Source organism: Eucyclogobius newberryi, unplaced genomic scaffold, assembly GCF_026437365.1.
Source record: "Eucyclogobius newberryi isolate DKJ021-1_F unplaced genomic scaffold, fEucNew1.0.hap1 SCAF_14, whole genome shotgun sequence".
In the NCBI taxonomy this organism is placed as follows: domain Eukaryota; kingdom Metazoa; phylum Chordata; class Actinopteri; order Gobiiformes; family Gobiidae; genus Eucyclogobius; species Eucyclogobius newberryi.
Window position 1 is genome coordinate 20,196,880 of NW_027315768.1, and position 64,294 is coordinate 20,261,173.

At 42.7% G+C, this 64,294-nt stretch overlaps 3 protein-coding genes across 8 annotated transcripts in view; 1 reads left to right on the forward strand and 2 right to left on the reverse strand.

Moving 5' to 3' along the window:
* dachd (dachshund d) overlaps positions 1-12,218 on the forward strand; it is a 99,034-nt gene extending 86,816 nt beyond the window's left edge. For all 6 annotated transcript variants that reach the window (XM_072444854.1, XM_072444855.1, XM_072444857.1 and 3 more), the window contains 4 exons: positions 1,777-1,924; positions 2,715-2,858; positions 4,397-4,465; positions 10,763-12,218. In XM_072444854.1, the coding sequence (XP_072300955.1) occupies positions 1,777-1,924; positions 2,715-2,858; positions 4,397-4,465; positions 10,763-10,800 (399 nt within the window). In that variant the 3' untranslated portion in view covers positions 10,801-12,218. The remainder of the gene's footprint in view (positions 1-1,776; positions 1,925-2,714; positions 2,859-4,396; positions 4,466-10,762) is intronic.
* An 18,470-nt stretch (positions 12,219-30,688) lies between these two features.
* Positions 30,689-32,145, reverse strand: gpr18 (G protein-coupled receptor 18). Its single transcript, XM_072444861.1, has one exon. The coding sequence runs from the start codon at positions 32,143-32,145 to the stop codon at positions 31,129-31,131; it is 1,017 nt and encodes a 338-aa protein (XP_072300962.1). The 3' UTR covers positions 30,689-31,128.
* A 5,848-nt stretch (positions 32,146-37,993) lies between these two features.
* On the reverse strand, positions 37,994-39,252 carry gpr183a (G protein-coupled receptor 183a). The gene has a single exon (XM_072444862.1). The coding sequence runs from the start codon at positions 39,250-39,252 to the stop codon at positions 38,125-38,127; it is 1,128 nt and encodes a 375-aa protein (XP_072300963.1). The 3' UTR covers positions 37,994-38,124.
* Positions 39,253-64,294: the final 25,042 nt, after the last annotated feature.

The following is a 64,294-nucleotide window of genomic DNA, read 5'->3' on the forward strand; positions in this document are numbered from 1 at the left end:
TTACGCAGCTTAAAAATGTTAAATGTTAGCAGATAGTATCTCTCTAAACATAGTGCTTGATGTGAAAAGGACAAGAAGTCTTTATTAAATATAACGATGAAAATGAAAGACCAGCAATGGACCAAGGGCAAAATTGGTATTATGGTATTCTAATGGACTGAAAGTCGCTGTTTATGGCTCAGGGCATTTACTCCTGAACTAGACAATCACCAAACCTCTGCTACTGTTGTCGCATTCGGCACATTATCAACTTCATGGTCATGTAAAAGGAATAATAGAAAATCAAATAATGAACCAATGAGCCTGCATTTCTGTACAAATAGAACATTTTCCTCTTATTTTTGATTTAAATTGAACAATTTCAACATGGATTACAGATGAATACACACATTTTCTTCCAATTTTACAATCCATTTTACAACATTTGGCCTTACTGTGTTACTTAACCACATTCAAAAGCTGATCCCAGTGTGGATATCCTAATACCTGCCTCAGTTTTACCACCTCGCGTCACAACCGTAAAATATTTGTCCTCTTGTCTGAGCGTAATGATGCGACTAGACCGCTGCCCTTCTCTTTGCACTCGCACCACTGCCATCACGGTCTTGCGTCTCCTTTTGGTTTCCAGCGGTAATTAGCAAGCCACAAGTACAAACCCATCATCAGCCTCCCAACACTAAGTCATCCCTGACAATGATCGCCGTGTTGAATGTTTATCCGCGAATCAACAGAATCAAACCAAGCGGAAAATTAAGATAAAACTTAGAATAAATTGGGGTCAGAAGACTCGACAATTAGTAAGTTATAGTCCAGTGCATTTGATATGATTGCGCGCGGACGGGGAATTATTGTGAAATAGAAATAGAGCATTGAAAGTAATATTATACAGTACGTCTCAATTCGGAACTATCAGGAGCCCATTTGGTGTAACAGACACATGATGAGAAACTTGTCATTCATATTATTCATTCTTGCTGAGCTGTTCGCCAAGCTTGAAAGAGACTGTCTCAGTGTATTTATCATAATACAGTAGTCAGTCAGGAAGAGGATGAAGGGGAAACTCCAAAGGATGAAAATGTTGAAGCTATCAGAAGGAGCTATTGTGGTGACCTTGCCTGTACGATCCCTGTTAGCCTCTGCTCACTGAACTCGGTGTCATCCGGTTTACTTTGACGGATTTGTACAGTGCCTTTGTGCTTCCAAGTGCTAAAAGGCAAGTCGGAGTTAAGTGCCCCGACAGTACACTGTGGGCCGAAAGCAACCTGCCTGAAAACCTTTGAAAAACGGAAAAAACGTCTTTCTGATGGGCCTTTTAAACGAAATGAAACTTTAACTTTGTAAAAAAAAAACAAGTGTCATAAAGTTAAAAGAGAGAAGAGCAATATCAATCAATCAATACACTTTTTTTTTGTATTCCACCATCTGTGCAATGTGTAACTCAGAGTGCTTTAAAACAATAAAAATAAAATACTTCACAATGAAAAAACAATGTAAATGTTACAACAACTTTTTGCCACTTAATAATGATCAATATCTGATTTTCAATAAGTTATTAAAAAGGATGGGAGAAGATTGCTGTGATAATGGAATAGCCCAAATAGGAAAGTAAGATCAGTTGTAATAAGTAAATAAATATAAATCAGTTAAAAGTATACTACAAACAAATGAAGGAGAACGAATGAACGAGCTCAAGCGCAAAGTGTCTCCCGGCGCGACCAACAAAGCCTGATTTCCCTCTGATTAATGAGTTTATTTCCAACTATTTTGCGTGCGCAGGGCCTGCTGAAAGTGGCCATTGACAACGCGCGGGCCCAGGAGAAGCAGGTGCAGCTGGAGAAGACGGAGCTGAAGATGGAGTTGTTCAGGGAGAGGGAAGTCCGGGAGACTCTGGAGAAGCAGCTGGCCATGGAGCAGAAGAACAGAGGTCGGCCATGACGCGTTTTTTCTTCTTCTTCCTGGCGCCGCTTTGTCTGAATTCTCCTTCCTCTTCGTGTCTGTGTGATCGGCTTTGAGTGCACGTACAAGACGGCCGCATGCATGTTTAATGTGTCTTATTGAAACGGTGACAGAACCCGCTGTGTGTTCCCCTTGTTACACGCTCACTACAGTCATCCAGCTTCAGCGCGCCTCTGCCCTTTTGTAGTCAGTTAACATAATTGAAAATACACATTAACTTAGTTGAATTCACCCGGGCTCATGTTAAATGCATCAACTTTGTAGTCTGAGCGAGTCGTTTATGTTTAATGAGAGGAATTCGTGAAAAAATATCACAATAAATGTTTCAGCCGAGTGTTAATTCCCTCCAGCGGTTACATTGTAGACGTAATTGAATTTCATCTTAACAGTGGTATTATTGTATTCTCATTTGTGTTTCCCCGCTTTTCAGTGATGTTTAAGTCAGACTAATAACAACGCGTGGCCTATTTACACATTTTCTCACTCAATGTTAGCAGTTTAGTGCCACGAACGCTCTATTTATTGAACCCAATAACCTAAATCTCACAAGGGTAAGTAAAGTACATAAAGAATTGTTAGTGAGCAGAGTGAGGATCATGGAGTTCCCAAAATGCAAAATAAAAACAGACGCTTTTTTAATCAATAATACCTACAGCACTCTTAGTTAAAGCCATTAACTAAGAGTTCTTAAGCCGCTAATCTTCTAAAACTTTGACACAATACATACTAAGTGGAGCCTTTTCATCTCTGTGTCGCAGCCATCATCCAGAAGCGTCTGAAGAAAGAGAAGAAGGCCAAGAGGAAACTGCAGGAGGCGCTAGAGTACGAGTCCAAGCGACGAGAGCAGGTGGAGCACACGCTGAAGCAGCCGTCCCCTTCGGACAGCATGCGCTCGCTCAACGGTCAGTGCTGCACCTAAAGCAGGCCACACGCATCATCTGTGGCATTGCTCTGATCATGTGATGTTCCCAAAAAAGTTTGACTCAAGTTTATGTATTGTTTATGAAGCGTGCTTTGAATTCTAATGCATTTCAAACAAGGTTATTTGCAGGATGCCTTATGCGACAGCTGCAGTCAGTTTACAAAGAGAAGGTGTTGAAAAAACAGAAAAGCACACAAATTTGATCAAACAGTCTCTTATCGTTTCAACTATTAAGTAAAGTCTAGACTTACAGATCATTTCCATTACTTTTAACAATATAACAACAACAAAAGAATAGGAATGTAGTAAAAAGGAATGTACAATTACTTTTTGAGTAGATATACTACTAGTACTACGAATACATCTGCAGCTTTGACTACATCTACTTCTACGATCTTCTATTACCAATTACTATATTGAATCATACTCTTTTATAGCAAGAGAGGAAATATATCTTTTTAACTTTTGCAATTGTTTAAAAGAATAAACAATGCACAGAACATAACAGAACAACACCACGTTAAAATAAGAACACAAGTAGACATGAAATAAACATCAATAGAAACAAAATCACACCACCTTTACATTTAAATAAAAATCCTATTTAGTCCAAAGTTTGTCAAATTTGTCCATTTCCAAATTAAATCAGACAGTTTTTTCATTTGTCTGTTATTATGTCAGTCCAGTCCTTGATCATTTATTTGTCTCTGCCTTTTTCTCTTTTTTTTTTACACCCGCTAAATGTACACTCCAAAGGTATCCATTTTGTGTCCATGGCAGGAGTTTTGAGTCCCAAATACATAGTTCTTACATTGAGAGGGATGGCGATGTCAAACACAGCCTGTATCTCCTTGTTCATTTCAGTCCAATATTTTTGAGCAACTGGATAGTGTTTTTCCTTGTGAATAATGAGCACTTTGACACGGTGTTATGAAAAACTGGACCTTTTTTTTCTCAGCAAAATTCTTTCCAGACATGTGATTTTCTGGTCCTCCACCGGGACATACACACATTTTCACAATTCTCTACACCACAATGATTAACAACAGAATGACATTTTCAACACAAAATAAATGAAGTAGTTTATTTAATTATATCATATGATCTTATATATTAGTCAAAACTATCCTATTCTATGCTATTCTGCATTATTTTTGTATTTATTTTTTCTCTACAATACCTTCACATATGAATATCTAGTTTGATAAGTAGTTTTAGTCTTGATCATTATTTGTTTCTAATCTAAAGTTACTATTTACAACAAGTTTCTTATCAACTTAATCCTTATTTCTCACTCACTGAAACATCTTGAACTCTCATATTTATCTTCCCTCGGAGCCACATTTGTACTTTAAATACTTTGATCTTCCGGACCGCAGCTGTGTCTCCGGTCCGCTCCCTCATACGTGGCCTGAGGGCTTGTGGCTCTTGTTGTGTATGAACGATGCAGTCGAGGTGGCACGCTGATAGGTGTGTGTCAGGGATGTTTAACGGCGCCGCTCCTTCTCTCCTCTGCAGACGCTCTGACCCCTGAGATGGAGAGTGACCGCAGCAGTGCAAGAACAGATGCTGAAAGGACAATACAAGGTACAGGCCTCAGATGAGACAATAAATCTCCCTCTCTTTCTCTGGCTCTCATTCTTCCGCACTCGGTCCACCACACACACACACAGACGCACACACACACGCACACACACACACACACACGCACACACACACACACACGCACACACACACGCACGCACACACACACACACACACGCACACACACACACACACACGCACACACACACACACACACGCACACACACACGCACACACACACACACACACGCACACACACACACACACACACACGCACACACACACGCACACACACACACACACACACGCACACACACACACACACACGCACGCACACACACACACACACGCACACACACACACACACACGCACACACACACACACACACACACACGCACACACGCACACACACACACACACACGCACACACACACACACACACACGCACACACACACGCACACACACACACACGCACACACACACGCACACACACACACACACACACACGCACACACACACACACGCACACACACACACACGCACACACACACGCACACACACACACACACACACACACGCACACACACACACACGCACACACACCTACACACTCACACACTTTATGAACATTAGTGCTCCTGAGCCTGCTGTTCTGGCATACAGCTCGCCATCTGGGCCACCACGCTGGGTCAAGATCATTGTTTTTTCATCAACTTAATATTGTTTTAAACTTTCCCAACGAGTGCAGAGTAAAACATACATAGGTCACTGATGTATCCGTAACCAAGGAACACTATGTTAGAGAGAAACAATGGAATGAAGATGTGCTGTGAGAAAAAGGGAAATATTGATTGCTTTGTAACAACTGTACTTTAATTAGCCTGTAATAAATCATGAGCAAATGCTTTTAAAACATGTCATATGAATTACTAAGAATGATTCCAGGGTTAGTAACTACTTAATAAAGGGGTTTGGTATGGTTTGGGATATGAATTCATAGTTACTAATCTTGAATCATTCTTAAAAAAACTAGTTGTTTATTATGAATTAAGCCCTTGTTCATGGTTAATTTAGGCTAATACTTAATATAAAGTGTTAACCAATGTACTTATTAATGAGTCAAGCGTTTTTAAATTGTAGAATCACACAACACTGTTCCTGCAACTGTAACCATGACAAAAATCTAACAAAAATTTGATAGGGTTTTCTCTCAAATTATTGAAGTTATTCTCCCCAAAAAACTAAAACTGTCATTGAATATTTGCGCATGTTGTGTTGCCAGAATTGCACACTAAGTAAAATAGTAAAGCAGCTAATCTAGAAGGCTGCCGATAAAGAGGGAAAGTAGATGTTTTGTTTACCGCTCTGAAAGCATTAATGAGTCATAAAACTACAAAAAGCAGCAGAATCCCCCCTTTGATAGTAATAAACGGGCCAAATCAATCCATTTTATGAATAAGCCTTGTACATTTTTAATGGTTTGTTTGTTTGTTAGCCTTGGGGGTGCAGTATGTGTTTGGGGAGGGGCGTTGCTGGCAGGATAACCTCTGTAGACTGTCTCACTATCTGTGTTTACCCAGATACAAGACACCGTCCCGAGGTTGAATATCCTCATTATTACTCCCAACATCTCTCTATGTTTTTTAATAGGCATTTGCTGGACAACTCAAACCTCAACCTTCTTATCTCGGGGTCTCGCTATATCAGCTCAGAGTAATTTGCTTTGGAAACCGGAATAACTTTTCTTTAACTCTTTAACGGCCAGATAACACGAATGAAAATAAACCACGTAAAATGCTTTAATTAAATCCTCCTCCGTCACATGTTTGATGTCTTAAAAGGCTCCCATATGATTTACATATAAAGATAACATTTAGATACAGCGTAATTATAGCCCTCCATTTTGCTCCAAATTGCTACATTTAGCCTTTCTCGTATAAAACAAATGAGAATTAGATATTTGTCACAGCTTTCTTATTATTTTTTTTTAATCATGTTAGAATCACTGTGACGCGGCTACGGAGCGTGTAATTTAGCCACTCTCTCAATCACTCCACGTTCGGGAAAAGAGAAGAAGAAGGCGGCAAATAACAGGCTGCAGGTTTTTTTTTCCCTTTTTTGTCTGCGTTTTTTTTTTTGTTCAATTAAAGAGAAGCATTCGTCTGCCACCCATGTCTCTCTGCTGCTCTACGCGGCGAGCCTCGTTGTATAATTAACCTCAAATGGCAAAAAATGATGTTGATAAATTACACAAGCAACAAAAAAGACAAGGCGGGAGGGGGCAGCCAGCCTATCACTCGCATGAGAGGAATACATGTATGGGCTCCAACTCCGGAGTAAGGGAATGCAAAGAGGGAGAGGGAAAAAATAATGAGGCCATAATTTTCGAGAACTAATTATTTCTATTTGTCTTTTGTCACACTCCTCTAATTCCACAATATTAACAGTCCGTGTTTATTAATTGCTTTTTACACACTTTTGAATGGGGTCCAAGTGGGGAAGCGTGGCTCTTTTTTTTGCAGTTTGCCGTACCTTTCCCCCGTTATTTGCCTGGCAACCGTGCGTCCCGGCCCAGCCCCAGCCCCGCCCCGACTTCTGTATCTTCCCGTTCTGGCGTTTTGGTTCGGGGTTTGGGCGACCCGAGCCCCACCAGCACGAGCTCCCCGAGATAAAGTTCTTTGTTGCAAGATTAAACATCAAAACAGTTAAAGTGAAATTAAAATTAAATGAATGAATGTCACTGAAGCAAAAAAGACTGTAATTAATGGATCCCTTAATTGTCTTCATAAAATATTTGCATGGGCATAATTTGCATAATTTACATGTATTAATTAATCTTTCAAAGGAATTTTATGCTGAGAGAAGCCCAAAAAATTCCTTTGTTTTATTTAGCATCTAATGAAATATTTATCCTCTTTAATGAACTTTTCATCTTGATTTGAATATAAAAATACTGAAGTTTGGAAATATTTTTAATGAGCTGGTGCCTTTTATGGAACAATGTGTCAGGAAACGTCATGGACTTTTTGTGTGAGGCAAGATGTTTCACACTTTGTGCTAATATTTCACAATATTGCTCTTATTACAACGAGCGCACATCTTTTCTGAAGAAGTTGTAGTATTGTAACATGTAAATACTTTAATATACGGCTTTTCTTATCTACAGTACACGAGAAACCTTATATCAAGTGACACAGCAAGTAAACGAGATTAATAATGAATAATACATTATTTGAAAAGCAGTTAAAACCTTAATATTATATTATTTAAATGTTGCCTTAATACTGAGTTAAATGTTACCAGCTTAAACAGCATATTTAATCCACTCAGTCTGCCACATATTATTTTATTAACATCATCATCATACATTTTGTGACTTGACAAACAATAAATGACAAACACACAGACACAAATAAATAAATACAAATAAAAACAGGCTACACCATTTTCTGTAGAGCCTTAGACGTTTTATCAAAATCATTATAAGACTTCTTTTCATTAATATTTCAGTATTTTGAACAACAAATTGAGTTTGTACTGCAACAAACCTGTCTTAAACCTTGCGTCTTGGCGTTTGCCTGTTCACACTGCAGACCGTTACAGCTGCGGATGCTATAGATAGGCCAGCGGCGAGATGACAACTTAAATAGGCGCTTATGAATCCGTGCGTTATCAGCTTGTGTTTCTCAGCCCACACTTCTCGCTCTTCCCTCCCCACCTTTATGATCCTCGTAGCCTGCCGTGTTATGCTGTAATGACTTTTACACAGAACTCTGTGGTTGTTGCTTGAACAAATGCAAGCCAGAGTGCAATGCCTTTGAGACCTACGGCAGCGCTGGGTAATTAGCCTGTGTGTTTGTAGACCCCCCCTCCTCCTCTGTAACACACATACTCACACACACAACACCCACACTGTTGCTCGCACTAACACAAACTGCAAAACACTACACACGTTCATTTCAAATCGCAAATAGTGATTAGTATTGTAATGAAAAGACACTACATAATAGACAGCCGCATGTACAACACAGGCATGTCGATCCATACAGACTACAGTTTATGTTTGATCGTGACAAATCATATACCAAAGAGTCCACATTTTGTAAAACGTTAAGATGATTTACTTATTAACAACAAAACAAAAAGTAGAGAAAATACTGAATCACTGACACACTGGGATTCTGTCTGTGAAATGTAATTACATAAAATAACTGTTTCAGATCAAATAAATAAAATATGTTGCTTAATTAAATCGCTTTACATCCTTACTTACATTACATTAATTCTGTGTTTTTCAACCAATGTTCCAGAGAACACTTGTGTGAGCCATGAAAAAATTAATTCATGCATTGATTTAATAGAATATGTCATTTTGTAGTGTCCTGAACATACGTCTGCACCGAAAAGCAAAGCAGAACATTGCCCTATTTAAAGAACTAAATAGTGCCACATACATTATTTATCACATTATTTAACTTTTTAATTTACTTAAAAGGTCTGATCTGTTAATATTTAAGTATCTGATGTGCTGTGGTATCTTTTCAACCCAAACAAAAGTGCGTTGCAACTCAAAAAAGGTTCAAAAACACCCAACAACTGAGAAAAGCAAAGTGATGTTTATTTTACATTGTTCACAAAAACATACATTTCCGTGAGTGCGTTTTTGGATCGCTGCACAACGTTTAACCCTATTGCTGTTCATAAGATGTCAACATCCTTACAATTCTCTTTGCACAACAACAACAGAAACAACTTCTTGAGAAAGTGCAAAGTCTGTCTCTGAAGTGGAGGGATCAAACCATATCTGGTGTCATGTCTTACACGTTGGCGGCGCTAAACGTTTTTTGCGCGCACTCTTCTTCAACATTGAATTATTTAGGCCAGCTGCCACCGAGAGTCGTCCTATAAAGGCATTTACTGTAGCTCTCTCCTCATCTCGCCGGCGGAGAGAGAAACGCAACACGGAGCGGGCGGAAACGGCGAGGTAATAAACGTCAGCCGCGCTCCTGTGTCGAGCCTAACAGATGCTTTTACCGCCAGTGTGTGTGTGTGTGTGTGTGTGGGGGGCCGGACCGGCGCGCTCGAGCGGACACGACGTTCAAAGACAAGAGTGTATGTGGACAACGCTCGTTAGGTCGGAAGGTGTCCGCCGGTGCCGTTTCCAATGAGCGCGGCTTCCTGAGCGCGGCGGATGTCACTTAGAGAGCGGCGGGCCCACATCGTGAGCGCCGCGCCGTGTTCAAACAAGCGCATCAGTGGAGATGTCTTAAACACTAGCGCTGCGCCTCCTGAGCGCTTATGATAGTCGCCGCCCCTGCTCCGATACTCATGAAATATTAACACTACTGGCTAATTATATTTGCGGCTTCTGACTGGAGTTTCTGTAATGGCTTAAATACACGGGCATTTGCGCGATGTGATATTAACTGTATGTTATCCAGCGTGCCGAGAATCATATCTGACACCATCTTTTTCAAACCTTAATTATGGAGCGCTTTTGTTTGACGAGAATGAAGCTAAAGGGTGTTTGTTGCACAGCTTATACTGAAGAGGGATGAAACATGCATCAATGTATGAAAATGCACACAATAACGGAGAGAGAGTGTGAGCTGCCAAGGCATATGTGACGTATCTGAGTTCTGGGGTAAATGTGACACACAATCTATTATTTTAAGTGATGTTTCTGTAGTTATTTACAAAATATATATAGTTGTTACTAGAAGTGGGCAATAGATGAATGCTGTTTGAATTTCAGTTTCGAGTATGTCATTCATATTAAGAAAATAAATAAAAATGCTTCAAAAAGAGAAAAATACAATTGAAAAAAGTTATAAACTTCCAAATAAGGCTATAAAGTGATATTTCTGCACATTTGTGATTTTTTTTTTGCATTTTAAAAACACATTTGTCGGATAATTAAACCTTAATCAATGTCTTTAAAGTCACGTTTAATGATGACTTTATCGAGATCGAGATATTCAAAAAAATTATTGAGATTTTTTGTTAATTTTGCCCACTTCTAGTTACAGAAAAATTGAAATAAATATGAAATAGTACGTGTTAACAACAATAGTCAGCCTGTACTGTGTAAATATCTGGCGTTTAACATCCATTTTGCCCTTTATTATCCACAAAATGTCACTAGCTTCTCAGCCCTCAACAACACTGCCTGAAGTACACACTTTTTTACCCTCTTACCTCATCCCATCTCATCTCTCTTCCAACTTTTAACATCCTACATTTGAATTTGTGTGTTTGGTGTTTTGTCTTTGACGCGTCTCCTCTCTCTGTGCTGCAGATGGAAGAATGTTCCTGAAGACTGCGGTGATGTACTGATCAGGCCGAGGATCTGACACAGAGGAGAAATATCACTCAAAATAATTATTAAAAAAAACAATGTAAAGAGCCTGGTTTAGTAAATCAAAATGTCAAGCTGCTTGTAGGAATGGAAATGCTGTGTTCACCCAAACGTTGGCGGTTGAATGTAGGCAAACTCGTCGTCTCACTGAGGCCAACATCAAATAGATTGTTAAAGTAGGTTGTATTAAAGTTTGGCCTACGGGAACGACACACACACACACACACATTATACTGAGCACAGTCAAATCCTACCAATGGTACACTGTTGGTATTAACTCCAATTCACAGCACTGAAGTTTTTATACTGTATTCTCAGCCAGCGAGAAAAGCTTCGAAAGTATAATTTGAAGTTTTTTTTGTTTTGTATCTCAATTCAAAGTTCCGACACGCTGAGACATGGAAAATGTGGACAAAGGAGGAGGACAAAACGGTGAAACGTGTCCGTGTGTTTAGCAAAAGAAAAAAGACTGAAGTTTTTTCTAAATTCGATGAAAATACAATCAAGTTTCCTTTTTACAAATGTTGTATATAATGCTGGGAGATGTCCCTCTATCACGCTGAGTGGATCGGTGGCGTATGTGTATATAACGTTAAGAGGTATTGTGTATGCAGTTAGCGCTAATAGGCAAAACAATACCACCATTTATATAAACCCACACTTCTGTTTCCTTCTATTTCTGAGCCATCATCCTTTTTCCTATAGCTGCCATTTTGGTGAGAAAGCATGCAGGCATGTAAATGTTTGTCCTGGAATATGATATTTAATAAATCCTATAATGTACTGAACTGCTCCGGCGGGTCGGGCCCACACGCGCGACCCCGGGATGATTTTGACAACATGATATCCAATACTTTGACTTTGAAGACTTTCAGTAATACTGTAATATTTGTAACAAAGCTAATATTTCTTGGGATTATCTGTACGTTTTGCCATGTCGGTCACACACTCCAGTGCTTTGTATAAAACGTACATGCAAAATGATGTGACGAGCTGAGAAAAAGAAAAACAATCAAACCAACTTCAAGACAGTACATTTGCTAATCCCAGACTTCTTTTCTACTCGTAATTCATGGTATCTTGATGGAAAATAAACCTCATCTTCAGTTTGACTTTTCCTCTTGCTTTCCCTAAAGACTTTTTGAAGACTTTTGGTGCTGAAACACCTGTGTATAATAACTAGACATGAGCTGATGTCGCTGCAGTTTAGACTTTCTGTGTTACAATCAGAGACTCGGAGGAGCAAGAGAAGTGTCCCATGTTCACATTGTGTTTGTTCTTTTTGTTCTCAATGGAGTGTCTAGGTCTGTTGTCACTGATAACTTATATAGCTTCTCGAATCATCTCTTCATTGTACTTCAAATTCAAATAAAGTTAACATGTTGATGATATAAAATGTGGTCTTTTGTTCATTTCAAACACGCACGCTGCGCTCGTCCTCAAATGCGGCGGATGACTCAGATCAGACGTTTCAGCTGTTCAAAAAGACGTAAAAGCAGATTATTAAATACGAGGATGTGCCATTGACAGAGTGAAATACTGAAAAGGAAATTCGTTATTTGTGTGTGTGTGTGTGTGTGTGTGTGTGTGTCAAATATTCTGGGTGAATAAAACAGAATTGGATGAGTTTTAATATGATTCTGTGTCACAATAATACATTTATGGTTATCTAATCATTTAATCGTCACAACATTTTCAAATAGATTATAAACTATGTCCTGTGTGTGGTCAGTTAAAATACAAACGCTCTTTTTTAGAATGCTCGTATAAGAATGCTGGTTTGCAAAGTTACGGCTCTGACATATTGATTGCTTATGCAGTACTTTGTGTTGTATATATAGTAGTTAAAGCGTTAAGTGGCTGTGTTTCAGTGCTGCAGATGAAATATTCACTCTTTCCGTTCCCAATTGTGTCAGCATTCATTTATATCTTTCTAACATATTCTCGTATTTGCCCTTGTGAATCCGCTTATTATTCATCCTCCCATTCCAAAGACAATATTAGTGTTGGTCCAATAAAACAGTAGCCGCCCTGGGGGATCATTTGTGAATAAAGCGCAAACAGGTATAGCTTTTAAAATGCATCAAAAACACCAAACTGACATTGAGAAACAAATGTCTCTTGTAAGCAGTTCTGAGTGAAATGTGTTGACACAGCACTGGGCCGTTCCCCTGGATCTGAATGCCTTTTACAGCGTGGCCTTAACACAGTCACACAGATGAATAATTGACTGATTGCTGCATAATTCAATGCTGCATTGTGAGTAACAATAATTCAAGGCCTGGAATTTTTCAAGCCTCTTTTTCCGGCTCGGTGTAAAAAATGAGGTTAAAGTTTCAATCAACCTTGAAAGAACAATATGACACACAATGGGCAATCAATCATGAAGCCACGCTCCCAGCTCCGTTTAGACTGTGCCCGTTCCTTTTGCAAAGTTCATTGTCAAGTGATAAAAAGGCTGACATTAAACCAACTTCAGTTTTTAATGACTATTCTTGTCTAAATGTGCTGCAGTGATTTGACAAAAGAAAAAAAGGTAATTTGGAGTGAAAAGTCAGTTGTATCTAACCAGTTTAGACACTAAGAGGTTTCATTTTAAACTGAGCAAACAGATAAAAAGAAAAGATTTAGGAATTATAAGTGTTTATCTGGTGACTCCGAGCACAAATGAATGACAACAGAAAATGTTTTTGAATTTTGATGTTTGTTTTTTGGATACAGACATTGAATAACACATAATAGCAACCAAAATGTAGTGTTTATGCCCCAGTATCCATATAGTATCATAAAGTATTGTTTACAGTCAGTGTGGGGGCAAGAAAACCCATTCCTATTCAAAGGCGTGCCCAAAATATTAAACTGAATGATAAAATTGCTGTTTTCCCATTGCTATAAGCCAGTATTTATACTTCAAACTATATTCCCGTGTTACCCATCCCTTGATTTCACATCTCTATCTATGCCCCCTTTTTTTCTGAAGGAGAAGATTAAAAACTGTTACTTAGACATTCTGTTTATTTCTCCAGCTAATGCCTTTTGAACGCTCAGGAGAAGCAAGAGGCCCCCCCGGCTACATGTTCCATATCACCGCGCATTTTGTAATAAATTCAATTCAGTACAAATATGACCATGAGGCACAGAGACTTTAAATACCAAATGTGCATTATATGGCTGTGTTGTTCGGCGCCGCTGTAGTGTGGAGGGAACAGCGGTGATTGCATATTCAGTGCATCGGAAACGGCGTGTTTATTTACACTTGTCCTGATGTGGAGATGTGCTCATGAAGACATCACCCAGACATGATTATTCCGCCTGATCTTGGCTGCGATTTCACCGTTGGCTTGGCTTGACGTCGCACTTGAAAATGGATTATAATGCTTTTTTAGTTTTGCCAGTTTTTTTTTTTTTATATTAACTGGCATTTTATGATCATTTATTGTGGCTCTCAATTGTTATTGCTTTGACTGGAATGTTTCACGGTATGGCTTTAAACTTACATAGCTCCATGAAGGATGACTACACCAGGCCAAAATAAAGGTCAGGGGTCATTTATAGAGCATATACGTGCGGACAAAATGTTGCGTATGTCACTTTTCATGTTGTGATCTGTAAAAAGACAAAATGACATGGAAATGAGCCAAAAGCAGTATATAAAGTCAATTCCAGCCTCTGTTAACATGTGTGATTAGTGTTTGGAAGTAACTGAATACATGTCCCGAAAGTATGTGTTCAGAATGCCAAGTTACTCTTTACTTTTCTAAAATCAGAGGAATACATTGTGGTGTTTGATGATGAAATGAAGACTTCAAACTGAGGGAAATAGAAAATGCAGCTTTGTGCGTGTGCAATTTTCCTTCTCTAATTTGTGAAATACATAAAAAATGGTGAAACATCATCTTATCACACTATGATATAATGCAACTCAATGTAAAAGTATTCTACATATTTGGAATTCAGTACTCCGATTAGACCAAGTCATGGAATATGTTACAAAATATGTATTCAATATTCTGTAACTAAATACATTTACTTAAACACAGCTAAAACTAAATAGATTTTCAAAGTATTCTTCACATCACTGCGTGTGCTACTATGTCTATATTAACACAATTAGACGCCAAAAAGCATACACTCCAAAAATGATACAAGCAACTAGTTCTCTTTCATTTTAGCTGTAAGAGGTTTAAAAAGTCCTTTCCCCCCACGGCCATCAAGACTTTATAACCTCCTACTCCCACTCGTCAATGTTATTAATTGCCACTTTATGTACACCGACTTGCATGTGTTACACGGGCTTTTAATTCATCCATCCATCTGCAAGATCAAACTGACATAAATCAAAGAGTGTAACAGTTGGAACAGTTAGAAGCCTCCTCAGACCTCCGCATGCTGTGATTGGCGGCGTCAGAGGGGCCGATGATGCAAAATGGCAGGCTTGCTTGTGTCCGTCCACCCCAGGGCAGCTGTGGCTAATAGTTTACACCGCTGTGAATGAACAATGCGTTGTAAAGTGCATTGAGAAAGGCGCTATATAAAAGCAAGAGATCTTTACAACCAACTTACAACCTCATTCATTAATTACAAGAGGACCAGCAACTTTTGACTCAATCTGTCACGAACTGAAAATAGAACTATATGAACCAAAGAAAGAACGTATGACTTAAGGCATTTAAATTACAAAATGCTAACAGATAAACCAAACCCTGGAATAGGATGACATACTTTCCCGTTAACCCTTGGTAATGTGTGTAATGTGTGTTTTATCACCAGGCAGAGTCGACCGTATATCCATTTAGTCTGAGCCGTAATGTTGTCCGTCCCCTGATTACTCAGCAGTGCCCCGAGATGTTGGAGAGACATTAGAGAGGTGCAGGTTGATTGTCTTACAGATAGGACTAATGTCACCTAATCAGATCCCACCATTATGTATTAGCCAAACTACAAAACACTTTTATCTGACAAGGGCCCGGGCCGCGTTTGCCTGGATTAACATTTTGCAAGCGTGAACGTGAAGCGCCGTGGCAAAGGCTAAAAGAGGAGGGCTGTAGGACTGTGGCTTGCGCTTAGACATTGGACAGTAATTATTAATTTATGATTGTCTCTGGTCTTAATGAAAATGAAAGCCAGGGAAGAGAACAGGGGAGGGATAATGTGGCGTGAAATTGAGTTTCATTTGTTCAGGGGCCACCTTTTAACTCAGCGGAAATAGATCCAAGCGCTTTTCTTTCTCTGGAGATGCAGGGTTTTTTTTTCCGTCTGTGTCTTTTCAGTCAATATGTGTTCATATCCTCTTCATCCTTTTGTGATATTTGGCACCAACACGACCTATAACATCTCAATAGCTCTCATAAGGCTCTTTTCAAAATGACGCACGCCTCTCTGATGTCTGATAACTATGTCAACAATTTTCTTCAATTGGAATGCCTCTGACTAGCCTCGCTTTAATGTCAACACGCTAATGCAGAAAGGTCTAAGGCTAGGTTTGGAGCATGGGAAGGATTCAGTTGTATAATAGTGTCTGGAGGAGAAGGCCGTGTGCTATTTTAGCTGGATTTGTCTCTTCTATTCAGGAATAATAGGACAAACTTGTACAAATAAGACTTAACTATTTTGTGTGATGAAGGAGGAACTGTGGCTACTAAAAGGTCAGACTCGTGTTATGTTACAGGGAAATACGGAAGGTAAACTAGTGCAAGGCAAATCGAATAGAATGTGCAGTATATCACGTGTGAAAAAGAGCAATTGTACTTCATATGTGCAATATAATTTATGTATTAACTGCTGTGTAAAAAACTACAAAACAAACTGAACAAAACAGACCCAGAGCTATTGTGATCTGCACCTTGGCCCAACTAGAAGACCATTGTTCTGTTTGTGCTGGTCCAGATGTGGGAGAAAGGTAAGGAGCTTTATCTAAATGTTTTATTTGTATTAAGTAAGGGCATTATTTAATTTATGTATTTCCTGTAAGCTCTGTTTAATTTCAAAACCGCACGAATCCAATGTTGCCACACACCACTTCCTCCCTTTCAATTATCCGCCACACAATATTCATTTGATCCCACAATCCATCAGTGGTATATTAGCTTTGGAAGATGCTTCAGATGTGAAGTGTCTGTCTTTGAGCGTGGACAAAATTACTCACAACCACAGTCTTCCAAATCACCAGGGTTAGTTCTATTAAGTCAATTACATTTGTACAATTGTGAGCGAGGGCTGGTTAATTTAGTTTGACCCAGAGCTGAGCGACACTCCCCCAGATAGCAGATGGATGACCACAGGCGTGAGGCAGAGAGACACAGAGACAGAGAGAGATGGTGGATTACTCTTCATTTGGCGCCTGTGTCATCATCAGGAGGCGACACACCAAAGACAACATGCAGGGTCAGACACACACAAACAGCACACAGTTATTAACCTCCCCCAGCTCATCAACTTTAGTTTGCAATCTTCCTCAGAACCATTAGAATACCCTGAAGAAATGACTTTCCAATTAAAGAGGATCTTTTTTTTTCCTGTTTTATCTCTGGCTCCTGGAGTTCTTTATTTCAATAATTTAAATAGGAATTGATTTTTCAATTTTCCCGCTGACTGCTACGGACACAGACCGCAAGGCCAAATAGAGCTGCAATCACATAATATTTGTTGTGTCGTTACTTTTTATGTAAATGTGGACACAGCTTATTAATGGTAATAAATTGCCTCCTGTGAAATTGAGTTTGTAAGAATGAATTGTTCTGACATCTGGAGAAAAACATTTAGATGTTTTTGTAATTACATTTCCAACATTATAGACTTTTGTTTACGCATCATCTGTACAAACAGTAGTTTTAATGAGAGACGGCATTCTCCTGCCACCTATTAGTATGTTGTACAAGCTGCATTCAATTCTTCTTCTTGACGTTTAACAAGAGGTTTGAGTGTGGCTCAAGTGGGATGGAACCAGACTGCAGTGGTCAGTATCTGTCAAAGGTGTCTGACAGCCAGTGATGAATGTGGCTTATGAAGCATGGCCAGTTTGGCCTTATCCAAGACAAACTTAAGAGATCAATTTGCTATTTCTGAGTGCATTTCCCTGTGCAGTATAGTATGTGTAGGGATGCATATATATATATATATATATATATATATATATATATATATATATATATATATATCAGGGCTCAGATTAAGGGTTTTCACTTGTATAGCGGCGCTGCTAAACAATCCGTTAATTTTTTCAAATTTGTATGGCAATTTGATAATTGCATAGCAAAACACGAGTGACTAACAATCAATATTTTCCATTGATGTAACAAGATTATTTAGTTCAAATGTATTTGTAAACATTCTATTTAAAAAAAAAAAAAACTTAACAAATTAACTTTTAAACACCTTTTAAAAAAAATTCTAAAATAAAACAGAAAACTTGCAAATAAAATTAGTTGTTTAACATATTAATTAACACCAAGTCAGATGGCCTTATTTACAACTTTCTTCCATATCATCATCAATCAGATGACTATTTGCAGGAGTCTCATTTACATATTAATTGTCTTTACACTCACAAAAAATATGTATTAAGCTTCTGATGGAAAAATAAAGGTTGCTGTGGTGTCCATCATGGTGTATTTATTGTGTTATTCAAATTGTACCGCTCTATTTATTTATTCCAGCTATAAAACGTTTCCATTTTTCATTTTGCTATTTGATGACGGTCCCCAAGTACTCGTCTCGGCTCCGGCTGCACATTTGATGACGGCCCCTAAGTACTCGTCTCGGCTCCGGTACACCAGCCATAAGGAAGGAGACCGAGGACTAGTGAGCGTGAGCCACTAGCCATTAGTAGGATTTTGTGATATCAGCCACTTGAGTTATGTTCCGATGGTACATCCCGTGTAGGGGCTTGTCCTGCCATGATGGTCCCTCCAGCACCTCATCAACCTCTGTTCCCCAGTGTCTGAGACATTCACTGAGCACGTCATCTGTAGGAGCCTTGTCCTTGATGTACTTATGGATCTTGGACGTTTCGTCCTAGATAGTGGCTCTCACGCTCACTAGTCCCCGGCCTCCTTCCTTACAGCTAGTGTTCAGTCTCAGGGTTCTGGATTTGGGATGGAACCCTCCATGCATGGTCAGGAGCTTTCATGTCTTAACATCTGTGGTCTGTATCTCTTTTGGCCAACTGATTATTCCTGCAAGGTATCTGATCACTGGCAGGGCATAGCTGTTTATTGCCGGGACTTGTTCTTGCCATTGAGCTGGCTTCTGAGGACTTGCCTCACTCGTTGTAGGTATTTGGCCGTAGCTGCTTTCCTGGTTACCTCTTCGAGGTTGCCATTTGCCTGTGGGATTCCCAGCTACTTGTAACTGTCCTCAATATCTGCTATTGTTCCTTCTGGGAGTGAGACACCCTCTGTGAGGACTACCTTCCCTCTCTTAGTCACCATCCACCCACACTTCTCTAGTCCGAATGACATTCTCCTATCTGAGCTGTAGATCCTGGTGGTGTGGATCAGGAAGTCAATGTCCCGCTCGTTCTTAGCACACAGCTTGATGTCATCCTTGTAGCGGAGGTGACTGATTGTAGCTCCATTCCTGAGACGGTATCCATAGCCAGTCTTGTTGATAATTTGGCTGAGGGGGTTCAGACCTATGCAGAACAGCAGTGGGGACAGCGCATCACCTTGGTATATGCCATATTTGATGGTCACTTGTGCAAGTGTCTTGCCATAGGCCTCAAGGGGGGTTTTCCACAACCTCATCAAGTTCCCTATGAAGGCTCTTGGAGCCGCATTGATGTTGTACAACTCCAAGCATTCAATGATCCAAGTGTGTGGCTTTGAGTCATATGCTTTCTTGTAATCAATCCAGGCAGTGCTCATGTTGGTGTGTCGGGTTCTACAGTCCCGTGTGACTGTTTTGTCTACGAGGAGCTGATGTTTCGCACTTTTGGTATTTTTGCCGATGCCTTTCTGAGCAGTTCTCATGTATTGATCCATGCCCTTTGAAGGATCCTCCTGGATCAGGATCGTACGCCTTTCGGTTAGCCTTTCAGGGTGAGTTCCGTCCCTTAGCAGTGTGTTCATTTGGGCTGCTAGGCGCTCGTGGAGTGAGGACAGTTTCTTAAGCCAGTATGCATGTATCATGTATCTAGAGAAGTGTGGGCGGATGGTGACTAAGAGAGGGAAGGTAGTCCTCACAGAGGGTGTCTCACTCCCAGAAGGAACAATAGCAGACATTGAGGACAGTTACAAGTACCTGGGAATCCCACAGGCAAATGGCAACCTTGAAGAGGTAACCAGGAAAGCGGCTACGGCCAAATACCTACAACGAGTGAGGCAAGTCCTCAGAAGCCAGCTCAATGTAAGAACAAATCCTGGGCAATAAACAGTTACGCCTAAACAGTTACGCCCTGCCAGTGATCCGATACCCTGCAGGAATAATCAGTTGGCCAAAGGAGGAAATACAGACCACAGATGTTGAGACACAAAAGCTCCTGACCATGCATGGAGGGTTCCATCACAAATCCAGCACCCTGAGACTGTACACTAGCCGTAAAGAAGGAGGCCGGGGACTAGTGAGAGTAAGAGCCACTATCCAGGACGAAACGTCCAAGATCCGTAAGTACATCAAAGAAAAGGCTCCAACAGATAACGTGCTCAGTGAATGTCTCAGACACTGGGGAACAGAGGTTGATGAGGTGCTGGAGGGACCATCATGGGAGGATAAGCCCCTACACGGGATGTACCATCGGAACATAACTGAAGTGGTTGATATCACGAAATTCTACCAATGGTTAGAAAGGGCAGGTCTGAAGGACAGCACAGAGGCCCTGATTATGGCAGCACAGGAGCAGGCCCTGAACACCAGATCAATAGAGGCCCAGATCTACCACACCAGATTATATCCATGGTGTAGGCTGTGCAAAGGGGGCCCTGAGACAATCCCACACATAACTGCAGGGTGCAAGATGCTGGCAGGGACAGCATACATGGAGCGCCATAACCAGGTGGCATAGTGTACAGAAACATCTGTGCAGAGTACGGGCTGGAGACCCCAAGGACAAGGTGGGAAACACCTCCAAAGGTGGTAGAGAATGACCAAGCCAAGGTCCTCTGGGACTTCCGGATACAGACAGACCAAATGGTAATGGCAAACCAACCAGATATAGTGGTGGTTGACAAGGTGCAGAGGAAAGCCGTGGTGGTGGACATTGCGGTGTAATGGGATGGTAACATCCGGAAAAAGGAACATGAGAAACTAGAGAAATACCAAGCCCTCAGAGAGGAGCTGGAGAAGGAGCGTGAAGGTATCGGTGGTGGCCGTAGTGATCGGAGCACTTGGGGCAGTGACCCCCAAACTGGAGGAGTGGCTCGGGCAGATCCCAGGAAGGAAGTCGGAGATCTCGGTCCAGAAAAGTGCAGTGCAGGAACAGCAAAGATAAGAGCCCTCAAGTGGAGGCCTCACCACGGTGAGAGGTTTATATTAGGGCTGGGCAAGTTAACGCGTTATTATCGCGTTAACTCATCACTTATTTAACGCGATCAATTATTTTAACGCGCGTTAACGCAGGTGGAATTCCCCTGGTCCGCACCAGTTCTAAAGCCTCGTACAAACCGCTGTGGACGAATCGCGCCTGACGCAGTATTTGAGCGCATGTACATTAGAAAGACAAACGCACCGGATGCGCGTTCTCGACGCGCCGGACTCATGTCCGTAGAATACACTCCGACTCGTCCTGCACATGCGCAGTGGAGGAGTTGTGCTGTGTTGCTTTTCTTGTGGTGTTAATGGATTTTAATGTTGGACCATGGCTTTGGTTTATTAACTTTACTAAGTCAGAGGCCAGCCAAGGCAACCTGCTGGGGCCCCGCGTGAGCAGGTCCCGGCGGGGGCCCGCGTGAGCAGGTCCCGACGGGCGCCGTAGCTGGGGAGATCCGCGAGAAGGGCCCGGCGCGCGTTTTGAAAACGTGAATAATCTGGTGCCTTAGCAACTGGCTTAGTGTAGAGGAGTAAAAAAACACCCAGTTTTAGGAATCTACAAACTTTTCTGGTTCTTTTCAATGCCCTGGCAGTGGCAATAAGCTTTAGTTTTGTGTTTGATAACATTGTTTACTAGAAAATCTGCAATGGCTGAAGCCATTGCTGGAGTGTCTGCGTCTCTCCCTCTCCCCCCATCTCCTCCCATCTCCCCCTCTCTCTCTCTCTCTCTCTCCCTCTCTCGCTCGACTGGCTCCGTCCCAAAATTCTAAAGAATAAAGCCTAAAGAATTCCTCAGACACTCAATGCCCAAATTCATTTAAAATGGGGAAAACTAATACTTTTGAAAATTTGACAATTCTGCAAAAAGTACAAGTTGTTCAAATGTCAAAAGTTGTGACGTGAGCTAGCTCCGAGCGAGCCCACCAGCCCCTCCCCCCCCGCGCCCTCCGGCCGCGCTAAAGTACGGCGTGTCGTCGGTACACGTTTATGTACACGTTTATATGAAAGAGGAACTTCACGAATGATCGGGACACGCACTGGAATCGCTTTAAATTAACTTGTTTTGACTTTATTCGGCTGGATTGAGTGTTTTCGTCGTGTCGTTGCGATGTGTCTTGGCTCTGAGTCCCCCGGCCCCGCCCCCCGGCTCCGGCCCCGCCCCCCGCCCCCCGGCTCCGGCCCCGCCCCGCCCCCCGGCTCCGACCCCGCCCCCCGGCCGGCGCCGTACCGCGTTTCCACAAAGGAGGAACTCATGAAACTGCGGAGAACAGTCGTCTTACCCGGAGATCGTCACGTTATCCCGGCGCAATACTGACCTAACCTAATACTGATGTGCAATTCTGTCATATGTGCAATTGCTGTTGGAATTCATGTGCAATTACTGTGAAATTCATGTGCAATCTATGTGCTGTCGTGACACATATTCATGTGCAATTACTGTCGGGATCACATACAATGGTATTTATTTGTCTATGGGAGTTTTTATTTATAGGAGATCTTCTACTGAAAGTGTTTTTCAGACTTCCTATAAGTGATCTGTTCTTCTGTATCTACCTCTGTATCTACCTGCGTTGCACCAATGAAATTTCCCCATATGGGACAATAAAGGAATATCTTATCTTATCTTATCTAATAGCACACGTAATACTGCGAAAGTGATCGTAATGAGGTATAACATGTTGAAATCGGATGAAGCGTTAAGGAGTTGAAACTGGCTAAATGGAGTACTAATACTTTTGCAAATTCTTGCAAATTCTGTAAAAAGTACAAGTTTTTCAAATGTCAAAAGTAATAGCACACGTACTACTGTGAAAGCGATCATAATGAGGTATAACATGTTGAAATCGGTTAAGCGTTAAGAAGTTGAAACTGGCTGCTCCTAAAATGTGTTTTGAGTGTCTAATGTTTAATGAGATTGCAATGTTTCTGACGTTACCTCTGAAGTGGCCTATTCATCTTTAATGATTGTGGCTCAGGATTTTGTGGCAAGTGAATACTTAATATTTTCTTTAACTGCTACTGAATAAAAATGCTGATGCACTTTACACTTCTTCACACATTTTAATCGTTCGTTGCCCAGCCCTATTTTATATATATATATATATATATATATATATATATATATATATATATATATATATATATATATATATATATATATACACATACATAATGCCTCAACTTTATTTTCAGTCCAGACAATCGAGAGGTAAGTAAACTTCACTGACCCTTGATGCAGATTCTCTACAGTGTTTTACTGAATTGTGGCTGGAGGTGCAGCAGTTGATGTCCAGAGAGAAAAGCAGTGGAGAAAGTACACAGCCCTGTGGAGTTCCTGTGCTTATAGGCTGAGTGTACCAGACATCCTTCTCCAGTCTCACACACACTGTCTCTGGGCCATCAGAAAGTCAGTGATACCCCTGCAGGTGGAGTCAGGCATGTTGAGCTGAGGATGGGGTTTAATTCAGAGCACGAGTCGCTCAAACAGGATCTTGGCATAGGTTTGAACAGAACTACATCTAATCAGCTCATCTTAATTGCAAGAATAAAAAATAATGAAATTTTTAGGCTTTTATTAATTAATTATTCATTAGGACCCAATAAATCAGACCTCGTTCATAACTAGTACAATGAAATACTAGTTTATTAAGGATGATTTGGGTTTGGTAACCTCTTAACCCTGACTACTAACCCTACCTCTTATTTAAGTTAAGTAAGCCTGAATCATTCTTAATACATATCTATTGATATTAATGAAATGCTTGTTCATTCTTTATTAAGCCTGATCAAGGTGTTGTTATATATAACATTTATGAATTATATATTTGGTGTGTTGTGCACAATTTTCCATGGAAACTAAACCATTGGAACTACTGTTACACACAGTTCTTTTTGAACAGTAGTCTGCTGCAGGCTGAGCTGGTGGTTCCCATATTTAAGTTTGACAGAGTACGCCCATGAAGTGGCTCCAGCAGCAGTTCCAGCTGTGTTGTAATGAGCATTTACTGTGCCTCCTCCACTACTACGGCGGCGAGCGCTTCAAAGCCGACTGCATCCTTACTCGAGTTGTTTTACAGATGCGTCTCAAAATGCGGGGCCCTTCTAGTGTGGACGGATGGTTCTGTCTTTTGCTCCTGACAGCTGCGCCGTGCTTGTTGTTGGCTCTCTCTTGAGTTGTTTTAATAAAGTTGTGCTGCAGGAGTAGTGAGGGAAGATTAATGGCGGCACAGGAAGTGTGGCAGTTGTGAGAGGATGCAGGACAGAGTGGGCCAGCAGCCATCTGTTCCCTCTGCTTTACAGCTCTCTTAATGGAAGAAGCAAACCAAACAACATGGATCTGAGCCCCGCAGACACACACACACACACACACGCATGCACGCACGCACACACACACACACACACACACACACACACATGCACGCACACCCCAGTAGCACGCTGCTAAACACCAAACATCATTTCATGTGACAGAGATGAGAGCCGGGCTTTTGTCACTGCATTTCCCCTGTTGGAAGTGAGCACAAGTCGGCTTTTTATTATTTTCCTCTCTTTTACCTTATAGCAAAATAAAGTTGGGCAAGAGCCACGACTGTGAGATTGAGATGAAAGAGACAGCCTGGATGGAACGTGATTAAGAGATATATTCTTGAGGCGAAACAGGATTTGGCATTTGCAAAGACAAAACCTAATGAAATTAAAGCAGAGCATGGCCATTGTTGTGAGTGTTCTTCATGTGTGACAGAAACAGTGTAAAGTATATGGGGCTAACACTGTGGTTTTATTCAGATTCACACACAAGCACTGACTAATGATGGCTCTGGCCAATGATGCCTAAAGCGCTTTATAGAGCTGTCTGGGTTGTAAAAAATGTTTACTGTGATGGGGCTGAATAGCTCGCTCACACAGATTATTATTGTTTGCAAGTTATTGTTTCACATCAATTTACTCAGATTAATAGTTCAAGTCTGCACTATTTATTTCAGATTAGAGTTGATACAGATTTTTCTTCTTGGCGAGGAGTTTATGGGTTTGAGCCTTCCTAAAGTGGCTCAATAAACTCAGCATGTCCTCCATATGTGGCACTTTTGTCACTGTCCAAATACTGGTGAATTTAAATTGCCCTGATAATAAATGTGACGACGAATGGACGGGATTCAGGCCTGTAGCTAAAGGGCAGTTAACCACAGCTCTTGATATAGGGCTGTATATTTATGAAGATTACATTTGTGTCAATATTGATCATTTCTGTTTCCATTTGACGGCTGATGCTTTTTTTTTGGATCCACTGAAGGAAGAAACCAAAACTTGAGGAAGTAGAAAAATAGCAAGTAGAAATGGCAGAACAGAGATTTGCTGTGACGTTAGGCAATTGAAAGGCCCGTATGCTTATTAGACTGAGCGTAAAATGGGGATGAGAGAGAAGGAAAGACATGAGGAAAACTCTTTCAGGCTTAATACTAAATTAAAGGTATTATGTAGCTTTTCTCGTAGATGGATCCACTAAACAACAAACATAATGTTTCAACTTTCATCCAAAACTCATTCATTCAGATTGAGTGACTTTTGGGGATGCCGCCTTGCTTAGTTACGGGTCAGATCCGTTGAGAGGTGACATCTCAGCACATGAATGACACATATCAAACAGTGCAACAGTTGGACATTAAATAACGCATGTTTTTTCCAAGGATTTTTGTTTATTTCTTAGTGTAATGTGTAAAAATCTAGACTGTGGAACATTCAGGCCAATCTATTATTCCGTGCTGACTCCCCCTTTGAGACTATGTAAGTATGTACTTTTTCTGTGCGACGGGGTCTAGGTCACCCTTATTGTTACGATATTTGACTCTGTCTTTCCTTACATTGTCTCATGGTGAAATGAAAATATCCTTGCTTCAGAATGGACCATGACTTCTGAAATCTACGGCCCAACTGTTCCTGATTTGGCTTGTTTTGAATGAACGGCGACCGTGTCACGTTAAACGACAACATGCGCCGTGTCCCTCTTCCTCCGGTGAAGACATCTGTACGACATGATGAAGTTTCCTCTCTGAGTATCAATCGTGTAATTGAGCTTAGGGAGAGGGGACGTGATGTGCACACAGAGGCACTCATGTATAGGCCTCTCTCTCCACACCCCTCTCGCCCGCTCTACCTGGCTTTTACATTAAATTTGTCAGTCAGCTCTCTTTTAATGCACATCAGCTGAAATGAGTGCATTAGCATTAGCTGCCATCATATCACTCACGCTGCTCAGAGCCCTGTTCTGTAAAGGTTTAGGCGGAGATAAAAGAACCTTGTGTGAAATATTGTAATAGTGTGTTTTTACATTTTAAGCAGCTGCCTTCTTAAATCTTTGTATGGGTTTGTGCTCCTGTCTCCAGGCTGGGGGGGAATTCTCGAGTCATCTGATGTGCAGTATGTCCAGTATACTATATAGTACACTGATTGATCGCTAATAAAGCATTTTAGATTTGTCAGTCTGAGTACAATTGCATTTTTATTGTTGCGAGAGGCTCTAGCCACCAATGAAGATAATGATTTAAGACAGATATCAAAAAAGTCAAAAAGATTTAAAGAAGAAGAAGAAGTGTACTGTTGAACATTAAAGGCCAAAATAAATAAATGATCATAACGCATCATTCATGAAGTGATTTGCTGACTGTCAATCCACAAAAGTGTGAGAATGTTGTTCAAATTTGTTTTGGGAAAATGAAAAAGAGATGGTCAGAGCATTTATTCTGGTAAGAAAATGTGTATTAACTAGTGATTTCTACAGTGAACAATTCTGAAAAAGTAAAGTAAGTTTTTTGTTTTTTTTTGTTTTTTCACACAGATCCTCTTCAATGCACCGTTACAAGACCATCTGTGGTAACTTTAGTGGTGCGTTTTTTGACTATATATTGAACTAAAAAGACTTAATTTAGCTTCTAAAATGTTCACAATTATAATTTCCTTGGTTCTTATTATATTGTGACTTGAATAAACACTTGATAATCTTGACATCTCTACAGTTAGCATTATGTTGCTACAAGGTGTGCTACCAATTAGCCATTTCAACACACATACATTCCCTACAGTAGAGGGCGACAGTCAGACACAGGATCCAGCAGATGTTCTCCACACATTTTTCTAAATTCAAACTAAAAGTTAAAACTTAATTGCGTGGTCGGTGGTACAGTGGTTAAGGGTGTTGCACATGTGTCAGTACTACCACTGTGGTGTTAGGGGTTTGATTCCTGGCCTCCACAATTTGACGAATGTCTCCACTCTCTCTCTCTCCATATTTCATGCTATTGTAATGTCTAAAAAAAACTTTGGTCCTGTAAAATCTTTTAAGAAATACACTTTTACGAGCCGATTTGTTTGACTTGACTTACCAGTTTATTCATAGTCTTAGCATCGGGCTGTTTCTATACATAATTTCGTTTTGGATGTGAATTGATTTCTAAGGACTGGAGAACGACAACGTTGCAGTGAGACAAGATTAATCAACAGCGTGAATCTGGCACTATTCCTGATGAGAAGCACCACTCTTGTCCTCTAAGTAGTACAATTAAACACAATCCCAGATGCATGTTGTGGAACGCTGTCAAGAAACACTACCAAAATAAATCTTATCCAAATCTGTGGAGATTGTGAGCAGTCCAAGGTTTCCAATGATGGCATTTTATCTGAGCTGAGCTAGAAGGGAAAAAGGGAGGAGGGAGTGGATGGGGCCGTACATTATTTATACGTGCTAATGGCGGCTGGCTGCGTCTGTGTGCGAATCGGAAACCAAACAATCTGCTAAAATAGACACACAGCTGTAATCAAGGCCATACATTTCCCAGAGTTCCTTGTGCTCACTGCTAACTGCTGGGTCAATTGGAGCCACTGTAGTGCCATTCGAAACACTTGCACTAGATTATCTCCTTTTAATGGAGACAGAAGACAATGTGGGGCTGGATTGCAATTGCCCAAGGAAAAGATTACCTCTGTGAAGATTTGCATAGCTTGTGCCTTCCTTACTGGACTTATTGTTGCACACGGACCAGATAAGAACAATAGCGCGTGTGCTTAACCTATTTCTGTCCCACAAAAGGAATCCATTAGTCTCATTGTGCAGCCCTTAAGCTCGGCGTCACAGGGGGGACCCAGTGTTGCGCCGGTAGATCCGCGCACATGTGCCTTTCATTTCCTATGGCAGTCCAGAAGTATCCCTCAACATCCTATTGTAAAGTTTACCAGGGGAGAGGTTCAGTGCATTAAAGTGCCCTGAGAGAAACGCTAAATGATGTAAACGTAGGCAGCTGCGTGGAGCTAATGCTGTACAGTAGAGCAGGGGCCCCGGCTAGATACTGTGTGTGTACAGTATCTATATAACATTATAGGTGCTCTTTCATGTCCGCATGCACTCTAATGGGAACAATATGAAGAGTAATGGTTAAGTAAAAAGGCACAGAAAAGGGCTTCAGACCAAACTGCAACACTCATCTGTTGCTTTACACTTAAGTGCTAAAAGCTGCTTGATTTTGTTATTTTGGAATAAATGTTTCCTCTTTCCCCATTTTCTGGAGGCTGTACCCAACTCTCTGTTACAAAGAGCCACAGTGTCCTGGTTGTACTTGAGCATTCATCAGTGAGCCAGAGAAACAATAAACATTTAGCTCTTGAGAATCTGTTTTAATCATGATAAAGATTTCAGCGCAGCACAATTTAGAAAAACAAATCCAGCAACACTCTCTCTGATCATCACTTTAGAGTGTGCTGACACGCAAACTCTATTAAGCTGTCTTCAAATATGCAAAAATGATATGATTTTACAATGATTACATATTCACTTCCCAGCTGGCTGGCTCCGAGCGTCTCCATTTGTCATCGACTATTGTGTCCAATTATATGATTAGCTTTGAACACTCCAGCTCTTCGAGAGCTCTCGTGTGTTCTGCCGTGCAGAGTGATTCACAAACAAAGTCATTACAACATGTATTCACACATATCAAATAACAAAACAGATGGCCAGTGCGCTCGCCGCCTGATTTGTTTTCCACACGAGTGCAAGGAAAAAAAGTATTTTGTCTGAGCTGTGTTTAATGCTGACTGTTTTATTCCCAAAGAGGAGCAGCTGGCTGTCGCGCTGTTAGATCAGCTCTATGAAAGACAATCTTGTTTTCATTAATTTCTCTACAACAAAGGCACTTGTTGGGAAGATTTAGAATTACAGCGGGTAAAGCTTCCGGATAATTCATCACAGGGATTTGACAGGGAACTTAATTGTTTTAAATGCCAGTTGCTGTGAGCAGTGTGCTGGTTTTTCTTTGATGTCTAACAGGTGGGACAGATAGACGACCCTCTGATGTTTCATTTGACCTTTAACCTTTTGGTTATAAATCTACTTGTAGTCCAGCAGCCAATAAAGCTATCATCATGTGATGAACTGTGCTTCCAAGAATTCCATATAAAATGGAAATGGTGTAGCTGGACTGGTTTATTGAATACAGTGGAGCACATATGCAGCGGTCTGCAGGGACCTGCATGTTCTGACAGACGTGGATCTGTGAGCACACTCATATCCCAGCATATGAATACAAACTCCATAATGCACAACATGAACTCATCTGTGCTCAACAACACAGCAATGATGCCATCAGACATGCTTTTTCAGAAGAGCATTATGCTTTGACTTAAACTCTTTTCTGTCGCCATTTAGTTACACTAAAGCTGTTGATCATCTAATTGTATGTTAATCTGTTATTGTAGGAGAATGTATTTACTCCGCTGCCCTGAATCACCTGCTGATCAGGTTATGGATGTGTAGGGGACACTGATACACTTGACTGATTATTTTATTCAACGCTATTGATTTTTCTTGTCTTTTGTTCACTATTCATATAAGAAGAAGAAAGAAATATTCTTCTTTTTGTCATGCAGCCAAAATATGTTTTTTGTTTGTTTAAATAGACAAATTGGACTGTGTATCTATATGTTCTTTTTCCTCTTTTAAATCCAGTGAACAGCTTCTTTGACATAATGAGGATTTTACTGTAAATGCGCTCAACGTGACTGAATCATTTAATATCGAATCAATACAATTCACACTGACCATAGCAAGAACTGAATACACGTGTTAACTATCTTATGCAGACTACACATTTTCAATATAAAATGCACGTAAATATAAAAAGTTTGTGATAAAAAGTTAGTCAGAGAAAGTCACTCTGCGCCACGAGCACTTCGCCTGCTCCAAAACTCTGTGGCTCGTTCTCGTGTTCAGACTGTGCCATGCTGCCCTCCATTGGCCAAAGCATGTACAGCAACTGCAGTTCACAATTTACACTAACCTTATATACACACAAACACTAATTTAAACCGCGGGAGAAGTAGAATATAATATCACTTCACATACAGGCCTACTTTGACGCACCTTAAAGAACTATAACCCATTTCCTGCGGCTGCTGCTGAAACACTTCCATTGTTCACACACATTAACCAAAGCAAACAAAGATAGAAGCCGCGTGATGTGTTCATAATAATTATGAAAGTTATTTTTGCCTTGTGTCTATTACACCTGAGCCACAGTTCTAGTCGCTGCTCTGTCTGCGGCGCACGGAAGCGCGTCTCAACTCTCGAGGGTGAGTCAATCAGCTCTGAACACAGATGTTTTTGCCACAACAGCAACACTCCCATACTGTGAGTGTAAATTACATCTCGGAAATTAATTGCAAGTTTTGATCCTTTTGATAATGAGCCGTGTAGCAAGAAAAAAAGAAAAGAAGAAGACGAGAGAAACACACTTGGCGGTGCGCGGTTCCGTTTGCGCACACTATACCGCACTTACGGGAGTCTTGATTGACAGCCGGATTCAGATCATCGCGCTGTTTAAGTTGCTCAGTGATCGGATGCTGCCCGTGTGCGTGTGCCGGCTCTTCCTCCTGACGCTGCGGAGGTAGTTCCTGTACAAAATGACGCTTATGACTCTGTCCTGGAACTGCTTGGAGACAATATAATACAGCACGATGTCCAAAACGGTGCTGAGGTTCATCAAGTACGTGGTGAAGACGGCCCACGCGTGGAACCCGCCCGTGTCCGTCTCCAAAAGCCGCACGACCAAACACACGTGAAAAGGCACGAAACACACCAACACTTGCACAATTAACGTCACAATGATCCTCACGGACTTCTGCTTGACCTTGGGCTTCAGCTTGGACGTGCGCCCGTGGATCAAGTTGTCCACGATGACCACGTAGCAGCCCAGCATGACGCAAATGGGCAGCAGGAAGAAGAAGACCAGGCGCACAAAGTTCACCGGGTTGTCCCTGCGGAGGTAATCGATATCTTGCATTTTGACGCACGTGGTGAAGTTGGAGCCGGAGTCGGGGTCGTCCCGGGGGAAGACGAGGGGCACGGTGCCGCCTAAGGTCATGAGCCACACGCCGACGCTGCCCACCACCGCCTTGGGCACGTTCCGCAGCTCTTTGACGTGCTTGGGCTGCACGATCGCCATGTATCGATCCGCGCTGATCAGTGCGAAGAGCCAGAGCGCCATGCACGGGTAGAAGACGGTGAGAGCCGCGCTGACCCGGCAGAAGACGTCCCCGAAGGGCCAGCGGTCCAGGTGATGGTGCGTGATTTTGAAGGGCAGCAGCGCGATGAAGAGCAAGTCGACCAGAGCCACGTTGATCATGTAGACCGTGACCGAGTTCTTCTTCTTGGTGGTCAGCGCGAACACCGACAGAGCCGTGAGGTTGACCACCACCCCGACGATGAAGACGAGGCTGTGGAAGATGAGGGCCGCGATCCGGTGCTCGGCCGGGCCCTGCTGCGCCGCGCCGGGCTCCAGGGACATGTTGGTGCTGGAGTTCAGGTCAAGGAGGTCCATGCTGGAGGTGAAGGGATGAGAGAGAGTTAGAAAGATCTGCTCTGGTGAGGCAGAGAGTGAGATGTTGTGGTTTGTGCGACTTGGAACAGAAGTGAATTGAATTAAAAGTGTCACGTAGGCCTATAAAACCACTGACTATAGCAGTGTAACTTCTCAACTGACTGAGTAATGTCAGTTTCCTGTCTGAGGCCTATAAATAGAGCTATGGAACCGCAAGGGCCATAACATGGTCCGGCCTGCTTCAAATCTATTGGACAAGCAAAGTACTCGAGTAAGAGTATTGGAAGTACACGTGAAGCAGATTTATCCATGTCAATTGAACTATAGAAGGTAAACGTATGTCCAATCAGGAGTGAATGGGTGGAGTCCATGTTATAGGAACATTAGTTAAGGTTAGGAAGGTACAAGTAGTGAATTCAAGGTACTTTATTACCATTATTGCAACAACATCACATTAACCGTGTGGTGAATGGAAGTGTCACGTTCCCACAGAGATAAAAATAAAACTAAAATTGACCTCATGTTTTTGAAGACATCATAAGCACATGGCGTTTATGGGTGTAAACGTTTCTCTTCTGTAAAATGTGACTATAGTGAAAAGTGGGTGACCTTTGCGTTGCCCCTGATATGAAATCATGTGACTGTCTCTCACTCGCCAGCCACCATCAATTATTCATCAGGAGTCATCTAATAACTGAATACCTGGACAAATAAAACCTGCTGTTACTGTACCGCCTCCGAACACTATATGTGCAGCGAGCAGTAAAACACCACTGCCAAATTACTTTCTCTTTCTCCCCTTAAGGTCACACTGTACATCTTTCATTGTCGGGCGATAAAAAGATTGTACTTACCTTGGAAAAACACTCACAAAAACATGTCGACGGCTCACACCGATAGCGTTATAAACTTGAGAGGGGATTTATGTGTCTGCCAGCCACAAACTGAGACAAAATAAGGAAGTGAGGACTTTCTCTCAGGCCCATGAGATGCAAATGTGGCAAGCCCCTTCAGTGCTTCCTGTGTCAGCCGTGTGCAGAGCGGGACGCGGCAGTGGGTTTAGAAAACATCTGTGAGAACTTTTTAGAATGGTGGAAATTACTGTCAAAGTTTGGTGGAACTACTGACTCTTTACTAATGTTAAGAGTGGTAAGTGAAATGTGATTAAAATAATGTTAAGTCAGACTGCTAATGTCGTAGTATTAAGTGACAGTAGTTTTTTTACTCCTGCTTGAGTGATATTTTTGATTTAGTCTTAGTGCTTTTCCTACTGTAGTGACAAAAGTATTTTATGAACCACATTTAAGGATTTGGACATTTGCACTTCTCATATTTTACTTCCAGATATCATTTGTTTTCTTTGGAACTGTCTGAATCTACAGAAATGTCATGATTAAAATATATAAGTCAAATACATCAGTTTTGTACTTTTTACTGTTGCTGGAGTAAACGATTGGACCGCTTTTACTTTTTACTTCTACTTGAGTGATGTTACTTTTACTTAAGTACACATTCTGGTCACCTTGCCCACTTCTGGTACTATATAAGTGAAAGTTTGCAGTGTGAGTCATTACAGTAATTCTCTCAAACTAAAGGTATCGTTATACTTAAGGGTGGGTGATAATGACAAAAAGGAATATTTGGATATTTATTGGACCGATATTCAGACGATATTATGTCGATCCAACAGAAATGTGTGGAAACATGTCTTTAAACGTATTAGTTGAGCTTTAACTATTAGACACATGTGAAACGTCTGTAAAATAATTTAATATTTTTGTAGCTTTTTTTTTTACTATAAATGGTATGCGCAATACTAAAATGTTGCATATCTTAAAACAATATCCACAATGTTATCTAAAATTAAATACACACCTATATACTTTATGTCCTCTGCATTTGACCCGTCCTAAGGCTTCAATGCCACTGAGCCAACCTGTCCCATCCCCTGCATTTGACCTACTGTACATGTTTTTGGATGATTTTAGGATATTTCTTAACCGTAGGAGCTTTAGCAGCAGTAGTTATAACTTAAAATACCTATACATCAACAACAAAATCCCCACATTATTAGTTTATGAGCTTACGTAGTCATAATATTAAAAGCATTCATAGTAAAGGGGACAATGCATGTGTAGTAGTCGCAGTTCTTATTGAAGTAACGGTTTCACTGGGATTGTAGAAATACCATCAGTGATTTAATAAAGAAGCACGATTCTTCTGCACTGGCTGTAGTTTAGTTTCACTTTCACATTCCTTTACAGCGTGATGGCACATGCAAAAGGGCCCGGGCTTTTCCACCGTCTGCAATTACACCCCCTTAAAGAAAATGATGTTGCCATTAGAAGTGGGAGTGTGTTTGGCAGGCTCGGAGATGGCAGATTTAGGGCGAGTTATTGATTGGAAAAGTGGGGTCTGTCACAGCACATTAGTTCTCAGGGGAGTAATCCACAGCAGGTTGCAGTGAGAAGCATCTGCTGCAGGAGAGAAGTAATTAAAAACAGGATGTTGAGGCAGTTGCCATATAAACAGGAAATAAGATGGTGGTAATAGACACTTCACGCTGATGCCGGGACATCTTTTTTTCTTCTTCTTCTTTTTTAACACACGACGTGGACTTAATGGATGCAAAGCACACAGCTCAGGTGAAAACAGCCAAGGTCAGACTGGACAGGGGCTGAATACAGATGAATGTGATTAATGTCCACAATGAGATAGAAGCGTGGAGTGAGGAGTTGTGGTTTAAAGAGCATGTCCACTTTGAAATTACATTGTACCAAGAAATGGAGTAAATTAAAAGTTTTTCACAAGCTCAATGTCTGTGTCACAGATATGGATAAGATTAGATACTTATTTAAGATGCTGTTCGTTTCAATCAGTCTGGAGGAAAATACATCATTAGGATTGATTGTATTACCCAGATGATGTTGCTTTGTGGGCCTTGTTATGTATTATAGTGAGAATAATATGAAAAAGGACCAGACCTTTCCCCACGGGGTGTGGTCGAGCTGTTGCCTCAGTCAGAGGTATAAAGTTTATCATCAATTTAGGGGAGATATAGCTTGTGTGGTAGTTATAGTGTGACAAGAACACATGTTATTGGGGAGTAATAGCTGAGATCAATAAAGTTCAGGGCCCAATTTACTTATTGTAAAAGTGGTTGGAATAGCTGGTGGTAGTTGCAGTAGAATAATATATATTATATATTTTCCTGTTCGACTCAACTGTGGTATTGTTTGGACTGATTTGACTTCTTCTGAGACATTTACTTGAGTAACGAGCTTCCCGGCTCTTAAAACAATAGTTAAGATAAGATAAGATAAGATAAGCCTTTATTTGTCCCACAATGGGGAAATTCCAGGGTTGCAACACAGTAGGTACAGAAGTAAATGATAATAAAGAAAACAGATGACCTAAAAAACACTGTTGTAGATTTTCTTCTTCATGATATAATCTGGTTCATCACAATACTACTCGTAGTGTCTGGAGTTGTAGTTGTTTCTTGTAGTGGTGCAAAGTAGCACTTTTTGTTGGTAAAGTTTGAACAGATTGTAACTTATTAATCATGTACCAGTTTAAATTGGTTGCCCATCCTGGCTCGGAATGCTTTTGACTTCAGTTAAATTATTTATTCAAAATTGTATTATCTTTTGTTTTCAAATTACCTCAATGCACTGGGACATCATGACACATTTTAGTTCTCTTATCACATATCTAGCTGCGCACGTTTAATTGGCTTTTAAATGACTTTGTAGCAGTTGTTACCATCTTTTACTTTTACATCAAAACTGCGATCCGATTCATATTCCCTTCCTGAGGTATAATTATCTATTGGCTCGTCCTCTCAATGTGTCTTAAAAATCTCACGGCAGATGGCACTTTGTGTTTACTGCAATATGTTGTTATGACAACAGTCTGTTTAGTCCTGTCTTTGATACCCGTCACGGTGCTTCTTTACACACCATTTCCATAATAACTGCTTTTTAGTATCCATCATGAACAATACAACAACAAGGACTCACAAAACCTTAAATGTAATCATTTCAAACAAATCCTCTGATATTATTCTTTACTAACACACTGTGGCGAGTCAATTATCTTTTTATGCTGTTCTATACCTCCCTCTAGTGACTGTTAACAGTTACTACAGCAGGTTTTGGCTCTGTTTTAATTGGAAATTCCCATTAGTTCAAATCAAATACAAATAGCACAATAATTAGTTTTTGTAGTAGTTTTAGAAGTAGCAGTGGCACTATATGTGTAACTAAATACATGTAACAACACTCTATACACTGAATACACATTTTGAGTGTATTTTGTCTAGTTTCTCACTCAGTTTTATTCATAATACAGTGACTTTTACATACTGATTTTGACACTGCAATTAAGGCAGTAACACAGCTCTTGTGGCGAGTGTGTCATTGGAAGTTAATGTTGCAGAAGGAATTTTAATACATGTTGTCAATATTCTGTATTTTTTGCAGCACTGTTCATACAGAGTAGCAGCTTTAGTAATTGTGGTTTATTAGCTATTTGTATGTAGATTTTTGTGAGTGTGAAATTGTATACTTTTTGTAGTGGTTTGATAATTGAAATAATAGCTATTACTTTAAAATCAGTCTCTCTATAGTTAGTTATGTTGTGGTGGTCATAATATGTGGTGATACTTAGTTAATGATGCATCTCTATATAATTAATGAAGTATGTATTCATATTTATGAATGAGGCTGAATTAGGTGCAGTTAAAGGGTTTTTATGGGTAGCACGTTTATTTTTTGTATTTTTTTATGTGCTGATAAAGTGTGTTAGATTGGATCCATAGTTATTGACCTCTGCAAATGTGAGAGTTGAAAAGCTAAAATTGGTTAGTAGTTCATTTTCAGACATTTGCCTTGTGCCATGTTGAGTTATAATGGGCTTCAGAGCGTTCTCTCTAATATCTTCCCTATTATTAGTTAAATAATATGAAGTTATAATGACTATTTTTCCTGAACTCTGAAAAATAACCATGACTAAAACCTTGACTTAAAGATAAATCTGAAATAAAAAGCAGTCCAAGTCACATTGACAGTTTAATTCAAACCGTTGGGCGATGGCACAACAGATCGCCACAATATGAAGAATGTGTCATAAACAGGAAGTCATGGGATGTGCGGCATTTCTCACTCTGTCATGTGATATTGTACAGTCACTTTGACCAGACTGATTTAAATAAGCATTAAAGCGGTGGAGATGTGACTCACTATTAAGCATTGCTATAGCAGTGATATGTTTGGTCCAAAAGCACTGAATGAAACACTGATTCTAATGTCCAATGTCTTAATGTTGCACTATGTCACCTTTCTGCTTGGCCTAGAATGTTCCACAGTATGTCATTTGATTTATCCATCACCATGGAGACAGACACCAATAATCTGACGTTAAAGGTCAGATTATTTTTGGTCTTTTTGAGCAATACAAATACATACAAAATACATATGGTTAATTCCATACTGCGGAATATGAAGCAGTACATTTCCATGGAGACAAGCATGAAGCAGATCCCAGGCAGAAAAGTGACATAGTGCACCTTTAATATGTTCACTTGGTACAACTAATACTAGCTTTATATTTGTTGCCAACCAAGAAAATCATTATATAACATGGATCCTGTTTGTTTAGCAGCATTTTCCTCACAGAGATCAATGAAGTACTATATACACCTACTATATACACCTCTAAAGTTTACTACTTATCATGAAATAACTTCTGTTTAGGGAGGCATGAAAGACAAGCATCTGTACAGTACTTTTTATATATAAAAAAACATGATAATCAACAACAACAAATTATTTACAACTATTATGAAGTGTGTAATTTTTCACCCTGGACAATTCTGTTTCTCGCCCTGCATATTAAGAACTCTAGAAGAAGAAAAAAGCAGCAGCTTCAAGTCCATGTTTATGTCAGCACCAATGACAACATTTACACACTTGTCTTTCAGTCATATTTCGCAGATCTCCTGTCTCCTGGAGTTAACCTCTCCGTCACCGAGCACAACGTTGAACTATTTAGCTGGATCTTGTTCCCATCCACCACTTCCCGGGAGGAACCTTCCGGAGACGTCCTCACAACGCTGGAGAAGGACGCGTTGACATGAAACTTGAGGAGCTTGAGCAGAGTCCCTTTGTATCCTTTACATGCAAAGAAGTAGATGAACGGGTCCAGGCAGGCGTTCAGGTTCATCAGACAGACCGTGACGTGGAGCGAGATCTGGAACGACGTGAGCTCGGCGCAGGAGGGCGTGGCCGCCAGCTTACGGATCATGTACTGCAGGAGGTCGATGTGATAGGGGCTGTAGCAGACGACGAATACGAGCGAGACGCAGCAAATCACGCCGATGGCTTTGCGATTTCGGCCCGACCGTTCGGTGAGATGGTTGGATTTGGCTGTGAAGTGGAGCTTGTAACAGAGGATGGAGTAACACACCAGGATCGTGACAACAGGCAGGACATAACCGAGAAAAACGCCACCGATCAACGCGGTGGCGATGTGGTCGACTTTCTCAAAATTGGGGTACTCCATGCATGTGACGTAGCCGTCCGGTTCCACGTTGGTCATGTCCATAGTCAGCAGGGGAAGCGTTTGACCCAGGACCAGCAGCCAGACGCCCACGCAGATGTAGCGCACGTGGCTGACTTTTCGGAGTTTTGCAAAGCGCAGGGGCAAAACGACTGCGATGAAGCGGTCGACACTCAGACAGGTCATGAAATTCACCCCGGCGTAGGTGTTGATGTAGAAGATGAGGGCGGAGATTTTGCATATGGTTTCACCCAGAGGCCAGTGGAAGCCCAGGCCGTAGTAAATAATCCTCACGGGGAGAGAGAGCGTGAACAGGATGTCGGATATGACCAGGTTGAGCGAGTATAACGTTGTGGAGTTCATTTTCTTCAGGTTGGGACGGATGACGTACAGGGCGAGGCAGTTCCCGGAGAGCCCCACCAGGAACACCACACAATAGAACAGGGGCATGAGGACCTTGGCGTAGGCGCGGTGGGCGTACAGCGTGTCGCACCCAGAGTCGTTGGAGAAGGAGGTGAAGGTCTTGGGAGCTGCAGTGGACGCCATGGCGATTCATATACAGTGTCTGATGAGGAAATAGTGTGTTAGTTTTGGGGTAAAAATAAAAAAGAACAAGGAAAAGAAGATGTTGTCTGAGATATTAGTGAAGTGAAAGCAGCCAGGGAATAGTTATGACTTTCAAAACGGAAGATTAAACTCTTAATGTCTCACACATTTTTTATGAAAAAAGCCAAAGATTTAGTTTGACATTTTTGACATCTTTCCTGACCTTATCTTAGACTTTAAGACTTGATACTTTTCTTTGTAAAAGTGACATCCTAGCACCAATTTGAGTTGCATAATTTATTATTATAAACATTATTTCCTGATAATATTTGAGTACCTTGTGTTCCTAAAAGGCTTTGCAGATGTGAGTCAAAGGTCATGGTTTCTATGAGTGAAACAGTCGGTTAACCTCAGATGTTCCCTCTGCTTTGCTGAAACGTGGCTTTGGTCGGTTGCACCTCCACTGTACAGTATTTAGCACCATCTAGTGGTTGTTAGTGGTAAATTGTTTGGAATTAGTGTATTTTTTTATTATCATTTTTTTTTCAATTTGGTGATTTAAAAAAGATCTGAACTTTGCACAAACAAAAGTACAGAAACAAGCATGCCTTGGCTTAAAATGAACTATATTATCCCTTGTATTAGTTTCTCTTTGAGGCCTACGTCTTTGAGGTAACTGTTTTTTGTTGGATGGTGTTGAAAGTCTCACAGAGGAAGTTTGAGAACAATTACAGTGATTGTGAAGACAGCTGTGGCACTCACACTCACACTGAAAAGAAAAAAAGAGTTGGCGTTGAGAGACGCTTATGTGTATGAGGAAGTTAGCTTCCCCAGGGCGCGCTGCCTTAGACGGCGGGCCGCTTGGAAACGCACTAAAATGTGACCGGCGTTTTTAACTGCAGCTATAGGACTATCTGCCACAGCACATGGCACAGGGCAGAAAAAAGAACACTTCCTGGAATTTCTCCTGACCACTGACACAAATGACCAAAGAAAGAATCATGTTAAACTGCAAAATATACCTGTAAGTACTTTTCCCACAAACAAAACATGAAAGGAGTTGTACAAATGAATAATGTATACAAAACCTTTCATTATTTTTGTGAGTGGGAAATGTTTCTGGAGAGACATTTTGTTGTTCGATTATTATTATCATTATTATTATTATTATTATATCATTATTATTACTATTATTATTACTATTACTATTATTATTATTATTATTACAGTGTATTTATTTAGCCTTCAAAGCACCCAAGGCAGTATTATGTGAGTTGCTGTAGAAGTATTAATAGTAGTACAGCAGCAGAAATGTCTACAATCAACACCGACTATTATTGTATTTGTAAATGTATTTGCCTGTTTAACTTATTACATTGATCGATATTTTTTTTTAGATTTGTTGGGTTGGATTTGTGATTAATCTCACCAGTTTGTATTGTTCACATGTTGTTCCTGCATATCAAAGTCCCACTCACCTCGTGCACTTGCGCGTTGCTCTTCAGATGCGATCCTCCTCAGTCACATTGAGGCAGCAAAACAACTGTTTAGTCTCCACGAGTGTGTCCCCTCTCCTCTACGTTAACGTGACTGAAAAAACATGACAGAAACATCAAGATCCGTATCTGCTGCCCGTAACCATGGTGACCAAATATCCTGTTGCGCTGCCGCTGCCACCTCCTTTCACTGTAACTCTGTCTCTACTTCCCTCCAACTTTTGAGCCACCTCGGCACGCTCCCCAACGTCATACTGTGAATGACTCTCACTGTATTTATTCATAACATTAGACACATTTTACTACATGAAACTCTTTCATAAACTTATGAGATAAATGGGAATTTTTACACACGTGGCGTGCCATGTGTACAAGTCCCCTGAGGAAGGATGTGGGTTTCTCTGCACAGATTGGCCATTCTTTTGTACTTTTTATAGCCTCCTAAATATTACATTTTATTAGCTTCCTAGATATTTAATCATATTTTATTTAGCTATATTTGGATAAAAAAGATCAAATGTTGCTCACTTGTTAGTTACAAGTGGTTGTTTGTTTGGCATCTGTTAACTTGAGGTTTTCGCACCTCTGGCTCCTGAACACACTGGCACACCTCAGTGTTTTCGCTAACATAGTGAGAAAAACATCATGCAAAACATTACAATTGTACTCAAGTTCAGATTTAGTTCCTTCAGATTAACATTTCTCAAATAGAAATGTCAAGTAAAAATATTTATCCATTATAACTATACTCTTAGAATAATACCAGATCTACCAAATATACTAAAGTAGTAGGATTGATTTGAGGTTAAATTAAATGTATACATGCAATTATTTCTATATTATATGATTCTGTAATTACAATATAATCCTCTATAAATATGAAATTCAATACGACTTCTTGCCCAACACACACACAAACAACTTGTATTCTTTTTTAGCACAAACACTTCAAAAACAAGTCCGGTGATGAGGCAAAGGAAGCACAGAGACTTCCTCCTGGACTGGCCTTGTGGCTCTGACTCATGATGGTGCAGACGGACATCTCACACTGGGCCCCTGGGCACCTCTCCCCTTTACACAGACAACAAAAGACACAACACGGCACAAATCATTAGGACATTACACAATCATACACAGATACTTATGAACCGGACTGTGGCAGCTGGTAAACAACAAGACGACCTTCTGAGTCACATGTGTGTAGAAAGTTGATCATGTTGTTTTGATGAGATAAGAGCGCCAAAAAGTGAACTGTCTGGTGATTGTGTGAAGAGAGATATTTAACGTTTGCATAAGGTTAGGTAATCCTTTTGAGTCCAAAGTATTTCCTGTATCTTTTATCAATAAGATGAGAATTCTGAGTTTTGAAATTTACATTCAGATTGTAAGTGTATTAGTTTTTTTTTATTTAGTTTCATCACCACTTCATCTGGTTCAGAAGTTTATTAAAGCTTCTTTCTTTCTTTCTTTCTTGAAGATGATATCATTTTAAGGCATTATACACCTTTGTGCTGATGGAAGAGTTCGTGCGGCTTCTCACTGTGGGCATGAGTGTTGCGTGTCAAGAGCAACACGACTATACACTCGTCAGTTTGACATGTGGTAAAATTGCAACATCACAGGAAACACAACCTTTCTCTCAAAAATGGGGTGGTTGATTTTAATGGCTGTAAGGACTGCACATGCTTTTCAATAAGTGTCGAAATGTATTAACGACTACGGAGGTTCCTCGTCGACTAAAAGCGGCAAAATCTCTTTGACCACGAGATTTTGCCGCTTTTAGTCAAGACTTGGACTTTCACAGAAGCAGATTAAAATCGCAGTTCACTTCAAAATCACAAGATACATACTTTATCTTCTTCTTTCTGGTGTTATCTATTCAAATCCTTAAAATACTCTATCGACTAATATAAATTTTGGTCAACCAAGACACCGTTGACTGATTAATTTAAAGATCTACAGTATATTAAATGTATATTGCGCATTGGCTCCCTTCTGTGCTTTCTGTTTCTGCTGGTTTTGTTTGTGGGTAAATTCCCCTAAAAGTCACCTTTCTCTGAAAATGAAAACTTAGCCACAATGCCACTGATCATAAGCTCTGATCATATCTCTCAGTCATGATAGATTTGATCTAGTCATTTTACAAAACCAGAGTTGTATTTGACGTTAATGATTTGTTATTCCCGTGATTCAGATAAAACTCAAGCCGCTTTAGCCATTATACAGCATTACTGTCTTCACCACATTATATTACACGTGTGGATATGTCATGAGAAACTGGGAAAATGGCACCATCTTGTGGCTAATAGTGAGAATGCAGCTTCTGGTAAAAGTGGACATGAGCTTTGGTTTGTTGTTGAGTTGGAAACGTAATGTGAGTTAGCATCAGCAATCATTCTTGAGCTTTAATAAAATCATGAATGTATTTTGTACATTAGATTTTTGGATCTAGATTTTTGGATCTACATTTTGGATTAGATTAAAAAATAAATGTTGTGAGAGTTGAGGATTTAGGGGAGCAGACGTTTCAAGATTTGACTGTATAAATAGGTCAAAAGTATCTTGAAACAGGGACAGCTGAAACAAAATGAGGCCAAAGGCTAAATAAAACATGTGCTTATGCTGTTTGTAACACAAGACCACATAGTGCGCCAAATACACTGTACACGGTATGTAAGTGAGTCGATCACACTTTATTAGACTAATCCATTTTTTAAAAGTATACACCATATCTAACAACTGAAAGGTTTAGATAAGGTAGATTATAACAGATACTTGATGAGGCATATTTTATCGTGTGCCTGTAGAATGGATGTAATAACTAGCAGTTAGTTTAATATAACTTAAATTCCACCATTTACGTCAAATACTCTTTGCAAGCACCAGGAAGAGTAATCAATCTTCCTGTTTTGAGTTTTATGCCACTTTTGCCTCTCATTTCCAGTAGAAATTATATTCTTAGTGATATTTGAATGATTTTCCTGAGAAATGGACAGTTGAAAGGCAGTATATAATCCAATGCCTTATAATCGTTATTATTACTATTATTATTAGCTCTAATTTTGAGAAGACGGCTCAGTAGCGCCACCTGAAAAATATTATTAACATGGGGCCAATGGGATCCCGACGCCATCAAAAAGTCGCAGTAAAAATATAATGGACACTCGTTCATGTGAGGACATGTAAAAAAGAATATGATGACACAAGACACAAAACCCAAGAGCAATAAAATGTTATCAGTTTAATGCTAATGCCCTCAGATGTGGTCAATTCTTGGATGTTTCCTGAACATGTTTTTATTGGAAAGCGTTACTGGAGCGTTTGTGAAATGGCTCTCTAGCCTACTTTATATGTTTCCACCTTGGATTTTCAGTCAAACGGCTTGAACATTTGTCAAAATGAACTGCACCATACAATTCCAAATGTGGGCGTGGCAAGCTCGTTAGCAAAAATTGCAATTTTTCAAATGTTAAAATGTGTTTTTCCTTTTTACCAGCACGAATATATACGTTTTGTGCAAAAATAATGAGCACAGGCATTCTTCTTACCATTCTGATCAAAAAAGGCACGGATGGCATACATCTGCAAGCATGTTACCGTGGTAACCTAACAAATATTGCCATAGACTTACATGCAATTTTGTTTACAAGCATTTTTAATGGGATGAAAAAAATCTTCTTTGACGCAGAAACAAATGGCACAGACATCCTTCACTAGCAAGAACCACAACCCCGGCTACGATGCAAAGTGTTTATTGACACAAGAAAAACATGAACAATACGAGTCACAGAAATGGATGCTGTTTTGGAGCTTCTGTCGAAGGCTGTTGGCTCCTGGGCTCCTTGGGATAGATTAGAATAATAATTAAAAGAGGGTCGAAAGGAGGGGCACAAAGTCACGAACGCTAATGTGCGTGACCTTGATGCCCAATAGTGTAGCCGCAGGAAGAGGGCGTGAAAGGGGTGAGGTCCAGCTCCCGAACTTAAGATAACAAATTTATCTTCTTTAGCTTTAATTTCTTGCATTCTTAACAAATACATCAATGACTGCATACCTCTAGCTGCAAGGATGTTACCGTGGCAACCTGACAAACACTGCCATAGACTTTAATGAGTTTTGGTTTACAGGCATTTTGAATGGGATAGAAACATTTACTTTGTCATAAATTTTCTTTTCTTTCATGCTATATAAAGGAATGTATACATATTTTTTAAATCATACTTCATATTTTTGTAATGACCTGAATAATTTCATAGTTGACATGCGTTGGTGACCAGCATAGCCAGATTTAGAACTGAAAGGTTCGGCTCCGAAACCAAACTTCATAGTTTTGTTTTACACACTCTCTCCCTTCCAAAAAGTCAGGAAGTGTTAGAGGTTACATTTAAATGTAGGGCTGTGCAGAGAGAGTGCACTAGAAACAGAGCTGCACCTGTTCGCATGTTCTTGGCTCACGCACAGCAGCCACAACAAGCCCGGGGAGTGGGTGGGAGCAGCTCGTGGGTGGGCACAGGTAAGGAAGTGGTGATGTTATTTCTGTGATCCCACTTCAGTCGGATGTGCCAAAAACAGATGCAAACGCTACAAAAAAGGCCCTGAATCCATAAAGTTATGCTTGAGCGAACTGTTTCTGTCCAATCGGTGCAAGTAGGTTTTCAGTACTAGTAATAGTGCAACTTTATGTAAATAAGTGCTGAGCGTTTGAATGTTTAGCCATTGTAAAGTTCTGCTTGCTGAAATTGAAATAACAGTATCAGATAACCAAACACCACTTTTACTTCCCTTTTACATATCACCTTTTCAATCTGACAGTATCTTTTTCTCCTCTTAACTCAACTTAACATCTGTTTTTTTTGTTTTTTTTTTGTATCAAAATCATATTCAATCTTGAGTCCTTCTTCCTGTTTCCTGACCACATTAACCTCAATACTCTCTGGCCTGGTAGAGCTGGTACAAGCAATAGCAGAGTGCGAGTTTGAAATGGTGTTTTCTCCAGCAGATCACACAGAGAAGGAGGCTGTTAGCACATAGACTGGCACCAATAACTGGCACAGATAACAGCATAAAACAGGAGAAATGGTGGCGAGCGCACTGTGCACAAACACGTTCTGGTTCAGAGAGCATTGTCATGTTCTTTGCGAAATATGAACAAATTACGATGCCGCTATTTCCACACTTTGACTCCAATGCCCTTATTTTATCATAGTTTACATTTTTTTTTACCGGTATTATCATTAAGCAAGTTACTAGTTTGTGAATGTGCAAAAATATGAACATAAAAAGACACAATAACGCAAAATGATCTCTATATCAACCATTTATTTATTTTGTTTTTGATCAACTCTGACAGATACATTTAATAGAATTATTTATACCATGAAATTAAGATTACGTATAGAATTTGAAGGAAAATGATACGCTAAGTAATAGATTGTAGGAGGCAAAGTGTGCTTTTAGAGGCAAAAACAGCACTGAGATGTTCGGTTTCGGACTGTAGTAATAATGTCATAGTACAGTGAAGCAAATATGTGACAAGTTTACAACATAATTCTGTCTTGTGCCTTAAAGATCAGACACATAAAGAAAAGTTCAGTTCTCAGAAAATCTCATGTGGGAAGATGACAACTGCATCTCTGGTTAACTTCTACTGAGTAAAACACACTGGTATAACCTATTGCAATCTTATATTTTATTATAAGTTCAATGCACTCATTTTAACACTCAATTTAAACACACTTTTACAGCTAGAATCATATAATTTGATTGCACTCACCCAGCGAAGCTTTCCGTGTTGTTGTAATTGGAATGGATGGGCGCTAGATCTGGAAAAAGGTCACTAATTGTCACTAGTCAAATGCAGTTATAGTAGAGCTCACTTCGATCACAATAAGAGCGTCACAGAGACACTGTCACCTGCAGGTTTGGAGCTGCTGCATTTCACGCTCCATTAATCGACTGCGTGGACTTCAACATGAACCATCTGAACTCTGCTCTTTAACAGAATAAGACACTTGTTTGTTTAGGACACCACGGGAGTTCTCAGGCTTTTCTGAAAATATGGTGGACTAAAAATCTGATCATTTATGTATATATATTTTAACATAAGCACCTGTGTAATTATTCAACAAGGCGCCACAGGAAGGCCAAAAAGTCAAAGTGAAAATCTGGCAAATAATGATGTTCTTTTGAAGTGGGAAACACACACTCAAATCATTCATAAATTCATAATTACATTCATTTCAAAACATAAATAACTGTCACAAATAATGATAATAAATGTTATGATGTTGTTATGTTATAGCTGCCTACTTAAAATATGCTATATAGTACTTTATACTTCAGACAGCGCTCAACCGCTCATATATTTAATAAAGAAGATACTATTGTTTGGCTAACTGGTTTAACATGTCTTAGTTTCTTTCATAGTATGAATGCAGTCATCTACTACTGAAAAGTGTTTTCTTTACAGTTTTCTTGATCTCAAAGGAAATTCCGGAGGCAAGTCAAACAATGCTGGAGTTTGTTTATAGTTTTCCAAGTTGATGGGTGTGTGACATGAAAGGTCTTAGGAAATTGAAAGTGACGACCCAGCATGGAACTCAAATCGAAGTCACTTCTCAGAAATTTGACCTTTTTCTGGTTGTTTAGTCAGGGGTGGGCTGAACCGGGGCACGAAGGGGGAACAAACTGATTTGAGGAGAATCATACAATAGTCAATGATGCAACCCTGGCCCATAAAGAAGCACCCCAGAAGGCATATCGTTTTAAAGGCACCCTCGTGGTGCAGGGACACCAGTGGTCGCTGAAGCAAACTGGGGATGACTTCTGGTGTCTGCAACATGTGTGGAGAGGCCAGCGTGGTTCCACACGAGTGCCTAACCAAATTTGCCATGTTTTTCACTGCCAAAATGAATTCTGTATGAAAGTTCACCCACACAATTTTAAATAATCCAGGTTTTGGCAATTAAACCAGCACTTCTCTTACAAGTCACATACAGGTAGTGTGTAGAAACAAACCATCAAAACATTTCTTATCAGTGTATTTGGTTTGGGTCTTATTGTCATAAAATGTTTTACCACTAGAGGGTGCACAATCACTACAAATAACTACATTTTGAACATGCACTTTTTAAGAAATTTGCTGACGCTTTTGGGGGATTATTTCATTGTATTTCTAATTGCAAACTGAATGAGTTTCACATAAATTGTGCTAGTATTGCGTGAGGTGTGCCTGCATGAGCGTATCAACTTTACAGCGCCGTGTGTCTGGGCACATAAGCAGCGCGTTGGACGTTCCGCGGGGGTCCGATGCATTGTGAGGGGGCCTCATGTGGCTCGTGTCTGTTCTCATCACGGCACCCCCCGTCCCGCACCAGCCACCGCCCCTCCCTCCTCTGCTCAAGCTTGTGCCCCTCTGCAGCAGGCTCCTCTTCACACTTGGCTTCATGTTTGTCACCCACCCTTCTACACAGAGCTGCTTTAACGACTTTAAACAACTTATTAATCAAAGTTTCCCCACATATCATATATCTCATGTCTCAATTCATATTCAATTTAGTGACTTATTTTATTCATGTCTATTTTTGGTGACTTTTTTCCCTTTGCTGGTCGGTTGCATATCTGTAATAAAAAAGAGAGAATTCAATCCACTTGGGAATTTATGAAATATTTCTGATTTTGACTCAATGAAGTTAAAAGTAAATTGCATTTTTAACTATTACATGAAGTAAAAGCCCTTACACTATACTGAGTTAAATCCTGAGCCTTCTAAGTCAGATGTTTTATAATTCTGAAGTATACAAATAATCATTTAAAATATCATTCATTAATATACATGTTCCAACCATAAAATAAGAAAGACAGTAATTAAAACCTTTAACAGGGATAACTTAAAGCTGGAAAGAAGACCATTACAAAAAAAAATGTATGACTCAAACAGCAGCAACAGTCAAGGACTGGGCCCAAATTATAACTGACATTTGAAAAGTGGAAAAATTACATTTGGTCTTAATTAGAACAATGACCTTTTTGAAAGACTCTGGACTTGATGGGACTCATTTGATGTGCTGTAATTTTTTATTTATTTAGTGGATCTCTTGATTTCGTTTACTTGCTCTCTGTGCCGTGTTCTTTGTTTTCTATGTGTTTGCATTTTGGGAGAAAACTGAAATAAATAAAAACATTGAGGAGAAAAAAATGATTTTTTTTTTTAACAGATCTTGAATAAACAGAAATATAATTTGTTTTATTGTATGTTGTTTACCATTCTCATAAATTCAAACTACCAAAAAGAACATTGACCAAGCCCACAACACCAGACTGTCAGGCCACAGATTTAGCTCAAAAGAACAAACCGTACAGTTATTTCCACTGTCTTTCCCCCTTACAAATATTTATAGAGCTTAAACACAGCTCACATTTAACTGCTTTGAAGACTGTGCGTGTCCCTGCTCTGTGGCCGGTGCGGCGGCTGCTTTTCAGGGTCATCTGAGGCGTATTTGGATGTCATTTTAGCTGTTGTGTTATTGTTTTATTCACAAGGCCCAGGCTCGCCGCTCCTCACTGGGGGTTGCAGATTGACAGTTACCGTCATTGGAGTGATCAGGCTGTTCCTCCGACTGGCTAAGGCTATTTGATGTATATTAACAATAATTGGTGCCACAGCCACAATGATGTTTGGTAAACCTTTGTGCTATTTTCCACAAGGATGCCCATGAGGAATTTGTCCGAATGGCTGTTTTCGCTCCTTAAAGAGGCCTTCTCCACATTCATGACAGATGGAAAGAGCTGATGTCCTCTGGAGATCTGAGATGTGCAAACCTAATCATCATCACCTCTGAGGACGTACAGTTGTTGTCATTGTACTGCTGTCTCCTCAGATAAGAAGGGTTTTGATGCGTTAATGTATTTATCTAGTACAATCAAGTTGTATTACTGTAACATTAATGTATGGCCTTAAAAAGATAGGATTCATAATGTAATTTGCTATTATAAGATAAGATAAGATAATCCTTTATTGTCCACACTTGGGGAAATTTCGTTGTTGCAACGCAGGTAGATACAGAGGAAAAGGACAGATAACATATAGGAAGTTTAAAAAAGCACTCTTAATAGAAGAACTCTTATAAACAAAAACTCTATTCAAAACTCTACAACAAAAACTATTCAATGACAATATGGCTGGAGGGTATAATGTACAGTGGAAATGGAAAAAATACAACTCGATATGAATATGATTTATGAGAAAGAAAATCACATTAAAAAGCACAACATATAATATATAGCAATAACTGTACCAAAAAGTTGTGACCTGTAATGTGGGAGCTGAAGTTGAAATACTTGGTGTTTTTGGCAGTGGGTGCTGAGGTGGGTGCTTGTCCTAAGTTCCAGGATCTTGCCGCGACTCCACCAGGTCCAATGTGTGCCAGATTCTACAAGTGAATGAGAGGCAGATGTGTGGTGACAGCACTATGCTCATTAGTTTGAATCAGTGTCACACTGTGACAACTTCAGGCGTCTCCCATCACTATGTGTGTACTCCATTCATCCAGGACCAGACTGTACCAGAGCCGAGTCATTTAAAACTATTAAAACTACTCCATCCGACTTAAGCTTTCAACACCATGCAACTCTTTTTCTCACAACACAAGTACATTCGCTGAAATTCACCAAGTATTCACATTCTCTAGAAACATTTAACGCCAACATTTAAGTCACGTTATAATATCGTTGAATTGTCTGCTCACTGGTCAAACCCCTGTACACCCAGCTGTGTGGTCATCGCCTGCCCCAGAGGCCTATAGTCCTGAACTGAAATTGTGATATCTATTTCAGTCTATCCGAGAGCTGGCAGCCTCCTCTGTGGCTCCAGAGGATTCTCCGTCCAGTCATCACAGAGAATTACTTTATGCTCATATGCTTCAGCATCTTCAGTGTCCAAACCATTTAGCATCTGATAGGTCGCTCTAAGCCATTTAAGCCATTTGGCAATTATAGATGTGTGGCGGCTGGACACAGAAACAGATGTGCTTTCATCTATTTGCGGTGGCGTGCGGGAGGGGGTAGGGGGGTCCTAACAGCTAACTTGTACGATGGGTCAGAGCGTGCACCTCTGACATCTCTTGTCTTTCAGTTCACTTCACAAGAACTTTTTTACCCGTTTTCCCCTGATGAATGGACATCAGTTATTATGAAACAACCTGCAATGGAGATCTGCACATAACACAAGCATTTTTTGTTCTAATGTACTTTTTCAAATTAATGCTATTATTGTAATTATTAGAGAATTGACAACAAATCAGTACAAATAGCTTGTTAGATTCCTATACTGTTTTAGTTAATATAAATATTATGACCAGTCTGAAACTTTTTATCCACACCAGCAGTATGTACTGTACTGTAAGATTAAACAAAATAATGTAATAAGTAAATAATAATAATAATAATAATAATAAAACAACATCATATACTAACATGTTATAAGATTTTTAACATCCATTTTAAAAGATTTGATATCAAATATCATATTGACACGTATCTGACCATGTGAGTAGACCCAACCCACTTCTTCAGAACAAGCTGATCTGAAAACTGCTCTTTACACAACAAAAAAGAAATGAGACAAACAAGGTAAGTAAGTCTGTCCCACCCATGTTTACGGTTCTGTACACTTAAAGGCTCTTTTTAGTGAGTTTGGATTATGGTTGCAAGTCAACAAAGCATGTGCAGAGGTGAGAGCTGGCTGAATGGAAATTCAGCCTCTCTTGTTGCACTATATAAAATACAACCAATTTAAGCCCCATCTGTTTAGGTACCAAACTCACCGAGGGGCAAAATAGTTAGTGTTGGGCCACATTTCTAACGCCTTGTCTTCCAGTTTTCCTTCGGCTTTGAGTGCTCTGGGTGGTGAAAAATGGAAAACAAATGCTCTGCTGACAGCTTTCTTATGCCCAAGGTGTGTGAGTATTTATATCATAAAGGTGCCAACACATCCAGCTTTTACAGGCTGACCAGTGCTAGGGGGAATGCAGGAGACAACAGGGAGGGAGGGTTGTTCTGTAGCTCATTGTGGTAATTATGAGCTTGAATAGGCCTTGATAAGTCTGTAACAAATTAGCTTACAACCAAGTCTGCTGTGATGTGAAATTCTTATTCAGTCAATGAATATATAATCAGAGAAGGAGATCTACAAAGACAGATCTGCTGAGTGCTCTAGAATGAAGCACTCCAAATACAAAATAAGCCAGAGTCATTTGATTTGATTTGGGGGCGGGAATATTATTGTATCAAAACATAACTAATAATCACAAGACTTTTATTACAGTAGTTTTACAATGATCATTTTAGCAGGGGAAAATACAGTAAGGGCTTGCAGTATGTGTGACATGTACTGAGTGTGTATCTTGCTGTGGAGAAAACAATGCATTGTGAGTAATTGTACCACCAGTGATGTTATACAGCTTTCTGTACAAACTCCGGTGGACCGTGACAAAGGAGCGTGTTCCCAGGAGTCACATTGTTGGAGAGATATGTGCGGACTGTACGGCGCTAGTTCTGGGTTTGTAGAAGTCACTGATCGGGAGTGCCTGCCAGAGCACTGCTTAAGGCACAAAGACATATCATGACCTCATGGGCTTTGTAACACCAAAGCAATGGAAGGAGTTCTTTTACGGACTACGACAGTCTGAGGACTACGAAAAGTCTGAGGAATAAAGTCTGGCGGTAATGCAACAATTGGATGCCAACCGCCATAAAACAACAACAACAACAACAACAACAACAACTGATGTGCCCCCACCTCCAGTTCTTCACTCTGATCACTCTGATTCCCCAAAAGTCGACCTCCATCACTCCGACTCCCATTTAGCAACTTTAGCCTGTTTTCTATTTCTGCCCATTCAAGCTCTTTTGTTCCAAGGAATCTTCCTGCAGCTTTAGCAATGATCCTGATCCTTTGAGTTCTCTTTTGAGTTTGGGCAGCACAGTTTATAACATCCACCATAAAGAGTACAAAATCCTCTCTATCCACAACCAAGGTATTCTCATTCATTCTGGAACCTCTACACCCGGCCAGCTGTTCTTGGCTGAGCGTGGCGAGGCTTGGGCACCGGCTCAGATGATCTCTGCGGTCGTCACGGTAAGCGCAGCAGGACAGCTGCCTAGCTTTCTCGGGTGTACCACGCGTTGACTTGGAGACCCACAAGGGACCGGACTTGGAGGGCGTAGCGCCCGAACCCCGCGGTGCACCCCCTGGTGCACGTCGGGCGCCCTCATCACGTCATCGATCTCGCAAGTGGCCAGCTGATGGGGCTGACCCATGTCCTTGTCCAGGGCGGCCATGATGTCGCTGTAGGGTGTCATCGAGTGAACGAAGACGTTCGCTGTCATCCTCGCCCCCTCTACCTTCAGATGACCCAACAGGACCAGATACTTGAATTTCTCTGTATTCACCGGGGGCACTACGTTATCCAGGGCGATCTTCAGGCGGGCTCAGTCCCTAGCGTTACAGTGGGTGAGGTCCGGGGCAGGAAGCCCCCTGTATGGCTCCTCTGGACCGGCCCGCAGCCCGGGGATGTCCCAGGCCTGGGGGGGTTTCCCAGACCAGGAACGCCGGGTCGGCCCGGTCCGAAGCTCCGGAAACACGGGCCTGGTAGCGTGCTGAGAATATATCCAACTCTGCTCTTACTCGAACGCCCTCTGCAGGTTCCTCAACTGATTGACCATCGCAGCGGTGCCCGCCCCTGGGTTCGGGCCTTGGACCGGTCCCCCTTGGTCTGGGTCCTCCTTGCGCTGGAGGGCACCAGGGCACACCGGCCGGTGACCGGAGGGTTGGCCTGGCCTGACCTACCCACCAACAGGACTCGGGAGGCGGTTGGAACTGAAACTCAGACTGCGGGAGGGCTCCGGGAGTTTGCACGGGAAACCAGCTTGGCGCGGGCGTGGGATTCGGACCCACAGGCCCGGTAGTATGCGGGAGGCTCTGCCTCGCCGCACCTTCTGCATCGCCTGCAGCGACGCCAAAGCCATCTCGGTGCCTAGGGCGAGGCCGACGCGGTAGTCCGGTTCCTCCGGTTGTTCTTTGATCCGTTCCGCCCCCCACATCGTCTCCGGCGACCCCCCCGCCGTGCCGGCTCCTAACCCAGGGCGCTAGCTTGCACTCCCCGGGGGCTCGGGCCCCTGGTTGTCCGAGGTTGGGCTTGAGCCCTGTTCTTCCTTGAGCCCACCTAACCTTGGAGAGGGGGTTCCCTTGCGCGGGCGCCGAGGCGGCCTTCGGGCTGCCCGCTCCTCCATCCTGCGGCGTAACTCGTCGAGCTCCTCCATCCACGTAGCGTCGTCCTTGCTGCTGTAAGAGCTCCGATCCTCATCCTTCATCTTGACGGGGCAGAGACCTCCTTATCCGGCTCGAAGGACCATTAAATGTTGGAGAGATAACTCCGGACTGTGCGGACTGTAAGGTGCTAGTTCTGGGTTTGTAGAAGTCACTGCTCGGGAGTGCCTGCCAGAGCACTGCTTACGGCCAGAATGGATGATCGGAAAGATGAGGAGACACAAGGTGCTTTTGGTAGCTTTATTTTAGGTTTACAATTACACACCGACCACATACGTACATATTTCCCCCCTTATATATCTCGCCACAGGATCAAAGGATTTTGTACTCTTTATGGTGGATGTTATAAACTGTGCTGCCCAAACTCAAAAGAGAACTGAAAGGATCAGGATCATTGCTAAAGCTGCAGGAAGATTCCTTGGAACAAAAGAGCTTGAATGGGCAGAAATAGAAAACAGGCTAAAGGCGCTAAATGGGAGTCGGAGTGACGGAGGTCGACTTTTGGGGAATCAGAGAGATCAGAGTGAAGAACTGGAGGTGGGGGCGGTCTCCTGTCCTCGCCCAGTCTAGTAGATGCACGGCTGCCAAGCAACGACATCAGTGGAAATATCAAAGCCTAAAGAATGAAGCCTAAAGAATAAAGCTGTACGGCGGAAGCACCGAACATCAAAGGAGAGGAAGATGAAGAAGAGTCAGTCCTGGAATGAAGCCGGTCGGACTCGGGAAAATGAAGTCTGAAGAATGAAGTCTGGCGGTAATGCAACGCTTGGATGCCAACCGCCATAAAACAACAACAACTCCAGCAGAAAAAGACACAGAGAGAAAACAGAAGATACACGCTGACGGTGGATTATTGAGCGTTGTTTGGATATTACGGCAACATAGAGGAACGCCTCGGTCCGTATGACGGGGAAGAGGAAGAGGAGGCGTGACCTGGTCGGTGACGATATGAACAGCGGGGAGGACTCCCCCGGAGCCACTGATCCTGTGCAGCGTAGGGCGTCTTCTTGCTCGTCTATGGAGGGCTCTCTCAGTGAGGAGCAGGGCGGGGGGTTGCAGATATCGGGGATGTGAGTTCAGAGTGTAAGGTGTTCATAAAGCTCGCGCAGGATAATGCGTCCTTTAAGGGGTGGGATCCGATGGTGTTGACAAGGAGCCTGACTGTAGCTGTGGGAGTGGTCAAGCATGCGAGTGTCCTTAGGGATGGCTCGCTGCTGGTCGTGTGCAAGGACGTGGCTCAGCAAAGGAAGGCGATTGAAGCTAAGTGTCTGGGTGGGAAGGACATTCTTGTGTCTGATGCTGTAAGAGGCACGGTCAGGGGAGTTATCGTAGGCGTCCCTACGACGACATCTGTGGATGAAATAAAGGAGAATTTGACTGGAGCTAAGGTGGTGGATGCTAGGCGGTTGAAGGTGACCCGGGATGGGGTAAGGTGTGACAGCCTGTCGATAATGATTAGATTTGAAGGTGGATCCTGCCTCGTGTGGTGTGCATTGGGTACATGCGCTATGGCGTACGCCCATATGTTCCGCCGCCCCTGCGTTGCTTCAAGTGCCAGCGCTTTGGGCATATTGCAGCGGTCTGTAGAGGGAAGCAGAGGTGTGGTAAATGTGCAGGAGACCACGAGTATGGGAAGTGTGACGAAGGAGCAAAACTCAAGTGCTGTAACTGTGGGGGAGAGCATAGCTCTGCCTACGAGGGATGCGTGTTCAGCAAGAGGGCTGCTGAGGTGCAAAAAGTTAGAGCCTCTCAAGGCATATCCTACGCGGATGCGGTCAAGAAGGTGTCTGGTAGTCAGGTGAAGGTGGATGCAGTGCGGGCTGCCAGTGCTGCTGGTGACCTAGGCGACAGGGGAGGGGGCAGCGTTGCCCGCGGCCAGGGGGAGGTCCCCACTGGGATCCCTGTGAGTGTGGCTTCCACGGGCAGAGGCCCTGTGGGTGCGGAGGATGTACTGGTTGTGAAGAGTGAAGATTTCTTCCTCTTTATGGTGGAAGTGATTAACTGTACTGGTCAAACCAAGAAGAGATCCGAAAAGACTAGGATCATCGCTAAGGCTGCAGGGAAGTACTTTGGAGCTGGGGGTCCCGAGGGGACGAAGATAGAGGATGCGCTGCGGGAAGGTACCCTGCCCCATTCTGGTGGGAGTGGGGGGGCTCCCGATGCGCCGTCAGGTTCCGGGGGCTCATAATGGTGGTGGTTGTCTTGCAATGGAATGCGCGTAGTCTTCGTGCTAATGGCCAGGAATTTAAGCATTTTGTCTCTACCTTGTTGAACAAGCCTCACGTTATGTGCGTGCAGGAGACTTGGTTACAACCTAGGTGGGTTTTTGGGATACAAGGGTATGTGTGTGTTGGGAATGATAGGGAGCAGGGTAGAGGCGGAGGTGTGGCTGTGTTTGTCCGAGATGACCTAAATTACGTTGTTGTCAGTGTGAGTAAAGCGCCGGAGGCTCTGGCGGTGAGGGTCTGGCTGGGTGGTGAAGCTGTTACTGTGGTTAACCTTTATAATCCGTGTGGTGAGTTAACGTTAGAGTCCTTACATAGTATTGGTAAGGATGTTCGGGGAAAGGCCATGTGGTGTGGGGATTTTAATGCGCATAGCGCTTTGTGGGGCGGTAGTGGTACCGATAGGTATGGGCAGGTGGTAGAGGGTTTTATCAATCAAAGGGAGGTGGTTTGTCTGAATGATGGGAGTGGGACCCGCTATGATATGGGGACCGGTACGGAAAGTGCAATAGATCTTACGCTTGTGTCCAAGGAGTTAGCTGGTGTTTGTAGTTGGGAGGTTCTTGGTAATCTTTCTTTTGGTAGCGATCACTATCTAGTCCGCACTGAGATTGGCTTTGGGAGCTGTGTGGTCAGGGGGACGAGGATCCAGAGGTGGCAGTTGGCAAGGGCGAACTGGGGGGCTTTCCTGAGGAGAGCTGATGAGGGTTCTGCAGGAAGGAGGATTGACTCAGGTGGATGATCTCAATAGTGCAATTGTCTCGCTCATCACGCAGTCAGCGGTAGGCACGATTCCTAAGAGTGGTGGTAGTGGACATAGGAAGCGGGTGCCGTGGTGGAATGAAGCATGTGGTTATGCTGTTAGGGCGAGAAATGCGGCGTTTCGCCGGCTAAGGGTTACCCACACTGAGGGTGCCCTCATTGACTACAAGAGGGCCCGCGCTGTTGTGCGGAAAACTGTAAGAACGGCCAAGAGTGCCTGTTGGAGGCGGTATTGTTCCAAAATTGGGAGAGAAACGCGTCTCGGGGATGTTTGGGGGATGATTAAGCGGATGCATGGGGTTGAGCGCCGTCACGGGACCCCGGTCCTAATACAGAATGGTGTTGAAGCAGTCAGCGACGTTGACAAAGCTGAACTGTTGGCCAGCACCTTTGTGTCGGTGCACAGCTCTGACAATCTCTCACCTGCGGAAAGGCACTACCGGGAGAGTAGAAAAAGCTTCAGTTGTAGTCATCTGGACTCAGTTTGAAAAAATAGACGTTTCGGTCGGGATTCAGGTATGAAACCATGAGGTCATCTGGGTCCAGTTGGAGATGTTTCACTTTATCCACAAAGTGAAACATCTCCAACTGGACCCAGATGACTTCATGGTTTCATATGATGTTGTGTCCCTGTTCACCTGCATCCCGACCTCTGATGCAGTAGCAACGGTGAGGATCAGACTGCAGGAAGACACCACCCTACAGGAAAGGACCAAACTGACACCTGAACACATATGTAAACTGTTGGACATCTGTCTGAACACCACTTACTTTCAATTCCGGGGACAATTTTACAGACAGATTCATGGCTGTGCCATGGGCTCGCCCGTCTCTCCCATAGTGGCCAACCTGTACATGGAGCACTTTGAGAAGAAGGCACTGTCCTCATTCTCAGGCATAGCCCCAAAACTGTGGCTCCGCTATGTCGATGATACTTTTGTAAGTATGGAACACGCCTGGACGAATGAGGGATTACACCGACACTACAGGGAGAGTACTTTGGCCCAGAATTCTGAGCTGATTGGGCACCAGCCTTCGACTCAGGATGACCTTGACCTTCCGTTTAGTTTGTTTGAGCTAAGGAGAGCACTTTCTAAGGCGAAACAGACGGGTAAAGATGAGGTGTGCTATGACATGCTCTCTCATTTGACTGATGACACGCTTGGGCTAGTCCTGGGTCTTTTCAACCGTGTTTGGGATTCAGGTTGTGTTCCATCTGCGTGGAAACAGTCTACGGTGGTGCCGGTTCTGAAGCCGGGTAGGCCAGCGTCTGACCCTTCAAGTTATAGGCCAATCGCCTTGACGTCGCAGCTCGGGAAAACGATGGAGCGCATGGTTACCGAGCGGTTGGATTACTTCTTGGAGAGTCAGGGTTTGCTTCCCGCGCACCAGAGTGGTTTCCGTAGGGGCAGGAACACCATGGATTCCGTGTTGTGTTTGGAATCTGATATCCAGCTGGCCAGGGCTCAGAAAGAAAAGGTTATTGCGGTGCTCTTTGATGTGGAGAAGGCGTACGATATGGTTTGGAAGGATGGGCTCCTCATTAAGCTGCGGAAGTGTGGTGTGAAGGGTAAACTGTTTAACTGGGTCCGGAGCTTTCTGTCTGGCCGGCGTATTCAAACCAGACTGGGCGCTGCTTACTCTGGGGTCTATGAGGTAGAGAATGGGATCCCGCAGGGGAGTGTGTGTAGCACTATCTTGTTCAATGTTATGATTAAGGACATCTTTGACGACGTGGATGGGTCTGTTGGGGGGAGCCTTTATGCTGATGATGGCGCTCTATGGGTGAGAGGGAGGAATCTCCGGTTTTACGAGGCGAGACTGCAAAGGGCAATACAGCAGGTGGAGCAGTGGACCCTGAAGTCTGGCGGTAATGCAACAATTGGATGCCAACCGCCATAAAACAACAACAACAACAACAACCAAAGCAATGTAAGAAGAACTTTTAAGGACTACGACAAAGTCTGAGTAAAGTCTGGCGGTAATGCAACACTCGGATGCCAACTGCCATAAAACAACAACACCATCACTTTGGCGTTTCTAGGCCCATGAAGTCAAAGCGCGTTAGAACATCCTCTTGCTCCTCATCCTCGGCTCAGTCTCCAACACCCCCCACCTCTATAAACGTTTACCCAGCCCTGTGCTACATAAGTAAGCAACCACAGCCTGACACAAACCCTGTGACTGAATCGCCAGAACGTTCCGCAGATTGAACTCCCGCCCATTATTCCGAAACCACAAGGCCAACCCGGCCCTTTCTCTATCATAAGCCTCACAGCAAATCAGCACATGCTCGACAGTCTCTGGCACCCGACAGTGACCACACAGACCGGTCGGGTGTTTGCCTATCCTACTCAGTGACCAATTGAGTCCAGTATGGCCAATCCTCATGCGGGCGAAGGCCCTTTCCTCCCACGCGTTCCTGCCCATAGACCCGCAAGGACCCACACTACCCTGTACGTGATAGAGATGCCGTCCAGTAACACAGTGGCTCCAAAATTCCTGCCAAAGGCCGACCACATGACTCTTGAGAACGGGCTTGATTTCAGATTTGCTTAACTCAACCGCCACATCAATTGATGGCCGCCTAAGGGAACGTTTAGCCAGTGCATCAGCCATTTCGTTACCATCCACCCCCACATGCGCAGGGACCCAAAAGAAGGAAACCCTCACATCCTTCCTGGACAGGGAGAGGAGCAGACAGAAGATGCCATTCAACACATCCTGTCTGCAATCCGATTTCCCAGATTTAATGCTTTGCAATGCAGAAAGGCTGTCAGAGGCCACCACAATGCCGCAACACTGCAAAGCAGATTCCGCCCATTCCAATGCCAACCGTATCGCTATGAGTTCCGACGTGAAAACAGAAAGGCGATCTGTCAACCTCTTCTTGACCGCCAGCCCCAGGTCAGGCACAAAATAAGCGGCGCCAGTACGCCCACTCTCAGGATCCCTAGACCCGTCGGTATAAATAAACACATCACCTGAGTGCTTATCGATGAGCGCTTGAACGGCAAACTGCGGTGCCCTCCCAGCGACTCCTCTAAGCTTGCCATGCAAGCTAACATCAACAGGAGCCGGGACAAACTTCCACGGAGCTATAGCAGACAAAGCCACCGACGGGCTCACACGCAGATCACCAACCCCCGCACGCCGCGCCTTCGCATTTCCTACCTGCCTAAAAACCATACCGCCAGCCTCACTCTGCCCCCCATCAACCCTGAGAAAGTCCCTCACCGGGTGAGAGCTCGTATGACCTTGCACATTCACCCAGTAAGCCAACAGAAGTTCTAGCCTCCGGAGCCGTAACGGCAATTCCCCCAACTCAACCTGCAGCGCCGAGACAGGGGAGGTCCTAAAAGCCCTACAGCAGATGCGCAAGGCCTGGGCTTGCTCCACATCAAGCTTCTTTAAGTTAGTCTCAGCCGCAGACATGTAGGCTATACAGCCATAATCAATAGCCGCCCTCATGATGGCCCGATAAATACCCAGGAGCGACCTTCTGCTGGCCCCCCAGTCCTGGCCGGATAGACAACGAAGCAAGTTATTCACCCTTTTGCATTTACCACTGACCTCATCAATGTGCTTACGCCAACTAAGCCTCTCGTCAAAGGTGACCCCCAAGAACCTCACCTCCCTGACCTGTTCGAGCACCTGCCCATGCAGTCGAAGGGAGACGTCTCTATGCCCATTGAAGAAACAGATCACTTGAGACTTCCGTACGGACAGTTTAAACCCCCACTTCAGGGTCCACTGCTCCACCTGCTGTATTGCCCTTTGCAGTTTCGCCTCGTAAAACCGGAGATTCCTCCCTCTCACCCATAGAGCGCCATCGTCAGCATAAAGGCTCCTCCCAAAAGACCCATCCACGTCGTCAAAGATGTCCTTAATCATAACATTGAACAAGATAGGGCTACACACACTCCCCTGCGGGATCCCATTCTCCACCCCATAGACCCCAGAGTAAGCAGCGCCCACTCTGGTTTGGATACGCCGGCCAGACAGAAAGCTCCGGACCCAGTTAAACAGTTTACCCTTCACACCACACATCCGCAGCTTAATGAGGAGCCCATCCTTCCAAACCATATCGTACGCCTTCTCCACATCGAAGAGCACCGCAATAACCTTTTCTTTCTGAGCCCTGGCCAGCTGGATATCAGATTCCAAACACAACACGGAATCCATGGTGTTCCTGCCCCTACGGAAACCACTCTGGTGCGCGGGAAGCAAACCCTGACTCTCCAAGAAGTAATCCAACCGCTCGGTAACCATGCGCTCCATCGTTTTCCCGAGCAGCGACGTCAAGGCAATCGGCCTATAACTTGAAGGGTCAGACGCTGGCCTACCCGGCTTCAGAACCGGCACCACCGTAGACTGTTTCCACACAGATGGAACACAACCTGAATCCCAAACACGGTTGAAAAGACCCAGGACTAGCCCAAGCGTGTCATCAGTCAAATGAGAGAGCATGTCATAGCACACCTCATCTTTACCCGGGGCTGTCTGTTTCGCCTTAGAAAGTGCTCTCCTTAGCTCAAACAAACTAAACGGAAGGTCAAGGTCATCTTGAGTCGAAGGCTGGTGCCCAATCAGCTCAGAATACTGGCCCAGAGTACTCTCCCTGTAGTGCCTTTCCGCAGGTGAGAGATTGTCAGAGCTGTGCACCGACACAAAGGTGCTGGCCAACAGTTCAGCTTTGTCAACGTCGCTGACTGCTTCAACACCATTCAGTATTAGGACCGGGGTCCCATGACGGCGCTCAACCCCATGCATCCGCTTAATCATCCCCCAAACATCCCCGAGACGCGTTTCTCTCCCAATTTTGGAACAATACCGCCTCCAATAGGCACTCTTGGCCGTTCTTACAGTTTTCCCCACAACAGCGCGGGCCCTCTTGTAGTCAATGAGGGCACCCTCAGTGTGGGTAACCCTTAGCCGGCGAAACGCCGCATTTCTCGCCCTAACAGCATGACCACATGCTTCATTCCACCACGGCACCCGCTTCCTATGTCCACTACCACCACTCTTAGGAATCGTGCCTACCGCTGACTGCGTGATGAGCGAGACAATTGCACTATTGAGATCATCCACCTGAGTCAATCCTCCTTCCCGCAGAACCCTAGAACCATCATCAGCTTTCCTCAGGAAAGCCCCCCAGTTCGCCCTTGCCAACTGCCACCTCTGGATCCTCGTCCCCCTGACCACACAGCTCCCAAAGCCAATTTGGGTGCGGAAAAGATAGTGATCGCTACCAAAAGAAAGATTACCAAGAACCTCCCAACTACAAACACCAGCTAACTCCTTGGACACAAGCGTAAGATCTATTGCACTTTCCGTACCGGTCCCCATATCATAGCGGGTCCCACTCCCATCATTCAGACAAACCAACTCCCTTTGATTGATAAAACCCTCTACCACCTGCCCATACCTATCGGTACCACTACCGCCCCACAAAGCGCTATGCGCATTAAAATCCCCACACCACACGGCCTTTCCCCGAACATCCTTACCGACACTATGTAAGGACTCTAACGTTAACTCACCACACGGATTATAAAGGTTAACCACAGTAACAGCTTCACCACCCAGCCAGACCCTCACCGCCAGAGCCTCCGGCGCTTTACTCACACTGACAACAACGTAATTTAGGTCATCTCGGACAAACACAGCCACACCTCCGCCTCTACCCTGCTCCCTATCATTCCTAACACACACATACCCTTGTATCCCAAAACCCCACCTAGGTCGTAACCAAGTCTCCTGCACGCACATAACGTGAGGCTTGTTCAACAAGGTAGAGACAAAATGCTTAAATTCCTGGCCATTAGCACGAAGACTACGCGCATTCCATTGCAAGACAACCACCGCCATTATGAGCCCCCGGAACCTGACGGCGCATCGGGAGCCCCCCCACTCCCACTGCCAGAATGGGGCAGGGTGCCTTCCCGCAGCGCATCCTCTATCTCCGTCCACTCGGGACCCCCAGCTCCAAAGTACTTCCCTGCAGCCTTAGCGATGATCTTAGTCTTTTCGGATCTCTTCTTGGTTTGACCAGTACAGTTAATCACTTCCACCATAAAGAGGAAGAAATCTTTCCTCTTCACAACCAGTACATCCTCCGCACCCACAGGGCCTCTGCCCGTGGAAGCCACACTCACAGGCATCCCAGTGGGGACCTCCCCCTGGCCGCGGGCAACGCTGCCCCCTCCCCTGTCGCCTAGGACACCAGCAGCACTGGCAGCCCCCACTGCATCCACCTTCACCTGACTACCAGACACCTTCTTGACCGCATCCGCATAGGATATGCCTTGAGAGGCTCTAACTTTTTGCACCTCAGCAGCCCTCTTGCTGAACACGCATCCCCCGTAGGCAGAGCTATGCTCTCCCCCACAGTTACAGCACTTGAGTTTTGCTCCGTCGTCACACTTCCCATACTCGTGGTCTCCTGCACATTTACCACACTTCTGCTTCCCTCTACAGACCGCTGCAATATGCCCAAAGCGCTGGCACTTGAAGCAACGCAGGGGCGGCAGAACATATGGGCGTACGCCATAGCGCATGTACCCAACGCACACCACACGAGGCAGGATCCCACCTTCAAATCTAATCATTATCGACAGGCTGTCACACCTTACCCCATCCCGGGTCATCTTCAACCGCCTAGCATCCACCACCTTAGCTCCAGTCAAATTCTCCTTTATGTCATCCACAGATGTCGTCGTAGGGACGCCTACGATAACTCCCCTGACTGTGCCTCTTACAGCATCAGACACAAGAATGTCCTTCCCCCCCAGACACTTAGCTTCAATCGCCTTCCTTCGCTGAGCCACGTCCTTGCACACGACCAGCAGCGAGCCATCCCTAAGGACACTCGCATGCTTGACCACTCCCACAGCTACAGTCAGGCTCCTTGTCAACGCCATCGGATCCCACCCCTTAAAGGACGCATTATCCTGCACGAGCTTTATGAACACCTTACACTCTGAACTCACATCCCCGATATCTGCAACCCCCCCGCCCTGCTCCTCACTGAGAGAGCCCTCCATAGACGAGCAAGAAGACGCCCTACGCTGCACAGGATCAGTGGCTCCAGGGGAGTCCTCCCCGCTGTTCATATCGTCACCGACCAGGTCACGCTTCCTCTTCCTCTTCCCCGTCATACGGACCGAGGCGTTCCTCTATGTTGCCGTAATATCCAAACAACGCTCAATAATCCACCGTCAGCGATGTTG

Excerpts from the sequence above, each read along its gene's own strand:
- gpr18 (XM_072444861.1), bottom strand. The coding sequence starts at position 32,145 with ATGGACCTCCTTGACCTGAACTCCAGCACCAACATGTCCCTGGAGCCC.
- gpr183a (XM_072444862.1), bottom strand. The coding sequence starts at position 39,252 with ATGGCGTCCACTGCAGCTCCCAAGACCTTCACCTCCTTCTCCAACGAC.